The following is a 50,826-nucleotide window of genomic DNA, read 5'->3' as shown; positions in this document are numbered from 1 at the left end:
GCTCTGGGCTGTCTCCTGCTGGAAGGGGCGGGAAGTGCCGTGTTCCCCGTTTTATAGTGTGTATGCTCTTTGCCTGTGATTGGCTGTGATGTTGTCTGTGTATTGATTGGTCCGTTGATCTGTCCATCAGTGTGTATGTATGTTTGCACCATGATGCAATATCATGAATATCATGACAGCATCATCATCCTTTTTGTCACTTAATCTCTCCTGCCTTCCATCCTATCTTTTCTTCTGTTCCTCATGCCTCCGCAGCTGCCACCACCTTTCCCTCCCTCTGCCATCTTTCCCTCCCTCTGCCATCTTTCCCTCCCTCTGCCACCTTTCCCTCCCTCTGCCACCTTTCCCTCCCTCTGCCATCTTTCCCTCCCTCTGCCACCTTTCCCTCCCTCTGCCACCTTTCCCTCCCTCTGTTCCTGTTTAAAGTCGGTTACATCTCTTTCCGCACCTCGAATGAAAGGTCATTAACCCGACGCGTTAACCTTGACCTTCGCCCTCCCCCACACATGCTGAGGATTATCAGCAATTCCTGTTTCGTTTTTGCTGAACTAAAAATGCTCAAATAACCATCCAACTCTGATGGCTGTGCTTCCTAGATCCTCCGAAATGATCAATTATCCCTGCCCGGTCGGCAAGCATAGAATTTACAGTGCAGAGGGAGGCCATTCAGCCCATCAGGTCTGCACCGGCTCTTGGAAAGAGCACCCTACCCAAGTTCAACACCTCCACCCTATCCCCATAACCCAGTAACCCCACTCAACACCAAGGGCAATTTTGGACACTAAGGGTAATTTATCACGGCCAATCCACCTAACCTGCACGTCTTTGGACTGTGGGAGGAAACCGGAGCACCTGGAGGAAACCCACGCACACACGGGGAGAACATGCAGATTCCGCGCAGACAGTGACCCAAGCCGGGAATCGAACCTGTGACCCTGGAGCTGTGAAGCAATTGCGCTAACCACTGTGCCGCCGTGTTGCCCATGACAGACTCTGAAATCTGTCCCTTTAAAAAAGCGATTAATGCTTCTGCCTCCTCCTGCTGCTGAAGATGAGTATTGCAGTTCAATTATTCGGAGCCCGAAAACCACCTGATGAACCACTTTGAAGCACCCGCATCTGAGAGAGGGTGAAAGAGGGCGGTGATATTGGGCACAGACTATAGCGCCCGTTTCGCAATATGCAGAAAATCATAGAAAAGTTACAGCACAGGAGGAGGCCATTCAGCCCCCCTTGTCCATGCCAGCCCGAGAATACCCAGGTGCCCTTTCTAATCCCACCTTCCTGCACCCGGTCCATAGCCCTGTAGTTTAGAGCACTTAAGGTGCAGATCCGGGTACTTTTTAAAAGCGTTTAGGGTCTCTGCCTTCGACACCAACTCGGGCAGCGAATTCCAGACTCCCGCCACCCTCTGGTAAAAAAGTTCTTCCTCACGTCCCCTCTACACCTTCTGCCGCTTATCTTGAATCTATGTCCCTGGTTCTAGAATTCCCCGCCAAGGGAAACAATTTTATCCTATCAACTCTATCTCTTCCCCTCATAATTTTATACACCTCAATTAAGTCATCCCTCAGCCTTCTTTGTTGCAAGGAAAATAACGCCAATCTCTCCTCGTAGCCACACTTGACTAGTCTAGTGGCTGAAGTGCGAGGACCAGGAACAAAAGTGAAATGCCCACCAGCATTTCACCTCAAACCGTGTAGTGACTGGTCCCCGTCTCTCTTCTTTCAGGGGATGTGGGCTTCACTGGCAAGGCCCAGAATTTGTTAGCCATTCCTTATTGACCTTGAACTGAGTGGCTTGCTCGGGCTAATTCAGAGGACCGTTGAGAGTCAACCAGAATGCAGTGGGTTTGGAGTCACACCTAGCCCAGACCAGGTAAGGACAACAGATTCCCTTCCCTAATGGACAATAGTGAACCGATGGGTTTTGACAACAATCGTCGATGGTGGTCACGGTCGCCATGACTTTTTTAAAATAAATTTAGAGTGCTCAAATTCATTTTCTTTCCCCAATTAAGGGGGCAATTTAGCGTGGCCAATCCACCTACCCCTCACATCTTTGGGTTGTGGGGGCGAAACCCACACAGACACGGGGAGAATGTGCAAACTCCACACGGACAGTGACCCAGAGCCGGGATCGAACCTGGGACCTCGGCACCGTGAGGCAGCAGTGCGAACCCACTGCGCCACCGTGCTGCCTTGGTCACCACGACTGAGACTTGTTTTATTTTATTAATTGAATGTAAATTCAACCAGCTGCAGTGGTGGGATTTAAACCCGTCTCCCCCCGAGCATTATCCTGCACTTCTGGATTATCGGTCCAGTGACATAAAATTCTATTCCCCGCCCCCCTCAACTGCAAATGATTTAACAGATATGAATTGTGAGGTGACGCGGGAAATTCTGGAAAAGCCCAGCAGGGTCAAAGATTAAAGAACAAAGAAAAGTACAGCACAGGAACAGGCCCTTCGGCCCTCCAAGCCTGCGCCGACCATACTGCCCGACTAAACTACAATCTTCTACACTTCCTGGGTCCGTATCCCTCTATTCCAATCCTATTCATGTATTTGTCAAGATGCCCCTTAAATGTCACTATCGTCCCTGCTTCCACCACCTCCTCCGGCAGCGAGTTCCAGGCACCCACTACCCTCTGTGTAAAAAACCTGCCTCGTACATCTCCTCTAAACCTCGCCCCTTGCACCTTAAACCTATGCCCCCTAGTAATTGACCCCTCTACCTTGGGAAAAAGTCTCTGACTATCCACCCTGTGCCCCTCATAATTTTGTAGACAAAATTGGGTCTGGCAGAGAGGGAAGCAGAATTAGCGTTTCGGATCCATATGACTCTTCCACAGCTCTGAAGGAATTGGTGGGGTTTTCTGGTCGCGCCCACCCCGAGACTGGGAGTCAACGGACCTTTGAATGGTCCACCAAATGTTCTGTCCCGCCCTCTCCGATTCCCACGATGGACAGACAGGGCCAGAGAATGTACCTCATTAACTCTGTTTCTCTCTCCCCAGACGATGCCAGACCTGCTGCGTTTTGCCAGCATTTTCTGTTTTTATTTCAGATTTGCAGAATTCTCAGCATTTTGCTTTGATTTGAGTGAGTGTTTATGAGATGTCCGTGTTGGGTTCTGGCAGAGTAACAAAAGGAAAGGTTAAAGGGAAATGCCCTGAAGACATATTGAAAAGAACCTAATTCTCGCCTTTGAGATAGAAATCGTGATCTCATGCAGGCAGGGACTCAAATCGGATGAAACTCGATTCTTCAATGTACAGGCCTGAATTTTCCGTCTGCTGGACGTGTGCGCACTATGGGCCCAGAAGCGGGCGCAAAACGTACTTCCGTCCCTCGGTCGGGCCTGGAAGACGATTTCGCGCTGGCCAGTTCAATGGGCAGTCAGCTGGGAAAGGCTGAGCGCTGCCTGGGGAGGGCACAAAGAGGGCAAGAATTAGGAGGGGTTGGCATTGCTCAAGTGCTCCCTACAAGGGGACCAGCTACAGTGGAGCCACTGACCTGTGAAAAATAAATTGCGATGGGGAACGGCGTATCCAGGCTGCACATTGAATTCAAACACAAACTCCTCAGTCCCCACACGCCTCTGTACATTCTGCCTTGACATTTCATCCCGCCCCTGTAGCTAAAATGTAAAGGACGCCCGGCCAATCGTCCCACCCCGCGAACGCAGACGGGCCGCGTGAAATTGCATTTATTTAGCCCCTTAATGGGATGCATTGCCAGCTTATAGACTGCCTGCAGAAGGAGGCCATTCGGCCCATCGAGTCAGCACCGACCCATGGAAAGAGCACCCGACCGAGGCCCACGTCCCCACCCAATCCCCGAAACCCAGTAAACCTACCTAACCTGCACATCTTTGGGACACGAAGGAGCAATTTAGCGTGGCCAATCCACCTAACCTGCACATGTTTGGACTGTGGGAGGAAACCGGAGCACCCGGAGGAAACCCACGCACACACGGGGCGAACGTGCAGACTCCGCACAGACAGTTACCCACGGCCGGAATCGAACCCGGGCTCCTGGCGCCGTGAGGCAGCAGTGCTAACCACTGCGCCACCATAATTGTTGGCAGATGCGCATCAGACTCTCACACCCGCTGACCAACATATTGCGCGATGACATCAAGGCGCACAGCTGACATCTCACACCATTTCACACGCTTTCGGGTAGTGTGCCACAATCCTTTGCCCTTTCTGTAATGTTTTTCACATTTAATACCGCCTGAACAATTCTGTCTTTTAACAAGATCACTTTTATCTTGATAGGGAAAAGAGCGAATGCACTTTTTAATCATCTGGTGCTCATGAAAATAGCTGTAAGTTGCAAAGGGAAAAGGGCAAAGATAAAAGGAAAATAAGAGATAGCCTTTAAACAGTGTTGCAGGGAATAGCGATGTAACACAAGGCAGCACTTGTCAAACAATGGAGGTACGACACACAGTAATGTCATCAGATCGTTACATAGAATTTCCAACACACAAACAAGGCTTTCAACACAATTCTCCTCCCACCTTACTTCATATCAACCCTATTTGTTTCAAGTATAATGACAGCAGTCCTCTGCAATGTGCATTCGGTTCTCCATTGAACTCATTTTAAGATCTTAGGGGGTAGCACGGTGGCACAGTGGTTAGCAAAGCTGCCTCACAGCCTTGGGTGATTGTCCGTGCGGAGTCTGCACATTCTCATCGTGTCTGCGTGGGTTTCCTCCCACAGTCCAAAGATGTGCAGGTTAGGTGGATCGGCCATAATAAATGGCTCCTTGGTGTCCAAATTTGTGTAGGTTAGGTTAAGGGGGTGGCACAGTCTTTTGGAATATCTGGAATGTCCTCGGCCCATTGCAATATTCCAGTGCAGCTCAACATAAGCTCCAGGAACAGCACCTCCTCTTTCAATTAGGCCTTCTGGATTCAACATTGAATTCAACAATTTGGCCCCATAATCTCATTCCCCCCCCCCATTTTGTTTCCTTTTCTTTGCACTTTTTCGTTTTCTCCCTTATTCTTGGTTTCAGATAGCACGTCCTGCTCTAGTGTTTTCCCCTTCGTCCGTCCTTCACTCCTTCCCGTCTTCCAACCTATCACAGACCTTCCTTTGGCCCTTGTCCCACTCACGTCTTGCTCAAACCCTATTACAGCGCCAAATTTCCCCGTTCTCATGAAAGAGCATTGCGCGGAAACATTAATTCCGTTTCCCTCTCCACAGAATGATGGCCAACCTGCTGAGTTCTTCCGGCATTTTCTCTTATTGCGGATTGTGCTGCTTTTTTTGTGAAGTTGTGGTTCAGGTTTCGATCCAAACTAATTGGCACAAACCTAAAACCTTCCTCCATCCTTGTTCCGAGGGTTGGCCGCACTGGGAACAATTTTTCTCCGCCGATTTCTATTCTCCGCTGTCGTCACTGCCTGTTCCCATTGAGTGACCAGACCACATTCTGATATTATCCATAAATGCCACCTTGAGTATTACTAATGCACCTTTTCCAGATATTTGTTCTTGCATTACCTCTGCTTCCAAACAACTATGAACATGGACCAGACCCCCACAGTTGCTAGGATACTGGACAGAAACCCCAATATTTTATTTTAATTTTGTAAGACTGTGAGGAAAGGATGCCTCGCTCCAGGAATGATTTCACCCAAAACAGGGATATGGTAAATTGAAACACACTTTATTACTGACACAGGATTAAATTATCTTTAACATCAAGAAAATAGCTTACAATTACTCCTTAAACAATGCTGATCAATGCAGTGACACAATAATCCTTAACTGCTATCTTTACCCTCACTCAAACTACAAAACCATCTCAGGTCCCAATCCACTTTTAATGCAGTTAGCAGACTCAGGAATACTTGCTGTACAGAGATGTCTTGAATACTGTACTTTAACAAAGAGACATTCTTTTGAGACAGCTTAAAGAAAGAGACCTGACCCCCTGCCAGAATAATGCAGAGTCACCCTGGGCCACTGTCCATGTGGAGTTTGCACATTCTCCCCATTTCTGCGTGGATCTCAGCCCCACAACCCAAAGATGTGCAGGGTAGGTGGATAGGCCATGCTAAATTGTCCCTTAATTGGAAAAATTAAAACAAAAGGTGTAATGGTAAAGGTAAACTTCTCAGTTTATCTTTCAGCCAAAAACCACCTAACTGTGGACCTCAACACCTGACTGCTTCAACCCCTGGCTCCTCCCATTAACTACATCATCTTACTAACTGAACACAATGTCTCTAATTATCGACTGCACAGGAGACACTTAATATAAATTTAAAAATCCATTAGCCCAAACTTTTACGATGCTTTAATTGCACCTCTGGCTCCAAAAGCCTAGATGTCTTGCAAACCAGGATTTTTAAAAAGCATCACTGCAGCAGTCATACACACTAACCCAGGCTTTTAACCCTTACTGCACCAAATACATATAACACAATATCTCTGAAATTCCTGCACTCATCACAAAACACTCCCCTCCTCTTCACATCCGCTGTCCAAAATATATGAGCTTCCTCGCTATCACTGCATCAAACAAGTTCCTCTTAACACCAGTTTCCTCCAGCACCCACTCATTTGTCCACTTGGCCATTTATGGCACCCTAATATCCATCTGAGTCCTTTTGTGCCAAATGCTCTTATTCGAGCGTAGTCACTTTTCCAGATACAGGCATACAGTGTCCAGCCACACAAGGGTTTTCAGAAGATGATTTTGTTTTTGTTGTAATCAAGATGCTGAGACTCCTCCATAATCTTCCAATAGCCAGTGCAGTCAAGCAACTTAATGGAATGTAACTGTGTGGCTGTGGTGTTTCAAGCAGGAGCACGTTGACTTGTCAGTCAGAAAGATTTGGGTTCGAGCCTCAATGCAGGGTTTAAGCACAGATATCAAGGCTGCCACACTCCAGTGCAACACTGAGAGCTTTCTGCACTGTCGAATATGTGATGAATATAAGAAATTGTCAAACTTTACAGTTTATATTTTTGCAGTAATATTATTAAAACCTAGGGCAGCACGGTGGTGCAGTGGTTAGCATTGCTGCCTATGGCGCTGAGGATCCGGGTTCGAATCCCGGCCCCGGGTCACTGTCCGTGTGGAGTTTGCACGTTCTCCCCGTGTCTGCGTGGGTTTCACCCCCACAACCCAAAGATGTGCAGGTTAGGTGGATTGGTCACACTAAATTGCCCCTTAATTAGAAAAAATTATTGGGTACTCTAAATTTATTTTTAAAATATTATTTAAACCTTGGTTAGAATGCTTACAGACAGCATGTCTGAACAAAGAACAAAGAAATGTACAGCACAGGAACAGGCCCTTCGGCCCTCCAAACCCGTGCCGACCATGCTGCCCGACTAAACTACAATCTTCTACACTTCCTGGGTCCGTATCCCTCTATTCCCATCCTATTCATGTATTTGTCAAGATGCCCCTTAAATGTCACTATCGTCCCTGCTTCCACCACCTCCTCTGGTAGCGAGTTCCAGGCACCCACTACTCTCTGCGTAAAAAACTTGCCTCGTACATCTACTCTAAACCTTGCCCCTCTCACCTTAAACCTATGCCCCCTAGTAATTGGTCCCTCTACCCTGGGGAAAAGCCTCTGACTATCCACTCTGTCTATGCCCCTCATAATTTTGTAGACCTCTATCAGGTCGCCCCTCAACCTCAGTCGTTGCAGTGAGAACAAACCGAGTTTATTCAACCGCTCCTCATAGCTAATGCTCGCCATACCAGGCAACATTCTGGTAAATCTCTTCTGCACCCTCTCTAAAGCCTCCACATCCTTCTGGTAGTGTGGCGACCAGAATTGAACACTATACTCCAAGTGTGGCCTAATTACGGTTCTATACAGCTGCAACATGACTTGCCAATTCTTATACTCAATGCCCCGGCCAATGAAGGCAAGCATGCCATATGCCTTCTTGACTACCTTCTCCACCTGTGTTGCCCCTTTCAGTGACCTGTGGACCTGTACTCCTAGATGTCTCTGACTTTCAATACTCTTGAGGATTCTACCATTCACTATATTCCCTACCTGCATTAGACCTTCCAAAATGCATTACCTCACATTTGTCCGGATTAAACTCCATCTGCCATCTCTCCGCCCAAGTCTCCAAACAATCTAAATCCTGCTGTATCCTCTGACAGTCCTCATCGCTATCCGCAATTCCACGAACCTTTGTGTCGTCTGCAAACTTACTAATCAGACCAGTTACATTTTCCTCCAAATCATTTATATATACTACAAACAGCAAAGGTCCCAGCACTGATCCCTGCGGAACACCACTGGTCACAGCCCTCCAATTAGAAAAGCATGCTTCCATTGCTACTCTCTGCCTTCTATGACCTAGCCAGTTCTGTATGCACCTTGCCAGCTCACCCCTGATCCCGTGTGACTTCACCTTTTGTACTTGTCTACCATGAAGGACCTTGTCAAAGGCCTTACTGAAGTCCATATAGACAACATCTACTGCCCTACCTGCATCAATCATCTTTGTGACCTCCTCGAAAAACTCTATCAAGTTAGTGAGACACGACCTCCCCTTCACAAAACCATGCTGCCTCTCACTAATACGTCCATTTGCCTACAAATGGGAGTAGATCCTGTCTCGAAGAATTCTCTCCAGTAATTTCCCTACCACTGAAGTAAGGCTCACCGGCCTGTAGTTCCCTGGATTATCCATGCTACCCTTCTTAAACAGAGGAACAACATTGGCTATTCTCCAGTCCTCCGGGACATCACCTGAAGACAGTGAGGATCCAAAGATTTCTGTCAAGGCCTCAGCAATTTCCTCTCCAGCCTCCTTCAGTATTCTGGGGTAGATCCCATCAGGCCCTGGGGACGTATCTACCCTGATATTTTTTAAGACGCCCAACACCTCGTCTTTTTGGATCTCAATGTGACCCAGGCTATCTACACACCCTTCTCCAGACTCAACATCTACCAATTCCTTCTCTTTGGTGAATACTGATTGCAAAGTATTCATTTAGTACCTCGCCCATTTCCTCTGGCTCCACACATAGATTCCCTTGCCTATCCTTCAGTGGACCAACCCTTTCCCTGGCTACCCTCTTGCTTTTTATGTACGTGTAAAAAACCTTGGGATTTTCCTTAACCCTATTTGCCAATGACTTTTTGTGACCCCTTCTAGCCCTCCTGACTCCTTGCTTAAGTTCCTTCCTACTTTCCTTATATTCCACACAGGCTTCGTCTGTTCCCAGCCTTTTAGCCCTGACAAATGCCTCCTTTTTTTTTTTGACGAGGCCTACAATATCTCTCGTTATCCAAGGTTCCCAAAAATTGCCGTATTTATCCTTCTTCCTCACAGGAACATGCCGGTCCTGAATTCCTTTCAACTGACACTTGAAAGCCTCCCACATGTCAGATGTTGATTTGCCCTCATACATCCGCCCCCAATCTAGGTTCTTCAGTTCCCGCCTAATATTGTTATAATTAGCCTTCCCCCAATTTAGCACATTCACCCTAGGACCACTCTTATCCTTGTCCACCAGCCCTTTAAAACTTACTGAATTGTGGTCACTGTTCCCAAAACGCTCCCCTACTGAAACTTCTACCACCTGGCCGGGCTCATTCCCCAATACCAGGTCCAGTACCGCCCCTTCCCTAGTTGGTCTGTCTACATATTGTTTTAAGAAGCCCTCCTGGATGTTCCTTACAAACTCTGCCCCGTCTAAGCCCCTGGCACTAAGTGAGTCCCAGTCAATATTGGGCAAGTTGAAGTCTCCCATCACCACAACCCTGTTGTTTTTATTCTTTTCCAAAATCTGTCTACCTATCTGCTCCTCTATCTCCCGCTGGCTGTTGGGAGGCCTGTAGTAAACCCCCAACATTGTGACTGCACCCTTCTTATTCCTGATCTCTGCCCATATATCCTCACTGCCCTCTGAGGTGTCCTCCCGTAGTACAGCTGTGATATTCTCCCTAACCAGTAGCGCAACTCCGCCACCCCTTTTACATCCCCCTCTATCTCACCTGAAACATCTAAATCCTGAAACGTTTAGCTGCCAATCCTGCCCTTCCCTCAACCAGGTCTCTGTAATGGCAACAACATCATAGTTCCAAGTACTAATCCAAGCTCTAGGTTCATCTGCCTTACCCGTAATACTTCTTGCATTAAAACATATGCACTTCAGGCCACCAGACCCGTTGTGTTCAGCAACTTCTCCCTGTCTGCTCTGCCTCAGAGTCACACTGTCCCTATTCTCACGCAGACACGGGGAGAATGTGCAAACTCCGCACGGACAGTGACCTGGGGCCAGGATCGAACCTGGGACCTCAGCGCCGTGAGGCAGCAGTGCTAAGCACTGCACCACCATGCCGCCCTCTATGGCTGTATTCTATGTTAATTTGGAATTAAAGTACATGAAAATGAAAGAGCAATTTCCGTTTTAATAACAGAGGTTTGGGAGCAATCGGAGGAGTAGTTTCACCAAGGGGCACATTTTGCATCTAACAATTTAGATTTAGAACTGAGCCCAGCAAGACATTAGGCAGAAAGAGAATGAATAATCAAATGAATAAATTTCTTATCCTTGTGGAAATACCATTTGATAAGCAACCCACAACAAAAGAGCAAATGAGTTATGCAGTTCCCAACTGCTTAAGTACCTTGGCAAAATTTGACATGAACCATCATCGTTATTTATACACCATTGACGGGCATGTATGAGAAACATACAATGTCATACATTGTGGTTTAACTATATAAAACATTCAACCCCCTGGGATAGCGCGCGGTCAATTGCAGCTCCGTGGGGCCCGGAGTCGCAACACAGTTGAAATTTAACTTTTAGTTTTTAAAAATGGAAGCCTTTCGTCTTTGTCTGCCCAATAAATAGTCACCAGGTTTGTAAATTAACTTTTATTAATAACAATAACTATAATTAAATGGGTAACGAATACAACTGGTTAACTGTTATCTAATTTCTAACCCCCCTTTAACTCGCCCCACCCTCTACATGCACACAAGACATACAAACAGGGGAAAGGGGAGGGGTAAAAATAAGGATAAGAGTCTTTGTTTCAGGAGGACATCTTCCAGTTGGATCTTTCTTCAGTCTAGGCCTCCAGTTGGATATCTTTGCTTTCAGTCTGTAATGGTTTTCACTGTTGATTCATCAGCGTCTCGAGACTTCTCTGCAGGCTCAGGAACAGCAGCAGGAAATGTTTCAAAGTGGAGGGAGAGCGAGAGAGCAACACACAGCCTCTCTCTCCTCTTAGCGGCCAGTTGCTTTCGGCTTGGTTCTCTGAAAACCAATTGCTGTCTGTTGCCGGGCAGGATACTGCCCTTGGCCAAATCATTGGCCACCAGAAACCAATCGAACCAAATCCCTCTCATCTCTTGGGTGCCATAAAGTCTGAGTTCTTCGGTTCAATATCTAAATCTTCACAGCAACATTTTTGCAACTTTTGAGTTCCACGCTTCCCCTGCTTGACTTAAAGGTATGCCTTCATTAAAGATCCATGGACCTGTCTGCATGTATCTCACCCCCACAACCCAAAGATAATAACAATAATTGCTTATTGTCACAAGTACACTTCAATGAAGTTGCTGTGAAAAGCCCCAAAGATGTGCAGGGTAGGTGCATTGGACACGCCAAATTGCCCCTTAATTGGAAAAACACTTAATTGGCTATTTTAAATTTATAAACAAGAGAGAAAAAGATCCATGGACCAAAAATGATATTGACAATGTTAAAGAAACAAGGAATAAGGGAATCAACAGGAAAGGCCCCAACACTGTGTAACGACTTGAGTAACAGTTATTGCATGACTCCAACAGGTCAGGGTACAGAGCTTAGCGATTATATTACTTGATCCATATTCCAGAGGCCTGAGGAAAGCTCTGGTGACAAGAGTTCAAATCCTATGTCAGCAGCCGGGGTAATTGATTTATTTAAATTTTCAAAAGTCTGGGATAAAAAGCTAGCTGCCAGTAATGACTGTGTCGTTAAAAAGTCATCTGGTTCGCTCACGTTCTTTGAGGGAGGGAATCGGCCATCCTCTGCCGATCTGGCCTACATCCTTCCAGATCCACAGCAATGTGGTCAGCTCTACAATGGAGCAAGCCACTCGAAGGCAATTACAAATCTCCAGTGATGTGTCACTGCCTTGAATGAATTGAAAAATGAGGAGAGTGCAAATTAGTGGCAATTTGAGCGGGACCTTCCCTTTGCTGCTACCAGCTTACCATCTGGAAGTCAAAATGTCTCCTTTAGAACATACATAGAAAATACAGCACAGAACAGGCCCTTCGGCCCACGATGTTGTGCCGAACCTTTGTCCTAGATTAAGAACAAATTAATCTACACCCCATCATTCTACCGTAATCCATGTACCTATCCAATAGCTGCTTGAAGGTCCCTAATGTTTCCGACTCAACTACTTCCACAGGCAGTGCATTCCATGCCCCCACTACTCTCTGGGTAAAGAACCTGTTGTGTTATGCTCTTGATGTAGCATAAGCTGCTTCCTTGATGTGCACTCTGACAAAGGAAGGTTCAGACTTGGAGATAGCTTCAACACATTTATTAAACTGTTAACAATTCTCCTACTTGGATTTGACTCTCCTGTTAATCCTGCTGTAGCTACTCAGACTGACGAACCAGTCTGCTACAATCCACGTGGCGGGTGTGATGTGTTTCAATCAACCCTGTCTGTACTCACTAAGTGTCTCCACTGAAAATATATGAGTAGCCCCCTTGTGGCAGTTTCACCTGTGTGTGTGTCTTGACTGCCCATTGGCCGTGTCCTATCTTAATGGCCTATTGGTTGAATATCTGTATGTATACTGGGGCCGTTTAGCACAGGGCTAAATCACTGGCTTTGAAAGCAGACCAGCAGCATAGTGTGATTCCTGTAACAGCCTCCCCGAACATGTGCCGGAATGTGGTGACTCGGGGCTTTTCACAGTAACTTCATTTGAAGCCTACTTGTGACAATAAGCGATTTTCATTTCATTTCCATGTCATGATGTCTCTGGTGCTCCCTCTAGTGTTTATCTAGTCTTAGTGTATTTGCATTAACCCTTTGTGTATTTACAGTGTCCTAGTATCTACATTAACCCCTTGTATATTTACAGTGATGCATATCACCACAGAACCTACTTCTAACATCCCCCTATATCATAGAATTTACAGTGAAGGAGGCCATTCGGCCCATCGAGTCTGCACCGGTTCTTGGAAAGAGCACCCTACCAAAGGTCAACACCTCCACCCTATCCCCATAACCCAGTAACCCCACCCAACACTAAGGGCAATTTATCATGGCCAATCCACCTAACCTGCACATCTTTGGACTGTGGGAGGAAACCGGAGCACCCGGAGGAAACCCACGCACACACGGGGAGGACGTGCAGACTCCGCACAGACAGTGACCCAAGCCTGAATCGAACCTGGGACTCTGGAGCTGTGAAGCAATTGTGGTATCCACAATGCTACCGTGCTGCCCCATTCTTCCACCATTCACTTTCAATTTATGTCCCCTTGTAATGGTTTGTTCCACCCGGGGAAAAAAGTCTCGGACTGTCTATCTATTCCCCTGATCATCTTATAAACCTCTATCAAGTCTCCCTCATCCTCCGTTCTAATGAGAAAAGGCCTAGCACCCTCAATCTTTCCTTGTAAGACCTACTCTCCCTTCCAGGCAATGTCCTGGTAAATCTCCTTGGCACCTTTCCCAAAGCTTCCACGACCTTCCTAAAATGAGGCGACCAGAACTGCACACAGTACTCCAAATGTGGCCTCACCAAGGTTTTGTACAGCTGCATCATCACCTCACGGCTCTTAAATTTAATCCCTCTGCTAATGAACGCTAGCACACTATAGGCACAGCTCTATCCACTCGAGTGGCAACTTTAAGATCGATGAACATAGACCCCAAGATCTCTCTGCTCCTCCACATTGCCAAGAACTCTACCGTTAACCCTATATTCCGCATTCATATTTGTCCTTCCAAAATGGACAACCTCACACTTTTCAGGGTTAAACTCCATCTGCCACTTCTCAGCCCAGCTCTGCATCCTATCTATGTCTCTTTGCAGCTGACAACAGCCCTCCTCACTATCCACAACTCCACCAATCTTCGTATCGTCTGCAAATTTACTGACCCACCCTTCAATTCTTTCATCCAAGTCATTAATGAAAATCACAAACAGCAGAGGACCCAAAACTGATCCCTGTGGTACACCACTGGTAACTGGGCTCCAGGCTGAATATTTACCATCCACTCTTGACTTCTATCGGTTAGCTAGTTCGTTATCCAACTGGCCAAATTTCCCACTATCCCATGCCTCCTACTTTCTGCATAAGCTTACTATGGGGAACCTTATCAAATGCCTCACTAAAATCCATGTACGCTACATCCACTGCTTCACCTTCATTCACGTGCTTGGTCACATCCTCAAAGCATTCAATAAGACTTGAGGCAAGACCTACTCCTCACAAATCCGTGCTGACTATCCCTAATCAGGCAGTGTCTTTCCAGATGCTCAGAAATCCTATCCTTCAGTACCCTTTCCATTACTTTGCCTACCACCGAAGTAAGACTAACTGGCCTGTAATTCCCAGGGTTATCCCTAGTCCCTTTTTTGAACAGGGGCACGACATTCATCACTCTCCAATCCCCTGGTACCACCCCCATTGACAGAGAGGACGAAAAAAATCATTGCCAACGGCTCTGCAATTTCATCTCTTGCTTCCCATAGAATCCTTGGATATATCCCGTCAGGCCCAGGGGACTTGCCTATCCTCAAGTTTCTCAAAATGCCCAACACATCTTCCTTCCGAACAAGTATCTCCGAGCTTACCAGTCTGTTTCACACTGTCCTCTCCAACAATATGGCCCCACTCATTCGTAAATACTGAAGAAAAGTACTCGTTCAAGACCTCTCCTATCTCTTCAGACTCAATACACAATCTCCCACTACTGTCCTTGATCGGACCTACCCTCTGTCTAGTCATTCTCATATTTCTCACATGTGTAAAAGGCCTTGGGGGTTTTTGTTGATCCTACCCACCAAAGATTTTTCATGCCCCCTCTTAGATCTCCTAATCCCTTTCTTCAGTTCCCTCCTGGCTATCTTATATCCCTCCAGCACCCTGTCTGAACCTCGTTTCCTCAGCCTTACACAAGTCTCCTTTTTCCTCTTAACAAGACATTCAACCTCTCTTGTCAACCATGGTTCCCTCACACGACCATCTCTTCCCTGCCCGACAGGGACATGCATATCAAGGACACGTAGTATCTGTTCTTTGAACAAGTTCCACATTTCAATTGTGTCCTTCCCTGACAGCCTATGTTCCCAACTTATGCACTTCAGTTCTGTCTGACGGCATCATATTTACCCTTCCCCCAATTGTAAACCTGGCCCTGTTGCACGCATCTATCCCTCTCCATTACTAAAGTGAAAGTCACAGAATTGTGGTCACTATCTCCAAAATGCTCCCCCACTTGCAAACCTATCACTTGCCCTGGTTCATTACCAAGTACTAAATCCAATATTGCCCCTCCTCTGGTCGGACAATCTACATACTGTGTTAGAAAAGCTTCCTGGACACACTGCACAAACACCACCCCATCCAAACTATTTGATCTAAAGAGTATCCACTCCCACTCAATATTTGGGAAGTTGAAGTCACCCATGACGACTACCCTGTGACTTCTGCACCTTTCCAAAATCTGTTTCCCAATCTGTTCCTCCACATCTCTGCTACTATTGGGGGGCCTATAGAAAACTCCTAACAAGGTGACTGCTCCTTTGTTATTTCTGACTTCAACCCATACTACCTCAGTAGGCAGATCCTCCTCGAACTACCTTTCTGCAGCCGTTATACCATCTCTAATGAACAATCCCCCCCCCTTATCTTATTGAAACATCTATAACCAGGAACCTCGAACAACCATTTCTGCCCCTCTTCTATCCAAGTTTCCGTGATGGCCACCACATCGTAGTTCCAAGTACCGATCCATGCCTGAAGTTCACCCACCTTATTCCTGATGCTTCTTGCGTTGAAGTATACACACTTCAACCCATCTCCGTGCCTGCAAGTACTCTCCTTTGTCAGTGCTTCCTTCCCCACTGCAGGCTTTGGCATCCTGAACATCGACTGCCTTAGTTGCCTTAGTTGCTGGACTACAAATCCGGTTCCCATTCCCCTGCCAAATTAGTTTAAACCCTCCCGAAGAGTACTAGAAAACCTCCCTCCCAGGATATTGGTGCCCCTCTGGTTCAGATGCAACCCGTCCTGCTTGTACAGGTCCCACCTTCCCCAGAATGCGCTCCAATTATCCAAATACCTGAAGCCCTCCCTCCTACACCACTCCTGCAGCCACGTGTTCAGCTGCACTCTCTCCCTATTCCTAGCCTCGCTATCACGTGGCACCGGCAACAAACCAGAGACGACAACTGTCTGTCCTGGCTTTTAACTTCCAGCCCAACTCCCAAAACTAGTTTGTTACATCCACACCCCTTTTCCTACCTACGTCGTTGGTACCAACGTGCACCACGACTTCGGACTGCTCCCCCTCTCCCTTAAGGATTCTGAAGACACGATCCGAGACGTCATGGACCCTGGCACCCGGGAGGCAACAAACCATCCAAGAGTCTCGCCCATGCCCACAGAACCGCCCATCTGTACCTCTAACTATTGAGTCCCCTATAACTAGTGCTCTCCTAATCCCCCCCCTTCCCTTCTGAGCCCCAGAGCCGGACCTCGTGCCAGAGACCCGGTCACTGCAGCCTACCCCTGCTAGGTAATCTCTCCCCCCCCCCCCCCCCCCAACAGTATCCAAAGCGGAGGGGAATGACCACAGGGGATCCCTGCACTGACTGCTTCCTCCTCTTCCCCTCTAACTTTGTGTTTAAAAACAATGTCTTTAGAAACATTTTTTTTTTTTTTTTTTTTTATAAATAAAGAAAAGGTACTCCATGATCAACGCGTGCCTGGCACCGAAAAATATAAATTCCTGAAGGATTAATTAATTCCCCACCTGAAGCAAAATAAAAGATGGATCAAAAAAAATCCACCACTCGAGATAAAAAGTTACCATTGGCTGGATTCTTCAGCCGCGCCCGCCGCAGGATCGCCACGGACGCGGGACCATGTAAAGGTCCATTGATCTCAGGTGGAAGTTTTTGGATGGAAATCCTGCCCCATGTTTACCAATAAACTCACCCATTCCATGCCACAATAGTTAAAACAACGCTCACCTCCACAAGTCTTCAGATATGCCTTTTGCTGAACTTTCACAGCTCGAATCCTTAAACTGACCTTTCATGAGACAGTTATTTGTGCTGTTACAAGACACTGCTGGAGTATTTTGTACAAGACAGGGCGTCACACTACAGGAAGGATGTGATCGCGTTGGGAGAGAGTACAGAAGAGGTTCACAAGAATGGTTGCAAGGATGGGAATTCAGTTGTGAGGATAGATTGGGTAGCACAGTGGTTAGCACTGTTGCTTCACAGCTCCAGGGTCCCTAGTTTGATTCTGGCTTGGGTCACTGTCTGCAGAGTCTGCACCCTCTCCCAGTGTCCTCCGGTTTCCTCCCACAAGTCTCAAAAGATGTGCTGTTGGGTCATTTGGACATTCCGAATTCTCCCTGTGTAACCGAACAGGCACTGGAATGTGGCGACTAGGGGCTTTTCACAGTAACTTCATTGCAGTGTTAATGTAAGCCTACTTGTGACAATTAAGATTATTGGAGAGGTTGGGACTGTTCTCCTTGGAGAGAAGGCTGAGAGGAGATTTGACAGATGTTCAAAACTACGAAGGGGCTGGACAGAGTAGACGGGGAGAAACTGTTCCCGCTTGTAAAGTGATCGAGAACAAGGGGGCACAGATTTAAAGTGATTTGCGAAAGAAGCAAATGTGACCTCACACAAGTGGCTCGGGTCTGGAATGCGGGACCTTGAAGTGTGGTGGAGGCACGTTCAAGCGAGACATTCAAGAGGATATTCGGTGATCATTTGAATAGAAACAATGTACAGGGGGACATGGAAAAGTCAGGGGGAATAGCACAATGACACGATGGGCCCAATAGCCTCCTTCTGTACCGTAACAATTCTATCATTGTAACATTTCAAGTATATAACCTTCTGGAATGCCTGTGGTCTGCACCCGGCATGTCCTTTTGCCTATTACTGCCTCTCCGGAATGAACCTGCAAATGAACTATCACTTTCAGAATCACTGCCTTGACAGACACTATCATTTCTATTTTCTGAAAGACCTTTGCAGCTTCAAAAGTGGCCAGAAAGATCTGGCGCGCGAGAGAGAGAGAGAGAGAGAGAGAGAGAGAGCGCAAGCGAGAGAGCGCACGCGAGCGAGCGACTTTTAAGGGAGAGCAAAGAGTCACTTAACTGGGAGCATCAGAGAAGCCAAGATTGATACCAGCTCAGTAATCACTTAAGCACACGTCAAATAATTATCCTCACCAAGTGTAGGAGGGTCCTCAATTCCTCAGGAAGGGTAGATCAATCTTGCAAAGTCACTTGGAATATTATCATAGACCCAGAACTACTTGATGGACTACCAAAAGCCCCATCCGACATCTTCAAAATTACCAAATTAACCTCAAGCGTATAATCTTGACTCTGGCTTTACTGCTGATCTAACCAACTGGTATAGAGCAATATCAAACTGCCTGCTACTCACGGTCCATTGACAATTAGCTTTTTAAATTACTAGGTGACAGAAATATCCACATTTTAAAGCATTCATGTACCCTGCAGTCGCATTAGTCACCAATACCAGTTGACTGCGGCTGGCGTAAATGATTTAGCAAGCAAGAGGCTACTCACTTCGCAGCTCACCACCCAGGGCTAATAAAATGGAATTTTAATTAGGAGAAGCTTTGTTAAAATTCAAGAAAGTTCAGAAGCTAAACCAAGTATTCTTCTTCCCTCAGACCTATACATTCTAGCCATTTTGAAGTTCAATGATCAGAATATCAAAGCCCAACTTTTAGGACACCTTAGCCATCCATATAGAGTGCCATCTACCGTCTCCCATGGGCCAAACCTGGGCTCCCATGCACACATCACCTTTTACTTTACACATGAATTATCCCTCGATCTTGCTGCTTCAACCTCAACCCTACATCCCGGCCTACTCCCAATAACTTTCCACCCCCCCCCCCACACTTTTGCTAAATCAAAAGAATCTATCTATTTCTGCCTTAAAAATATTTTACTTCCACTGCCTTGGAGGAAGAGAGCAAATTCTGAACACAACCTTAAAATTCACCTCACCTCCCATTTTAAAGTGGGAGATTCCTTAAAGGACAGGTAACAAGGGGAAACATCCCTCTCTAACATTCAACCTGTCAATGCCCATAAAGGCGATCAAGTTGCCTCTGGCAGATACAAAGCTAACCTTCACCAACCTTTCCTTTCAAGAGAACCTGCCCATCCCTGTTTACATCTTTCCTCAATGAGATCAATACTGTACATCGGGTCTTGTCAATGCCCTAACTGAAGTGTAACCTCCCAAATCAAAAAGAAAATAGTGGCTGCTTGAATCTGAAATAGATCAGAATGATCACCATTAATCTTTCTACTGTTTGTAATCAAATTCTGGTTACTAATTCTTACCCAATTATGTTGGCTTTGTTCACCAACCTTCCCCGGTTTCGGATTTCCCACTTGGGCTGAGGAGAGCATTGTAAGTGCCCTTGGGTTAAATCTCAGGCTTACACCAGCCCCCAAAACAAAACAAAAGATTATGCATTATTGATGGCACGGTAGCACAGTGGTCAACACGGTTGCTTCCCAGCTTGGGTCATGGTCTGCGTGGAATCTGCACGTTCTCCCCATGTCTGCGTGGGTTTCCTCCGGTGCTCCGGTTTCCACCTACAAGTCCCGAAAAATGTGCTTTTTAGGTGATTTGGACATTCTGAATTCTCCCTCGGTGTACCCGAACAGGCGCCGCAATGTGGCGACTAGGGGATTTTCAGTAACCTCAACGTTAATAAGCCTACTTGTGACAACAATAAAGATTATTATACAGATTCCCTGGAGGGGGATTCTCACACAGTGCACTAGAAAAATGCATGTGTAACATGGCCCCCCAATTTACAGTGGGCTAGATTACATTACGGTAATTCTGGCAATCTCAGAAAGGGGAATAGGATATGAAATATTGGCAAAGGTTGCAGCGGTTAGCTGCACCGCCCCCCCCCCCCCCCCCCCCCCCGCAAACAAATCCAAAATGGTGGTGTTCAGAGACTGCCCCACAGTTCCAGTACTGTCTTGACCCCTGCTGCATTGCACGTGGCTTCCCCAGTTGAGTGTATGGACAAGGAAACAAAAGTACTTGGAAAGAGGAAGAAAGTTGAACAGTAAAATTCATACAAAATAGAGAACATGAGCAATAATTCCAGGTGAATCTTTTATTTTTCCCCTCTGGGAGCACCATTAGGGAAGAGTTAGTATATACTTGGACCTAATGAAACAAATCATATGGATACAAGACAGCAACAACTGGTTAGCTTCTACCACCAAAGTGGGCAGCGAGTGATCCACAAGCACTTGGTGCATTAATATCCACAAGATTGCATCTCCCATCGATCAACTTCACAACCACGAGTGCCAATTTGTCCATCACAGCATTCTGCACTTGCCTGCCTACCTTTGCTCGGAGGACTCTGTTGACATTGAAATAGTGGATACTGTACAATAAATATTTCAAATTGGATGTTATTTATATTACTGGTTTTCTCTTGATATGCATAAGGGAAGGAATTAAATCAGTTTGATGGGCAGGAAACCCATGAGACCAGTTACTTCATGGAATTCCAAGGAGTAAGATTGACAAAGTGAAACCTCACCTGCAAGTTGGAGAAAGCAGTGGACAGCTTTAAAATCGGAGGTTCTTAGACATTGCCAATAAAAAAAAAAGCTTGTTTCATGTACTGTTTGGGAGAAGGGACAAATCAATACTGGAATCATCCCCCCCCCCCCCCCAACTGACTCCAGAGAAGTACTCGGATGTTAAATCAAGGCTAGTTGAAGCCCAAGACTGGGATTAAGGAGGCAAAGGGGGTCAAATAAAGTTTTGCACGTGATCGCAAATAAGATGGGATATTCCAACAGAAGCTCATTTATATTTAGGATATAGGATTATAGATGGTGAATGTGCAAATGCTTAATTAGCGATAGTAGGTTACATCATGGCTAAAGCCAAATAAATCCGTGGGACATTGGAGGCACTACACCACAAGTTGATTTCTTTACACTTTTCATCGCAAAGTAGGTCTATCCTTCTTCATTCAGTTATCCCAGGCAATGAATTACACAACTTTTTTTTAAAAATGTGAATGGAGACATTACCCAATGAACTGTTGTGGCATTTAAAAACCGTAAACATAAACAATTGTATCCTCATTATATTGGAATTGTCCATTTATCGTCAAGATTGTAGTTATATAATTAAAGAAAGATTGTCAGCTAGATCATTTTAAAGCTGTGTAGGAAGACATTAGTACAGAAAACTGATGATATTCAAAACATTTTGCTTCCAGTGGTCCAGAGAGAAAAATCAATCGTCCCCAGCACAGAGCTTCACGAGAGTGTCTTTAAAATCTCCACCCGTATCTCCCTGTAAATAAACAATGGACATAGTGTCGGTGACTTTGTGTATATGCATACATTTCTCCCCCCACCCCCCCCAAAGTGTTCTTCTCACATTGAATTCTGCCAGGGGATTTGAAACCCTACTTGGGAATCAGTATAATAAGTTAGTGTCACAAATGAAAAGAAAATCGCTCGTCACAAGTAGGCTTCAAATGAAGTTACTGTGCCCCTAGTCGCCATATTCCAGCACCTGTTTAGGGAGGCTGTTACGGGAATCGAACCATGCTGCTGGCCTGCCTTGGTCTGCTTTCAAAGCCAGCGATTTAGCCCTGTGCTAAACAGCCCCTGAATAGGCTTACGTTAACACTGCAATGAAGGTACTGTGAAAATCCCCTAGTCGCCACACTCTGGTGCCTGTTCAGGTACACAGAAGGAAAAGTCAGAATGTCCAACTTCCCCAACGAGCAAGTCTTTCTGGATTTGTGGGAGGAAACCCACAGACACAGGGAGAACGTGCAGACTCCGCACAGGCAGTGATGCAAGCCGGGAATCGAACCTGGGACCCTGGCGCTGTGGAGCAACAGCGCTAACTACTGCTAGCATGCCGCTCCTCCATAGCAAGCACACAAACATCCAATTGTTTCCTCAATTGAAGTTTGTAAAATGGGAGGGCGGAGGGGGAAGGATTATGGATCAAATCCTACACCTTCCCTCTCCCATTTTACAAGGTTTAAAAAAAATAAAAATTGTAAATAAAACACAAACAAGCCTTCGGTTGAAGCAGAGAATCAAGGAAAATCTATTACACACCTCAATTGAAGAATGAAGAGTCTCTTCATACTTTTCTTTGTAAATAGCTTTGATCTGTACCATGTCAACTTCAGATCGCGACACCATCACTCTCATCAGAGTGTGATCATCTGTCCCAGCGCCCTGAATAAAAAGAAGTCACAACCAGATGGGGCATCGTAAGGAGTGGGGCAGGACTATAAGCCAAGACTCGGTCTTGGACAATTACCCAAAGGCTATTATTTGTAAAATTTAAGGATACAGATCTCCGCATTCGGTACCTGCTTCTCACCAGGTCGGAGTTGCTTAACCATGTGTCATGCCTCCCACCAATTTGTGCAACTCAATTGCTTTCTGCACCAGCTTCCCCCATCACACCTCCGCACCACAGTGCCAAGAACCTTTCCCTTGGCGGTTACTACACCCACCAGGTTGGTAGCAGTCCAGGAAAGACTCAAGTAGCAAGGCCCAGGCATCAAGACTGGCTGCCTTCCGGTCCACAAGATCTCCACAGCGCAGGAGGCCATTTGGTCCATCGAGTCTGCACCATCTCTCTGAAAAAGCTCCCGACCCAAGCACAATCCCTCCCCATCACCACACCAAACCTGCGCATCGGAGAGGGGAAACTGGAGCACCTGGAACAAACCCATGTAAGTCAGGTATGCATACTCCACACAGCTTTCACCCTAGGCTGGAATCAAAGCCAGGTGCCGATGTAGCAATGCTAACCATTGTGCCACCATGCAATGCTCGCACTCCCAGGTATCCTGCCCACTTGGGGACCATTCCTGCCCCACCGCCCCCCTCCCCTCAGACAAGTGGGCCTCAAAATGCTAGATCAAAGCACAAAATAAAAAAGGGCTAAAGGAAGAAATATTTGGATCTGATCTTGGCTTCATAGAATTTAGTGCAGAAGGAGGCCATTCAGCCCATCGAGTCTGCACCAGCACTCAGAAAGAGCACCCTGCTTGTCCACACCTTCACCCTATAACCCAATAATCCCACCTAACCTTTGTGGGCACTAAAGGGCAATTTTAGCATGGCCAATCCACCTAACCTACACATCTTGGACTTGCGAGAGGAAACCCATGCAGACGTGGGGAGAACGTGCAGACTCCACAGTGACCGAAGCCAGGAATCGAACCTGGGACCCAGAAGCGGTGAAGCAACAGTGCTAACCACTGTGCTACCGTGTTGCCCACCTGCACCGTGCTCATAATTAGCAATTATACTGCACCTTCCAAAGTGGCAAATGTCCCAAGGTGCCTCAGAGCCAACAATGCACCATCACGAGATCTCAGGACAGGCAGGCTAAAGCTTAAATCAACAAATGTCTAGTCTGCTGTTACTTTGATCACCATGTACCCAAGAGAAAGCGAGAGAGACAATGTGGCTGTCTTTTATACCCCTGTTGGTCCGGCCCTCTTTGTGGTCATATAGTACTACTAATTACACATTAACCCCTTGTGTACATGCACAGGTATCACTACAGGATATACAAATGGAAATTGAAGGGGTGAAGAGATCACTAGATATGGATTTGAAAAGGATGAGGAGAATTTAAAAAGCTCAGGTGTTGCCAGACCAGGAACCAATGAAGGACTGACCCATTTGGATAGATGTCCAGAGATCATGTCAGGTAGTTTGGCACGATCATCTGTCACTCAATTTGGAGGTGGGTGTACCCAGAGGAGTAATGGTGGTTAAATGGTTAATAAATAAAAGCATAAAAATTTACAGTGGACACGCCATTGTTGGAATGAAAACAACTTACCTTCATTGCGTTGTAAAGCTTCTCTGCAAAATAGGCTGGTTTATTCTTCACACATTTGACTGAGGAAAAAATTAGGATGAAATATTTCTTCATTACTATTTTAATTTGGCAAACATGATATATACCGAACAGAATTCAGCCCGTGTGAATTTGCTTACATGGTTTCCAATGTTATTCAAGCAGGTTTGGGATAAAATGTACTATTTCTGCAAAATTAGATCCAATAATTAACAGGTTGGATCACTGCCTCCTTCAATAGTCCTCTCACTGAAGGCACGCGCCATCAGCAGCAATTTTAACTCCAATGATATCTGAGCCATCATACATATTAAAGAGAAAGATCAAAAGTATGTGGAGCTTTCCCCACCTGCATAATTTAGATAACTTAAAAAATGTTTAACTAAATCATTCAGTACATTTCTTTGCCAGGCAGAAGGGAGGCATGGTAGATTTAGACACATGGGGCACGATTTAATAGCCATGCTGTGCCCAAGAAACAACACGCTGCGGTGCAGAGCGGCTGTTAGAAGTTCCCCGTTCTCTGGATCTAACGCAATCTCACGAGACGTGGCAATATAAATACCGTCCATTTGTGAGCGGGATCACCTTTTGGTCCATCTGCATTTTAGGGCGAGACAGCCAGTCATGTGCAGTTCCCAGAGGCACCAGGATCTATCCCGGGGACCATACGGAACAGTGTGGGGGGGGGGGGGTCTCCCAAGAGATCAGAGAGGCCCCCAGATCAGTGCCCTGTGCAGAGTGGCACCTTTACCCAGCCCTGCGTCATGGGCAGCACAGCTGCCTCACTTCTCCACGGGCCTGGGTTCAATTCCGGCCTTGGGCGACGGTCTGTGTGGAGTTTGCGTGGGTTTCCTCCGGGTGCTCCAGTTTCCTCCCACAGTCCAAAGATGGAGCATGTTTAGGTGGATTGGCCATGATAAATTGCCCTCGTGTTCAAAGATTAGGTGGGGTCACTGGGATAGGGTGGAGGAGTGAGCTTAGGGCCAATGTAGATGCGATGGGCCAAATGGCCTCCTTCTGCACTGTGATTCTATGATTCAGGGGCCTCGGAGATCAGGACGGCATTTAAAAATGGTGTCCCGATCTCTCACTATACTGTACAAGATGGGTCTGTGCGGACTCGACTGTGTGTTCCCCGTTGAGGCCCCCCCGAGCAAGTCGGGTTTTATAGCCCCGTGTTTCTCAGTGCTGAGAGCGGCAGGAAACCAGTGGCTAAACGTGCTCGCATTGGACTTTTGTTCCCGTTTAGTTAAATCGTGCCCTTGGAATCTGATCCTGCTGGCATTGCCAAAAGTGACCCCAATGCACCAGGTTCCAGAAACAGGATGGGCTAAGCCCCCCCCCCCCACCCACAGTAACAGTGAGCAGCCTTGGCAAAACACAGGGATAGGGCCTGGAAAATCCCACCCTGAAAGAAGTTGATTCAGAGATAGAGAGGGGCAGAATGCAAGGGGAGACATGGAGGGAAGTTGGAATGGGGGCGAAAACGTTCCACGACGGTTTGAAATGGGGAGTTTTATTGGGGGGGGGGGGGGGGGGGGGGAAAGAAACAGGGCGAATCCTTCCTGAAAACTTTAACGACAAGTCGTAATAAATATTGGGCAGAACATACTGGACCCAGAGGTAATGCCAGTGGAAGGGAGCCCCTAGTTTCAACTCTCCTCCGACCCGAGAAAGCAATCAATGGTCAAGACACCTAACCATTCATATGGCAGACCTGGAAAGTAACAATAGCTTCCTGCTGCCTTACCAATGGCCGACATCACACACTGTAGGTTGCCAGAGCATTCACTCCCAATGCTGTCTTCAAGGTCAATGTCATTGATCTTCTGGTACTCATCAAATACTGCCATGCACAGAAAAAAAAAAAAAAAGTGAAATACTTCTCAAAACTAGATTAGCATTTTTATTGCAAACATCAATTTGTTTTGTAAGCCTAATGTGCATTGCATCCAAATTAATAATTTGAAGTGAATTAGATGATTAAAATTGAAAGCTAATAATGTTGTTCTCACTAAATTACCAGCTGCGATTGTTAATTACATTTTCCAATCAGGCAGGAAATGTCAAAACAACAATTACTAGTCTTTCAATTGTCTATTATGCAATTCCTTTGCTGCTCACTTTCTAGATTATTGATCCCAAATTGTGGAATTTCATCGAAAGATTAGATTCAATATTGGGTGGCACGGTAGCACAGTGGTTAACACTGTTGCTGTGGGGGTCCCAGGTTGGGTCACTGTCTGTGTGGAGTCTGCACGTTCTCCCCGTGTCTGTGGGGGTTTCCTGGGGGCTCTCCGGTTTCCTCCCACAAGTCACAAAATTTGTGCTCATTAGACGAATTGTACATTCGTAATTCTCCCTCAGTGCACCGAACAGGCGCCGGAATGTGGCGACTAGGAATGTTTCACAGTCACTTCACTGCAGTGTTAATGCAAGTCTAGTTGTGACACTAATAAAGACGATAGTCATTACCTGCCAACAAATGAGGGACACTCCTTGAGCAGAGAATAGCAATGAATCTCTCTTCATCTGTGCCCCAGGCATTTTCACCAGCTTCATAAAGAGCCTTTAAGATACAAAGGAAAAAATGTTATCCATACTAAACAGTCAATGCGGACTTACCTCACAAATGGAGATAAACAGTTCAGAGATTGCAATACATTCAGTTTTGCTGACTGGGCCGTGATTTATTGCTCATGAAGTGGATTCCGAAGCATGTAGGCCAGACTAGATTGGCGATTTCCCCGGTTTCTAAAATGATTGTTTCAGCATGGCACTCTGCTGATAGTGGGATTTGAACCCAAGTCCTGACTGGATTACTAGTCCAACAATACACTAGGACATGGCGTGTGCATATCTCCTAGATGCCATTCCACTCACCAAAGCCACATCGGTCACACTGCCACCCAATTGATCAGAAAATGGGTGCTCACATATGAATTGTAAGATTAATTCAGTCCCACCAACATTTGAACATAGGCAGAAGCAGAAGGAGGATATTCGGCCCATCGAGTCTGCACCGACCCACTCAAGTCCTCACTGCCACCCTATCCTGTAACCCAATAACCTCTCCTAACCTTTTTTGGACACGAAGGGCAATTTTAGCATGTCCAATCCACCTAACCTGCACATTTTTGGACGTTTGCTCCCTGCTTTCTTAACGCTAATCTGTGTGTATACTGGAGATTGCCAAATCTCCCCCTCCCAACCGGTGCCCAAATTAGGAAGATAACAAGGGCATATCCCCCTAGTGGGCACTGTCACAGGCAGCATCTCCAGGCGTGAGCGGGGGGGGACACGGTCGCAGGCAGCATCTCCAGGTGAGAGCTTCCCCATGCCATGAAGTGTGGTTTTCAAACTATGAGATTTTGAGGTTAGATAACTAGGAAAACAATTCGTACATTTATACTTGGATCTCGGTGTTCCTGTGGTCATTGAGGAATGGTCACCCAAGGTTGCACACAAATAACAAGCTGAATCAGATACTGCAGGCATCCGGTTTCAAATAGGGTTGAACAGAACAACACTGGGGTGGGGGATGTGGCCATCTCCCATTAGGGAGGTAGTGATGGCCACAAGGTTTGGCCCACTTGCCATTATAGCTGGTCTCCAATGGCATGCGGTTAGTGAGGGCAACATCCAGCCACCTTTGCATACAGCTGCATCATACAATGTTTAGATTCCCTGTATGAAAACACCAAGTGTCACTACATGCAGAGGTTCTAACTGCCCATAGTGTTGCAAAGGATGGATCTGGCCACTAGTCACAGAACTCCTTGGACTGTGTGCTGTACAACCGGACCCTCATGGAACATGTGGGGAAAACACCAAGTCCATCACAGACAGCGGTCTGCATGTAATGTCCTTGAACCCCTGCAGGTAAAGGTGATGGGGGGGGGTTCATGTTGGACGGTCCCCGAGCAGACCGACTCATCACCAATACAAGCACTTAACTTGGCTGGAGAGAAAAGGCCCTCCTGGTCCTCATTTAGAGAGACAAGAGCACTCCGGAGAAGCGGTATCGATGGAAAGAAGGTTGCAACAGGAATGGAGAAGAGCAGTAATACTTATGCATTGCACCTTTGCATCATCTTCTGCTCGAGATGGATCAACTTCCCCTTCATCTCGGTTACCCTAAGTAGAGACAAAAAAAATTATGGATTTTAATTCAAAATGTAACCAGAGACAGACATAACTCCCTTGCTTGACTGCTGGCAGTAATCACTAGCAAAGTGCCTCTGCTTTACCATTAAAGCACCACCTACATTCCTGTACAATAAGATTCTGGGGTGCCAGACATACCTGGCATCAATGCCATTAGTGCTCCATTACACTGGCCTTATGGTGGGACAAGTGGTTTCCAATTCATTTCCAAATACTTCTTAATGCATTTGTCAGCAAAAAGGCGGTGCCCTCTAATCTGCTATGGCCAAGTGACTGAAAAAATACAAGGCTACAAAACAAAACAAAGTGTTGCAATGGGGGTGGGGAAAAAACCCATCAACAAGTCGACAAGCAGCGAAGGACACTGCTGGACTGGCTGTGGGGATGGGGTAGATGTACAAGCATTTGAGCTTCGAGGAGATCAGGCAGAATTCTACCCCCCCCCGTCGGGTGGAGAATCGCCAGGGCGCCGAGCGAGTCCCACCCCGGCACGTGATTCTCCAACCCCCCCCCCCCCCACCAAACCGGCGAGAATCACGGCTGGCCGCTGGGAGAATCGTCACTTGTAACGGCGATTCTCCGGCCCGGATGGGCCGAGCGGCCTGCCCAACACTACGGGTTCCTGCCAGCGCCGTCCACACCTAGTCACTGGCGGCAGGAACAGCACGGGAATGCTGGGGGGGGGCCCTCGATCGGTGCCCACTGATCGGCAGGCCGCCCTCTCTCCTCCGCCGCCCAAGATCCATCCAACATCTTGCGGGGAGGACGGCAACCGCGCATGCACGGGTGACGTGATTTACGCGGCGCCAAGGCCTGGCACGTGTAAATGACGTGATGCCGCTCCTAGCCCCCCGGGGGCAGGAGAATAGGGGGCTGGGAACGGCCTCCGAAGCCGGAGTGAAACATTCCGGTTTTCACTCTGGCGTCAGGACTCAGTCTCCCGATGGGAGAATTGCGCCCATCATGTTTGCCCCAAGGGGGTCGGAGGAAGGGTTTTGCATGCAATTATATCGGGATGGGGATGGGGAGGGGGAGGGGGGGGGGAAAGCAAGGATTTAGTGTAAACGGTGTATATTATATGTGTGGATGTTATTTGTAACAAAATTTGGTTTGGGAGTTGGGAATAAAATACAAAGGGCAGTTCAGAACCAACCAGCCCTAATGCAGTGTCGCCCCCCCAAAACCAGGCCACAAGATTGAAATGGAGCAAGTTCATAGATCATCACTGAATAAGATTGGATAGATTTTAACACTAGAAATATTCCATAGGGATTATAGAAAAGCTTAAAATATTTTACTGCAAGATAGTGTTTAGTATTTACACTTACTGTGCCTTTTCATTATGGGATACTTGGTCATGACGGTAGGGAAAACAAAGTATGTGGCGGAAACCAGAGTGGGCAACTGTGACAGCCAAAGGCTCCTCACCCTGCATGGTCACCCACCCCAACCTGCTCCCCAGATAGGGGTTTGCACCCAATTAGTGAGGTTCCATGCAATTAGTGAGGGGGGAGGGGCTCCACCCCCATCCCCAATCCCCTGGGGAGTTGATGCCCCCAAGGTATACAATATTGGCCCCCGACTCAGGCTGCATCCGATCCCTGATGAGATCAGTACCACTGGCCCAATGGTATTGCATAGAATGAATTAATACATGAAAAAAAAAAAAAATGGTTACGCCCAAACATGTTATGAAGCATTAAGAGGGCAGCACGGTGGTTAGCACTGCTGCCTCACGGCACTGAGGACCCTGGTACGATCCCAAGCCACTGTCCATGTGAGCATTCTCTCAGTGTCTGTGTGGGTCTCACCCCCACAAACATGTGCAGGGTAGGTGGATTGGCCACGCTAAATTGCCCCTTAATTGGGAAAAATAAATAATTGGGTAAAGTTACAGAGTGTTAGTCATCACTTCACATAATGTACATTCTTGGGAGGGGGAGTTCCACAAGGAGGTTGGAGATCTTTCATTTCTGCCTGGCCAGGAATATTCGCAACACAATGCATAGGAATTCCAACCCTGCAGGAACGGAAAAAGGGATCGCCTAGTTCTGGATGCAAAGCCATGGAAACGAGTCCTGTTTGGCCAGCAGAAGCACGAGCCGAGCTCCTCCCCATGGTCCCAGGCACCATGGAGGCGGCTTTGCACAGGATCGTAGAGTTCCATCAGGCCTTGGGGGGGGGGGGGGGGGGGGGGGGAAGAAAAAAAAAAAAAAAAAAAAAGTGTAAAGGCAGAAAATTGTTCCCAGAATTTAGGATCGAATTTATAAAACGGCATTTAGAGTCCAGCCTGGCCAACTAAAATCCAACCCCCGGCCAAGCTGTAGAAACTGAAGGTGACAAATCTCTGGGGTGCTTGGGAGAAACCCCAAGTATGGAGAATTTGAAGAGGAAATATTCAATTAGTGGCATATTGATATTTTCTGATACCTAAAAAGGGATTGTATAGGTCCTTAAATTCTGCCCATATGCTCATCAACATCCCACCATTGGTGTCAGTCAGCCAACTAGGCCTCAATCCCTGGAACTCAACTAAGTCATTTCTTTAATATATTTACCGCTTTACCAAGTGGTCAATGATTGGCCTGCCGTAACGAACCTCCTTAAAGCAGCTCTGGTGTCATATTTGCAAAGCATCATGGGATGTTAAAGTGCTGCACAAACACTCGAGTGGTTTCGGGGATAAAAAGGCAACACGCAAAGTCAGAACTGGAATCTTCCAGATCCCACTCGTGTAAAAAAAAAAAAAACAGGATTTACAGCTTGTCCAACAAGTTCTCAAGTGGGGCTAGAGGATGTAGAAGATGTTTTAGTAATAAGTACAGGAGTAAAAGCAAACTGAACAAAAAAGCAGTCAAGGTTGGTTTTTAAATAGACAAATTTCTTCTAAAGTATGACACAAAATATTTACCTGAACAAGGGAAATGAGAACTCGTTGAAAGTAGCTGGATGTGTCAGAGTCAATATCTTCTTCCAAATTGGAATCAAAGTCTAGAAAGATCACAGAACAGAAAATGGAGGTCCAGAACATTATAATTGTGCTGATATACATCACCAAGTACACAAAAGTGTTAATGTACATACACGACACCTAGCTAGACACTAGAGGGACCACCAGAGACATGACACAGACAGTCAACCAATAGGTCAGTAAGATAGGACATGACAAATGGGCATTCATGATACACATAGGTGACACTACCACAGGAAGGCATTACACCAACCCATATACAAGGACACTGCACACATGATCTTCCTCTTTCCAGTGGAGACTGAACACAGACACAGGGTTGATTGAACATCACTCCCACCATGTGGATTGTAGCAGACTGGTTCAGTCGGAGTAGCTCTAGCAGGATTAACAACAGCATCGAATCCAAGTAGGAGAATTGTTGATAGTTTAATAAATGTGTTAAAGCTATCTCCAAGTCTGAACCTTCCTTTGTCAGAGTGTACATCAAGGAAGCATCATATGCTACGTCAGGAGCATAACAAAAGAATAATTAGTGATCGCTACGTGCATGTACATAAGGGGTTAATGTATAATCAGTAGCACCACATGATCACTAGAGGGCCGGACCAACAGGGGTATAAAAGGCAACCACATTGGGCCTCACTCTCACTTTTGGGTGTACTGTGACCAGGACAGGAGTATAAGATTAGCTCAGATGGTTAGTGTAGTTAGTTACTGTAATTAGATTTTGTTGACCATATCACTAGCATTAATGTTAAAAGTAAAGAACTCACGTAATTGTTATAGTTACTCAATAAACCTTTTGTTACTACTGGACGAGTTAGAGTCTTCTTCATTGAGATTCAGATTCAGAAGACCTCATCAGCAACCGAGGTTTGAGTAACATATTACACTTGGTAGTGTATCAAAACATACAAAGAAGTGCAATAAAAGAATAATGATTCCATGTACATATGGGGGAGACCCACCCATTGCGAGTGCGATAATTAATGGGGGGGGGGGGGGGGGGGGGGAGAGAAAAAAAAAAAAAAGAGTATTTACTGGGAGCTGATACCAGGGCTTGACTGTGTGTGGAGTTTGCACGTTCTCCGTGGGTTTCCTCCCACAGTCCAAAGATGTGCAGGTTGGATGGATTGGCTGCGCTAAATTGCCCCTTGGTGTCCAACGGTAAGGTGGGCTTACGGGGATAGGGCAGGCGAGTGGGCCGAGATAGGATGCTCTTTCAGAGCTTTGGTGCAGATTCGATGGGCTGAACAGCCTCCTTTTGAACTGCAGGGATTCGAACTATAAAAGGAAGGGTCATCCATATCAGGATGGTGTATTGTAGAGTGGGAGGGTGGAACACAAGCAAGAGCAGAGACCAAATGGTCTGTGTTATGAATAAATCCAACTCTTGGGAGGCGGAAGAAAAAAAAAAAGCATGAACACAAACACAAGTGGGGAAGAAAAAAAAGCGCGAAACCAATAAACTCCCAGGTTCAGTGATTAACTCCTGCAATGGTTTTTAGGAATTGGAGACAAAACCAGACAGACAGAAGCAGTTAGATGTTGAAATCACAGCTTTCACAAATCCAACCAGCCATTTGTGAAAGATCCTTGGGCTCTCCCAAGCAAGTCACTCGCCTTCTCAGGAATGAAGTAATAATAATAACAACAACAACAGCTGGTCACAAGTAGTCTTCAATGAAGTTACTGTGAAAAGCCCCTAGTCGCCACATTCCGGCGCCTGTTCGGGGAGACCGGTCTGGGATTTGAACCCACGCTGCTGGCATTTTTCTGCATTGCAAGCCAGCTGTTTAGCCCACTGTGCTAAACCAGCCCCCAATAGTGAAAATAAAAAAAAATTTAAAAAGAGCAGCAACATCCATAAAAAAAGCTAGCTGGATAGAGTCTACTAATGCTACAATTAACACCCAAAAGAGTCATCATTTAGTTATTCCTTCCATTAATGATTTCCCTGGCAATAACACAAGGATTTTTACTCCATGAGCAACAGGAGGAGTTGGACTAGGCCTGGCTTGTTATTCAACTAGGAAGATCACTGGGTAGGATTCTTCAATCTGCCGCACCAGATTTCAGTGCCCCCCTGCCAGCATTGGGATCCTCAATCCAGCCAATGGGGTTTCCCCACTGTGGGCACCCCACACTGTCAGGAAATCCCCAGGCGTGAGTGCGCTGCCAGCGGAGAGGATCCAGCCCATGGTATTTAACATCTATCCTTTCACAGCCTTCAGGTGTCTCATACTGCAATATGGTGCCATGATGCCCTCGCTGCGCTGATGCATGGCTTGACTAACTGGCTATGGTGGGGGGGAAAATTATAGAATATCACACTCAACTACCTCATGACGGGAATCAAGCAGGAAATCCTGCCACGAACTTAATTGTACAAGTGTAAATGAGTTTGAACATGAGCCTGAAAATTCTTATTTTATATTCACCATCATACCTTAAATCACTCTCCTGCTGAACCAGTTTTTCCTTCAACCCACACATATATAGGCATCATTTTCAGCAACACAGATTTCAATAGTGAGCGATTTCATTTCTGTAATTAAATGGTACAGTACCTTCTTTGTAAGCTGCCACAATTTGCTGTATTTCTGCATTATTGCGAGATGCTAGAATTTCAACCAGGACATCCTCAGATGTTCCAGCACCCTGTAGCGAGAGGGAGAGAGAGCGCAAGAGAGAGCGTGAAGGCCAAGAAAGGATGAGCTCCGAGCAGGATGGTGTCACAAATACCTGGTGCAAAGTTGTACAATTCAGGCCCAGATCCAATGAGGGGGACAAAATGGCCGTTTGCCCAGGTCAGCACTGGTGTGCATGCTCCACCCAAGCTTCCTCCATCCATCCCCACTCACCATATCAAACACACCGCGGTCCCCAAGTGGGTCTTCACCCCAGTTTAGGCGGATTTCACTGGCCCAAGGTTATCTGATGTAGATTCTTTACACAAATGTAAATGTTGCCATAGTCCCAGAGGGAGAGAGTTGACTGGTCTGGATTTAGATTAATTGAGGTACAGTGCAAAGTATTGTTCTGCATACAGTCCAGACAGATCGATCGTTCCATCTATAGATGAAAGAACATAGGAGGGGCAACACAGTGGCTAGCATTGCTGCCTCATGACACTTGTCATAATATCCACTCATGTATATAATGAGATAGATAGGCAGTGACTGACACACAGAATAACCAATAAACACACAGGACACAGAACAACCAAACACCAGACAGGACACTGCAGGGGACACCACCGCTATAAAACACACGAGGCATCAAGACTCTGCCTCTTCTCACTGGATTCAGCTACAGAGATAGTCAGGGTGCACAGGGCAGTGAGCACCGTCTCCATGTGACAGAAAGCTAGTCTGGTCAAGACAGAGAGGTTATCAGTTTAGATTAATAGAGTGTCAACCCACAGCAGATGTACAGCAATCGGCAGGTTCAATAAAACAGTGTTGAACCATCTCCTGTGTCGGAAGCCTGTTTCTCGTCTCACTGCACCCAGTTGCAGTCAGTGTTTAACCCAACTCAAACACATCAGCGCCGAGGTCCCAGGTTCAATCCCAGCTCTGGGTCACTGGAACACGGTGGCACAGTGGTTAGCATTGCTACTTCATGGCCCGGAGGTCGCAGGTTCGGTCCCAGGTCACTGTCCGTGTGGAGTTCTCCCAGTGTTTGCGTGGGTTTCGCCCCCACAACCCAAAAAAAGTGTGCAGGGTAGGTGGATTGGCCACACTAAATTCCCCTTAAATAATTGGAAAAAATGAATTGGGTACTCAATTTTTTTTTTTTTTTTTTTTTTAAAAACACAGGAAATACAAATTGGGCACAGGCAATGGGAGTGTATCCAGTAGTACTGCTCAGTCGAGAAGATCAGTTCAGTCCACAAGAGGGTTATTCAGGAGGCTGGTAACAGCAGGGTGCATGCTCTCAGACATCTGTACCTCCTGCCTGAAAGTTGGAAGAGAGAATAACCTGGGTGGGAAGAGTCTTTGATTATGCTGCCCGCTTTCCAGCAGGAGATGCAGACAGAGCCTATGAATGGGAGGCAGGTTTGTGTGGTGGACTGGGATGCGTTCACAACTCTGTAGTTTCTGGTGCCAATCACCACCAGAGGGTCACCATCTAGCGAGACCATATCAGCTGCGGAAATGGAGCTCAGCAAAAAAAAAAAAAAAAAAAAAGTCAGCTCCAGTTATGGAGGATGCGGTCAAAAAAAACAAAACAAGGAAAAATTGAATTTGCTTTTGACAAGTCAGTCTCTGCCTGGGCAGCACGTTGGCACAGTGGTTAGCACTGTTGCTTCACAGCACCAGGGAGCCGGGTTCGATTCCCCGCTGGGTCACGGTCTGTACGTTCTCCACGTGTCAGCGTGGGTTTCCTCCGGCTGCTCCGGTTTCCTCCCACAAGTCCCGGAAGACGCTGTTGAATTCTCCCTCAGTGTACCTGAACAGGCGCCAGAATGTGGTGACTAGGGGCTTTTCACAGTAACTTCATTGGTGTTAATGTATGCCTACTTGTGACAACAAAGATTAGTATTAATAATAATTTTATTGTCACAAGTAGGCATACATTAACACTGCAATGAAGTTACTGTGAAAATCCCCTAGTTGCCACATTCCGGCACCTGTTCAGGTACACGGAGAATTCAACTAAAGATTACTATTATTTGCCTAGTTGTACACAGGCAGCTAAAAACGTTTCCCCAAGGACAACAGGCAGAAAAACGCTGCGTCAAGCAGCCTGGTTACAACTCTGGTCTTCATTTTACTCAACTGTCATATCCAAGAGCTACTTCTATAATTGACGCACCCCAATTAGTGCACTACCTCAAGCGACTGGATCATCAAGCTATGCAGCAATGCATCCAACCCACATTGGGGCCTGAACATAAGAGGTCCTCCCCCTTCCTGCTGAATGAGTTTGGAATCTCCCTCAAACATACACAGCACAAAACAGTGTAAATCAATTCTCACCCTCGCCAAATTAGGAATTAGTTTGAATTAAATGAGGGAATTCAGTGTGTCAAATTTCTGTCACTCAAGGTGGAATCTTTGCGCCATCTGCTGGCCTCGTTTGGTATAACAGGCTGAGCATTTTTGACGGGGTAGATGGCCAGATACAAACACCGCCCACCAAATTCACAAGTAGCTTGGATTTCAAAAAGGTACAGGACAGAATAGCTTGGACACTCGGCAGGCAAGTTTCTTTCTGGATGGGGATGAAAGTTTTATTCTGCCTGCGTTGCAAGTGTATACAGGAATTTCCGTTTCTCTTACAGCCAGTTTTCTGCACCTACCTCAGGGCACTTGGCCCAGTTCGCACTGGCTTGGCTGAAGTCAACTTCACCCGTCACTAGAATGCAGTTGCCCATGTGTCACTATGTCCCATCAACCAACCAGCTTCTCAAGAGCACACAGCATCTCCGTTAATACAAAATAAAAAAAGGAAAATATCGACATGCTCCCTCTCCAGTGAAGACAATAGGAGGACTTTGAACAAAAACAACATTGTACAACAAATCATGCTGCCCCAGTTAGTGACACCCACATCCCAACCCTTCCGATCTTTCCACAATGCAAGGTACCATCCAAGAGGAAGACAAGGAGAGAAAGCAGGGCAAAATGCCAAGGAAGTGGGTTGACGCCAACGGGTGGTAAAAGCCTGTGGATAGAAAGGGAAGACAGAGGGAGGCAAGGAGGTCCTGAGGGAGGAACGAGCGAGTCTCAGGAGTGCAAATAGACTCTGCAGAATGGAGATTGGAAGGGATAGTTGGCAAGTATTTTCTGTGCTTTGAAGGCTTCCAGTAAAATCCCAGCTACCTTCAAGGCATCGTACAATTCCTTGGCGTCATAGCGATGTGGAGGTAGGAGGAGGGCAACAACCAAGGACTCAAACTTTCCCGAGAGCTCCGACTTCAGATCGTCAATCAGGTCCTAGGGGGCAACAAGAGTGCAAGTTAACAATGTGATATTGCAAAGCCACAATGCACCGAGCAAAACGGGCAAGCATGTTCTTCGCCCTCGGTTAGAAAGGGATTTAAAGTGGTTTAAATGTTGTAACAAGCAAGGCACCTTCGACAATTCATGTTAAATATTTAAAAAAGGCAAAGAAAAGAATTTGTGATCAAGCTAGTCAAACAAGTTTGTGCCTTTGGAACGTCATGGAAAAATCACATTGCATTCAAGATAATCTGTTGCACTGTAGTCCATGGCCTTGCAATACACGTTTGCCCATCTATTTACTCAGAATTAAACAACTCCCATTTAACCTGTCACTCCCTCATCAAATTCTTCCAGGTCAAATGGGCTTCAATTGTCCATTTGCAGACTATTTAATAAAGTCAACAGAGTTTGCAAATTTACTCCAGTCTCGGCTCAGCTGAAGCTCCAGGATTAACAATTTAGAGAGCAGATTTATTGTACGCCTTGGTAAGCAAATGTGTGCCTACAATCCATCGAATGTATACACTAGGATCAAGTTTTTGGCTCAGATCTCTTCCCACTGGTCTCTCTACATACTGTGGTATGCTTCCATGAATGCACACTGTCCTCTAGTGCCTCACCTGCCCAGGAGGAGTCTTCATGGCTCACTGCATCATTACCATGGTGGTTTAAAGAGCCCCAAAGCAAGTCTTAAATAGAAGAGGCATTAGGTCAGGTGACCAATTGCCTGGCCAAAGTAGTAGGCATCTTTTGCAAGCCAATTACCACCAATTGGCTTTGCCAGGGATATAGTCAAGGACAGGGTTGGAGGATGTAACAAGACCATGGCGGAATCAGAACTAAAAGACATTGATGGACCACTGTAGGTCAGGGAGTACAGGAGTCAAGATACAGGTTGATGAGCGATGAGCACCAGTCGATGGTTGGAAAGTGGGAGACTGCCCTGGAGAGCATGGTTATTGACAATCCCAAAGCACAAGTCAGAACCTATACAGGGGCATCACTCCTGCCCTCGTCAATGTATAGCTGCACGCTCTTCTACTCCATTCCTCAACTTTGCCCAGTCTAGGAGTGCTCAGACCAAGTGAAGCACCCATTCGGAGCGGAAAAAAACTCCCACGGTTTAGTGCATATGCACTCCCTATGTTGGCAAATCCATTTTGGTGGCTTCATGTACAAAGCATTTGGGGGGGGGGGGGGGGTAAAAGGAGTGCAGTTTGACAAGACTTGCCTTTCCAATTACAGTTTTGTAGGCACGAAGGATCTGCTGGCGTTGGTTGTTACTGCGCTGTGCCAGTATGTCCAATATGATATCTTCATCAGTTCCTGTAAATAACGATCAAGGCCTTATTAATACACCAGCAAAGGCTAATATCGACAGGGAAATATCAATGCGGGATTTTGCAAACCTGGTCTCTAGTAAAGCACAAAACCGTGGTGCAGCGTTTAGCACTGCTGCCTCAGCATCAGAGACCCAGTTCAACTCCAGCCTTGGGTCATTTTCTGAGTGTGTGCGGAGTTTGTATGTTCTCGCCCTGCGTTTCCTCCGGGTGCTCCAGTTTCCTCCCATAATCCAAAGATGTGCCTGTTAGGTGGACTGGCCATGATAAAAATTACCCCTCAAGTGTTCAGGGGAGGCTAGGCTATGGGGTGAGGTGGACATGGATAAGAGTGTGCGTTCAAAGGGCACGTGCAGGCTCTGATTTGTCAAATGGCCTCCTTCTGCACTGTAGGGATGGATTCTATGACAAGCCAAGGATGGGGTGGGTACAGGAGGAGTGAAATATCTTTAATCTAGGAGAAGGATGGCTGATTGCAATGTTTAGCATCAATTGCGATGAGTCCACTGGGATAGTTGTGTTACAGATGTTGAACATCCCTTATTTACAGGTGTTGAATATCCCTTTGAGAGACTTTGAACGCTCTGGAATCCAAGCAGCTCCTGTCCCATTCCGGTGGGCTGAACACACATGCGTACCCTTCCAATTGATCCCCCCCCCCCCCAGCACTGACTGGTGACTCAGGCTGTGTCCAAGGGTCTTTGCAGCTTGGTATTCCAAAAACAGATTCCAGAATCGGAGACATTCCCTGCCCGGAGCCTGGCGATTGGGATACTCAACACTTACAACATTGTTATTCATTGTATGTGGGAGTCACTGGCAGGGTTGACATTTATTGTCCCATCCCCAATTTGTCCTTGAACCAGGCCATGGTTTAGCACAGGGCTAAAGAGCTGGCTTTGAAAGCAGACCAGCAGCATGGTTCAATTCCCATACCAGCCTCCCAGAACAGGTGCCAGAATGTGGCGACTAGGGGCTTTTCACAGTAACTTCATTTGAAGCCTACTTGTGACAATAAGCAATTTTCATTTCATTTCATTGCTGTGGGTCTGGATTCACACGTAGGCCAGATTTTCATGGTAATCATTGTAGAATTATAGAACAGAATTTACAGTGCAGAAGGAGGCCATTCAGCCCATCGAGTGTACACCAGCCCTTCCAAAGAGCACCCCACTAATGCCCATACCTCCACCCCATCCCTGTAACCCCACCGAACCTTTCAGACACTAAGGGGCAGTTTAGCATGGCCAATCCACCTAAACTGCACATCTTTGGACTGTGGGGAGGAAACCGAGACAGACATGGAGACAGTACAAACTCCACACAGACAGTCACACCCAAGGCTGGGAATTGAACCAGAGTCCCTGGAGTTGTGAGGCAGCAGTGCTAACCACTGTGCCTTGTCATGCTAGAGGTGATTTATTTATTTAAATAAAATTCAAATTTCACCTGGATTTGAACCCAAGTCTCCAGATAATTACACTACACTGGGATCACTATATGCCACCACCATTAACCCTATATACACACACACACAAAGTAAAATAAATACTCAATTTTAAATTCTTGTATACCACTGCTCCCAAGTTCAATGTTTAAAATATCTCAAATCTTAAAAACATCCTATGAATTTTCTTGTACCCTACTAATTGCATCAGGGCCTCAGCATCATTTGTAGGGTTCGAAAAGAGCGTTAAATTTGGCAGCCAATTAAATTTTCAGTCAACCTTGATCGAGCGCCAAGACGACTTTCCTTTTTAAAAAAAAACAAAGCAACTCGCTAAGGCTGCTCCGAGAATTGTTTTCCCCCCAGACAGACATTTCCAAACCATCTTGAGGGACCAGCCAACTTCGGAGATTAGAATGCAGGTCCCAAATTGGAACATTTGTTTGTCACAATCTGTTTTTCCCCTCTTCCCCCACACACGAGTCAGTGATGACTGGTGGAACAGTTTGGGTTAGCATGCAGAGACTAGTTGGCCTGATGGAAGGAAAAACACCTCAAGTTATTGACCGAGGCACAGATGTCAGGCGAGCTGGGAAACACCGATTGCGCAAAGTTGCACACAGCACGGTCATGATATTCAGGTGAACATCACAGCACATACATACACACAATGATGGACAGATCAACAGACCAATCAACACAAAACACGACATCCAATCATGGACAAGAACATACACAGTACAAAGCAGGGAACACAACACTTCCTGGGCACTCGAGCAGGAGGGGGCTCAGGGCACATACCTCATTGCCAGCCACTCAGAGGTTCACCATGTGCTGAATACCAGAGTTTAATATGTTAATAGTTCATAGAAATAAAACTGCGTTGTACCATTCACAACCGTGTTGGTTCGTCTGTGTATCAGAGTACCCAACACTTCATGGTACCAGGAGTGATTTGACACCTACCCACAAATCTGCCATCCTGCGCCATGGACACCGTCAACACACCGCACAACATGAAGTCATTCGTGAGCAGGAGTCCGCATTAACAGGAGATGTGGTTCCCCAAGTATGGAGCAGGAGGAAATTTTAAAAAGCTTTTACACTGCATCTGGCCAGCGTTTGATGTTGACAACAGGTGGTGTTCTATTTCCCCATTGTCATTTTGTTTAACAAGAACAAGGAGTCCTTTAGCAAAGCCAACAGAAGCTCAAAAGATAATCACATCAATTTCCAGCATTATTGCAGACATGGAGAGCAAAGGTGAGAATAGAGGAGAGATATCAGTTAAAGAAACCTCTCTTCCCAATTTAAAATACAATAGCATTACGAGTAATGCATTAGCTGGAACCAGGATTAATTAGGAAACGCGGGCAAATTTATCCCAAGGTAACAAGGAGCTGCAGTTATAGTCAGAATCCTCTTGGACTCGGGAAGTTTGGGAGGGCTGAAGGGAAATCAGCTTGGTTTCCAATTTCTGACCGTGACTCTCATGCCAGTAGGGACAAACATGGACAGAAGAGATAGATTTCAGCATCTCCCAAAAAACAGCTCACTAACACATTCTCCATCACTACGTGGGCTCACGTATGAGCACCAAGACTCTTGGGCAAGGCCCCGCCCCACCCTTTAACTCATGCCATTCTGAAATTTGAAAAGACCCATGAAGATCTGGACAGAGTTTCCACTGTGGGGGTTGTCCAAATCTAGTGACCATAAATACAAGGACAATTTAGAAGAAAAACTGTCACCCAGGAAGTAGTGGGGATGGACGATTGAGGCAAATGGCATAGATGTCTATATGGGGCTGTTGGGGATAATAGACGGTATACCAATAGGGTGATGTGAAGTGGGAGGAAGCTCGGAGAGCAAATACAAAGCATGGCAAAACGGACAACATAACCAAAGCTTTTCTGGTCCCCTTACCAAATCCTTTCATCGCCTTGTGCAGTGTCTCCGCATCCTGGTCAGCATCAAAATCTGGAAAGTCGTGGATTGTACCGCTCGTCCTTCCCTGGGCACAGTAAAGTGGATTATTTCAGATGTGTCATTTGCAATTCAACACATGCTTCAGGCAAGGATACAAGCCAGGACCAACACCAAACCACCCGGTGATTTACTGCTTCCCTCAGGTGCACGAGGCTCAGATTCAACCAAATTTGTAAGAGAATTACTAGATATCGAATATTTTATTGTCTTTGATTTATTTATTGTCACATGTACCGATAGAAGTATTTTTCTGCAGCCATGGGAATGCACACAGTAGACAAAAAGAATCATCAACAGAGAACATTGCCAAATGGTACATCGACAAACCATGATTGGTTACAGTGCAGAACAAGGGGCCAAACAAAGCAAATACGTGAGCAAGAGCAGCATAGGGCGTCGTGAATAGTGTTCTTACAGGGAACAGATCAGTTCGAGGGGGAGTCATTGAGGAGTCTGGTAGCTATGGGGAAGAAGCTGTTCCCATGTCTGGGTGTGCGTGGTCTCCAAATGCTGTCTGCCTTCCTGAGACAGCGGGAGGTGTAGACAGAACCAATGTGAGGGTGGCAAGCTTGCTGGGCTGAGTTCACCACACTCTGTAGTTTCTTGCAATCTTGGGCTGAGCAGTTGCCATACCAAGCTGTGATGCAGCCCTATAGGATATTCTCTATGGCACTATATCTTAAGGGGCTGGTTGAGCACAGGGCTAAATCACTGGCTTTGAAAGCAGACCAAGGCGGGCCAGCAGCACAGTTCAATTCCCGTACCAGCCTCCCCGAACAGGCACCGGAATGTGGCGACTAGGGGCTTTTCACAGTAACTTGATTTGAGGCCGACTTGTGACAATAAGCGATTTTCATTTCATTTTTACATCTGTAGAAGTGGTGTTGAACAGCCCAATGACTCCAATAGTTAACGTATAGAGAGAATAGCATCTGGCTCCACTCTAGCACTCAGTAAAAGCTCCAGAGTCATGACTTGGGTGAAGAATCAAAGGGTTTTTAAACTCAGATGGGTTTTTAAAAAAAAAAAGGGACAATTGGGGATGGGCGCTGCACACCAAGAAATACTGCCAAACCACCAATCAAAATCTTCTCCCCACCCATTAAACAGGAGGCATAGTTTGTTTTTAAATCAGCTTTTCCTGCATTACAGTAATTCCAAATCTCATCAATTTACAAAAGAAACATTTACATGGGACCCCAGAGCAAAGGCAGGCCGGCAATCAGGCAATAGCCCTTAGTTATTTTAATGTTGTAAACCCTAGGATCTGGACAAGCAAAGATAGACAAGTGGGAGGTTTAATGAGAGAATTCCAGAGTGTTAGTCAGGCAGCTGAAGGCACAACTACCAATGGCAAGAGTTAAACCCGGGATGCACAAGAATTGGGAGGAGCAGAGATCCCAGAGGGAGTGTTTACAGAGATAGGGAGGGAGGCCTTACTACTTATTAAAAGGCACCAGCATTCGGAGAGGTTGGTGTGTTAAAGGAGATGGCACAAATTTTTTTTAAAATCAGTATATTTAGCATTTGTATGCAATTGGGGGTCCAAATTCTTAAAAACGTGCATTATGGTGAAGTAAGCATTTTGGTTACAGCAAAGGAGATCATTCAGTCCATGGATTCCCACCCCCCCGGATGTGGGCATCAGTTGCTTGCTAGGGCATTGCGAGGGCAGGTAGGAGACAGCAATTTCCTTCCCTAAAAACAGATGAACCAGATTTATTTATTTTTAATATAAATTTCATAGTCTTATGAATCGAAATGTCACCATCTGCTGTGGTGGGATGTGAACCAGTGTCCCCAGAGAATTACTCGGGGGCACAAGCCCAGTGACAATACCACCTCCCTCATCTGAAGAGCAACCACACATCCTCACTCCCAAATTTCTCTTTGCCAATACTCTTTCGAATGCTATGTTAGCACTCATCCTAACCAGGGTAAAGGTTTCTCCACCAGCAAAGACCCCCCCCCCCCCCCCACCCATGGCAGGAGTCATGATATTGAACACTTTATGAAACTACCTCCCAACCTCATCCCTCCCCTGTCCCACTCACCCAAGAACACTAGCTCCTGCAAACTACCCGTGCAATTTTTTTTGTTTTTAAATACATAATTTGTCATTCTCTAGCCTTCACGGGGTTAGACACCATGATCAAAGCTGAACCAAGAGTTTAACAAAACAAAAAAGGTTTACCTGTGGTAAACCACTGTTACACCTGTATTAGGTGATGTACGGTAGGACCTGTACTACAGGTTCGCCGGTAGTCCCTGCCTGCTGGCTCCGCCCAGTCGGCGGAGTATAAATATGCATGTCCTCCATTCAGCAGCCATTTCGCCAGCTGCTGTGGGAGGCCAGACATCTTCGAGCAATAAAGCCTCAGTTGTATCCAACTCTAGTCTTTGTTCAATTGATCATGCCGTGCCTCATTACCATAGTATTGTGTACTTGCAAACATTTCCTGTTCAGATAGGCAGGTGGGATAATTTGCATGCATGAATAAGATTTGTCTGTCAAGTGTGCAGTTTAGTGACACAGGTCCAGTGGTGTAGATGCACCCACTGTGCTGTTAGGGAGGAGTCCCAGGATGTTCCCAGCGACAGCGAAGGAACAGCAGATATATTTCCAAGTTAGCGTGGTGATTGATTTGCAGGAGAACCTCCAGGTGGTGGGGTTCCCCAGTGTCTGCTGCTCTTGTCCAACTAGGTGCAGAGGTTTGGAATATTTTAATGCTTCATTAAAAAACTACGCCTCCTGTTTAATGGGTGGGGAGAAGATTGTGCTTGGTGTAGATTGGCAGTATTTTTTCTTGGTGCCCAGTGACCATCCCCAATCGTCAGTTTTAAATCATCAAGGGTTGGCAAGACCACATTTTGCAACACTCATGGCAAAGTTAGATTATGTAATAACAGTCATAATATACACCAGTATACCATGGTGCAGACACACACTGATGGACACAGTGGGACTCAACACAACACCGCAGCCAATCACCAGTTAGAGCACACGCACTATAAAGACAGGGGGCATCAGAGTTCCCTCTCATTCGAGCTGCACCTTCCTAGTAGGACAGAGCTCACAGCCTGCAGCACAGACAGACATTCACCATGTGCTGAGTGCATCGACTGGTTAGGACAAGGCAGGGTCTTTCGTTAAAGCTAGTGTCGTGTTAACCCACAGTCAGAGTATGTTAAACAATTAGTGATTCAATAAAATAGTGTTGCACTATTTCAAGTGTTGGTGACCTGCATGTGTTCCACGGATACAGAACACCCAACGCATCAATAACTATAAACAAAACTGGGGAATTTTAAAATACAGGGTAAACCTACTCGCCCATCATCCCTGCAGAGATGATGCATCATAGCAGGAGTGAAAAGTTCCATGTGGCCAGCTGCTCACTCACCGTTTACCATCACCCCAGTTTACACAGCACTTGTGGGAGGGGCGGGTGTCAGTCCTGTGGTTCTGAACAGTGACAACCCTGTTGTTGGGTCCCTTTCAATCGATGGATGGGGTTAAATGCAGAAGCTGCTGGAGACACTGTTGACACAAGCACCCTACACAAGCAGAGTGTGAGCAACTTGATGCAGAGGGTCTGCAGCAAGGACTTTAATATTCAGCAGATGAGAGAGAGAGAGAGAGAGAGAGAGAGACACACACAGACAGATCAGGAGATCAGAGTTTGCCTTGGAATAATAATCCATCCATATCAACGGTCACATGGAGGTGGAGTACCAAAATCGGAGCAGGATCAAGATAGCATTGTGATTATAAACTCCCCCATTGTAGTCCCTGCCACACCCAGGAAAGAGCAGCTGCACTTCCCCCTGATTCACTGCCTTGTGATTCAGAGTAGGCTGGCCTGCTGAATCACAAGACCCGGGCTCGACTGTCTGCCAAAGCATTCCTGCATCATTAAACCCAATTTACTGCCGTTATGATCGCAGAGTCCATGCTGCTTTATGGCAACAAGGTGCCAACATTAAGTGTACTACAGTGTTGGACAATGCCAACCTCATTTTGGCACGGAGACAGGGTAAATCTTTTTTGCTTCCATTCAAATACTACATCCAATCCAGCCTTCAGTTAATGTCTTACTCGTTCTTACTTCCACTACCACACCAGGAGGTTGAAATGGCAGAAGTCGGTCCCTGGTTTGGAAGCATGTGGCAGTCAAATCGAAAACACCCCATCAGCTCCTTAACCATCTACTTCCAGCTCTGCTGCTGTCTCCCTGCTCACTCACCAACGCCAGCTCTGGTCCATGGCCTTCACCAAACCCCCTATCCGTCACTAACCTACCTGGCCACTTGTCTCAATCAGTACCATCATTAATCCCAAGTATGCCTAGAAGTATGAACAAGCTTGGGTCAACAATTGTTTTGTTAACTCTCTCCCCTCCCCACCTCCTCCATGATGACCTCTTGAATTTCTAAATCAATGAGAACATTTCTGTTGGTCTAACATTATGGGGGTATCAATCAAGCACCCTTGGTCAACTGCAAGCGAGTGGGAAGAACACGGGATGGACTGGATTTGTGAGTGCAGGTATGAACTGGACAGGCTGAATGGCCTGTGGTGATATGCCTAGGAGCTATATCATAGTTGGATAGTTGTGTGACCTCCAACCAGCATTTGTACAGACACACCATGAGGTCTCTAGACCAAGGTCATGTGACCCGTGACTCAAGGGGAGACACATCCGGCCACCTTCAGAAGATTGAGGGGGTAATAAGACATGCACCTAACACATGACCATTCACATGTAAGTTCCAGAGGAGTAGTTAGCAGACTTCATGATGAAGTGCCGTGTATCAAATTGCACCTTACCACATGAGACTAAGATTCTGGTTTGGACAGTGTTTGGTGAACTCATTCATGAAGTACAAAAGGACCAAATACAACAGCCTCTTTCTGCCCAATAATGGCTATCACAAGATCATCCGTGGGAAGATCATCATTGGTTCCTGATGATTGCAGCATTTAATGCCAACTGCAACCCAGCTAAATGAAAATCACTTTGGGGCTAATATTATGGCAAACAACATTCATACTACAGTGATCATACCACATCACCTGGCCAGGAGGATTAAAATTCCCTGCCCAATATACTTGACAGGGGTGGGTTCACAAGTGGCTACAGGGTCAAGAGGCTAGGACTCCCCATTCACAGGAGGCATAAGTCCAGACCGTGGGGAATACACACAGCGAGGAGACAACCTCAATCAGATAAAGCAACCCACTTGGGATCAGTGCTCCCATCCAACCACTCCCATCACGAGAAGGAAAGGGGTAGCAGACACACAACAAACCACAAGTTTCCTCCAAATACACACCACCCAGGCTTGGAAGTGGCCGTGTGGATGGATATATCTACACCATAAATCATGGATCAATCATCCAAGAAAATGGCTCCCCACCAGCACAAGAAGGAATGGACAACAAACACTGGCTTTTCCCAGCTGCACTATTTCCCACAAGTTCATCCCAAACTACTTCATAGCCAATAATTACTCTTCAGGCTCGCTCATTCTCTTCCCCTTTACCCACCCCCAACTTTATGTCAGTTCTTGTTATTTTCTTTCAGTCCTGCATATATGGAGAGATGTGTTGCTTCCTTGATAAATGTCAGAGCCAATTAGCATGTTGCTGGATCATATAAATAGCAGCAAGATCGTGACCAGCATTTTATTTTGATGGACTACCACAAAAAGATATTTAATACTCCCAGCTCTGCACAAACAAGAGTGGCAACAGAAATTTGATGAGCGGTAAATAGTACAGGAAAGGGGGGGGGGGGGGGGGGAAAGACAGTGGCCTGATCGCTGGATTAGTAAAGCAGGGCCCCAGGCTAATGACCTGGGGATGGAGTTCAAACCCCACCATGGCAGCTGGTGGAATTTAAATCCCAGTATTAAAGTGGAATTATAAAGCTAGTCTCTGTAAAAGGTGACTATGGAACATCAGTTGTCAGGCAAGACACTCGTACCGGCAGAGGTTATTCATAGCATTTACAGTGCAGAAGCTTTAGGCCAGTCCAGTCTGCATCAGCCCCTTGAACAAACACCCCATTGAAGCCCACACTGCCAACCTATCCCCAGACCACCACCCAACAATTTTGGACACCAAGGGCAATTTAGCATGACCAATCCACCACATCTTTGGACTGTGGGAAGAAACCGGAGCACCCGGAGGAAACCCACGCAGACATGGGGAGAACGTGCAGACTCCACACAGACAGTGACCCAATTTGGAATCGAACCTGGGACCCTGGAGCGGTGACTGTGCTGCCCATTTTTTTTTTAATAAATCTAACCCTACTGCTATCTTCCATAGCCCTGTATCAATCCCCAAACTGAGGGCCACGCCCTCTCAACCTTGCCCACGGGGTGGTGATCCTCAGGTTAAAGTCATATCAGTCAACGCACCCCCTCAAGAAAGCAGCCTATGGTCATCTGGGACTATGGCAATCTGGGAAGAGCAACAAATGTTGTGCCTTGCCCGTGAAGGCCACAGAATGGAGTTGTTCTGTCAGGCCGAAATATATAGTAACAGTTCAAAAAAGTTCAAGTTAGTGGCAGTTTAAGTCAACTAGCTCAAGTCAACTAGCAAGTGTTATCTGATTAAGAGATAGTAGCTGTTATGGTTGGTCCTTGTCGGACTGTTGTATCTATGATATAAATGCAAGTTTATTTCTCATTCCTAGGTGAAGAACTATTTAATTCAAACTGCTCACTGGCAATCAATTGCAACCAATTTAAAAGTTGTTTACACACTTTTCCCAAATAAGCAAAAATGTCACCCCAGCCTACTGACAACTCATCTAGTTATAGAATTTACAGTGCAGAAGGCAGCCATTCGGCCCATCGAGTCTGCACCAGCCCTTGGAAAGAGCACCCTACCCAAGCCCACACCTCCACCCTATCCCCATAACCCAGTAACCCCACCCAACAATAAGGCCAATTTTGGACACTAAGGGCAATTTAGCATGGCTTATCCACCTAACCTGCACATCTTTGGACTGTGGGAGGAAACCGGAGCACCCGGAGGAAACCCACGCACACACGGGGAGGATGTGCAGACTCCGCACAGACAGTGACCCAAGCCTGGAATCGAACCTGGGACCCTGGAGCTGTGAAGCAATTGTGCTAACCACCATGCTACCCGAAACTCAGGTGGTCCACCAGAGAGTCAAGTGTTTGCTTCAATTCCCCAAGAACGACGGGGAGTCTAAGCTAATGGGTTCCTCAGGGCAAAAAAGAAAGCTCCATACATTTTAGGGAAGTCGCCACTGAACTAGTTTCGGAGATTTATATCCATCAGAAAAGGGCAGTCACTCAATAAGCACAGCCCTTCATAGACACCCCTCCTGCATGAGGAGTAACCGGATGCGAATTACATTGAAAATGTTTTCCATAAATTACTTGGCAGCATCTTGTAGAATTGGCAAACATTCAAGCTTACTCACAAACATTTAAGTTTACTCACACATTAAGGTCAGTCAATCAACTCTTTATGAGTCTTTATTACCAATGAGCCCTTCTTGACTAAATGCTGGTACTAGTTTTGTATTGACAACATTTTCCTGAAAGCTAGGTGCAGTATTCCCTAATTCTCTGCACAGATTCCAAAATGCTGGAGAAGGCCAACGCACATAGCAGCTCTGCTATCGGAATTATCACCAGTATTTCTGCTACACACACACACATGAATTACAGACTTCACTTACCACGCCTTTGGCTGCCATGGTTCACAGTCAAGAGTTTTCTGTTGCAAGCAATTAAAAGAAAATAAAAGTAATTTAGCTTTATCAGTTTTCGCAAAGTACTTAAATATTATATTCCCTGCAACCCCCCATGACCAAATATGACATTAAATCATTGTATAGCCCAAACAAACCTGCTTCAAAGGAGACTGGTTTCTTTTTTCAAAATGCAGTCTGTGCCGATCATGAAAATGAGAGAGAGAGGGCCTGCCTTTTCTCTTGGGAAACCTTCGAAGGCTGTTTCTGGATTGGTTGGGAGCCTGGAAACCTATTTGAATAAATAACTCATGGCAGGAAGTTGGCCAAGTGGCCTATGAAGAGCTGCTTAATCCCAAACTATTGTGGGTCTGCACAAAACCAGCACTGGACTAAATCTAGTCACTCAGGCAGAAGGTTTTCCCGAGCTGTGGCTCTCATTGGCAGAGGGCCTAAAATGACATCCACCCAGTGTGCAGCCTTCTAGTTTACAATGCAGAGCCAAGAGCAGGGAGGAGGAGAAGGGAAATGTTACTTTTAACCACGGACCTGAATAGAGTGGACAGGCAGCGCGGTTTCACAGTGGTTAACACAGTTGCTTCACAGCTCCAGGGTCACCAGGTTCGATTCCCGACTTGGGTCACTGTCTGTGCGCGGAGTCTGCACGTCCTCCCAGTGTGTGCGTGGGTTTCCTCCGGGTGCTCCGGTTTCCTCCCACAGTCCAAAGATGTGCAGGCTAGGTGGATTGGCCGTGCTAAATTGCCCCTTAGTGTCCAAAAAGGTTAGGTGGGGTTATTAGGTTACGGGGATAGGGTGGAGGTGTGGGCTTAAGTAGGGTGCTCTTTCCAAGAGCCGGTGCAGATTCAATGGGCCGAATGGCCTTCTGCAGTGTAAATTCTATGAATCTATGGTATCCTTTGATGTGGAGATGCCGGTGTTGGACTGGGGTGAGCACAGTAAGAAGTCTTACAACACCCGGTTAAAGTCCAACAGGTTTGTTTGGAATCACTAGCTTTCG

The 50,826-nt window shown here is 46.3% G+C and overlaps 1 protein-coding gene across 1 annotated transcript; it reads right to left on the bottom strand.

The window, feature by feature from the left end:
- Positions 1-20,413: 20,413 nt before the first annotated feature.
- LOC140403635 (annexin A5-like) lies at positions 20,414-50,109 on the bottom strand. The gene is made up of 13 exons (XM_072491779.1): positions 49,967-50,109; positions 49,797-49,834; positions 42,004-42,091; positions 38,522-38,616; positions 37,168-37,281; positions 33,907-33,997; positions 31,274-31,353; positions 28,279-28,332; positions 26,671-26,764; positions 25,946-26,041; positions 24,175-24,233; positions 22,422-22,544; positions 20,414-21,636 (listed from the first exon to the last, which is right to left on the bottom strand). Exons 2-13 carry the CDS (start codon positions 49,812-49,814, stop codon positions 21,577-21,579), a joined length of 972 nt encoding a protein of 323 aa, XP_072347880.1. The 5' UTR covers positions 49,815-49,834; positions 49,967-50,109; the 3' UTR covers positions 20,414-21,576.
- Between the last annotated feature and the right edge of the window lie 717 nt (positions 50,110-50,826).

This window comes from Scyliorhinus torazame, chromosome 28, assembly GCF_047496885.1.
Source record: "Scyliorhinus torazame isolate Kashiwa2021f chromosome 28, sScyTor2.1, whole genome shotgun sequence".
NCBI classification, from domain to species: domain Eukaryota; kingdom Metazoa; phylum Chordata; class Chondrichthyes; order Carcharhiniformes; family Scyliorhinidae; genus Scyliorhinus; species Scyliorhinus torazame.
Note: the sequence above shows the minus strand (reverse complement) of the source record. Positions and strands in the feature narration are given on the sequence as shown.

Coding starts and splice junctions, on each gene's coding strand:
- LOC140403635 (XM_072491779.1), bottom strand. Junction 33,998..37,167: donor AATTGTACGATGCCTTGAAG/GTAGCTGGGATT, acceptor CTCTCGCTACAG/GGTGCTGGAACATCTGAGGA. Junction 22,545..24,174: donor AGCTTTACAACGCAATGAAG/GTAAGTTGTTTT, acceptor CTTTTTATTCAG/GGCGCTGGGACAGATGATCA.